The sequence below is a fragment of the Abramis brama genome (assembly GCF_963993115.1).
Source record: "Abramis brama genome assembly, chromosome: 1".
Classification (NCBI taxonomy): Eukaryota; Metazoa; Chordata; class Actinopteri; order Cypriniformes; family Leuciscidae; genus Abramis; species Abramis brama.
In genome coordinates, this window is record NC_139963.1 from 14,939,156 (window position 1) to 15,011,244 (window position 72,089).

Below are 72,089 nucleotides of genomic sequence, written 5' to 3' on the forward strand. Positions count from 1 at the left end.
AAAACTGACTGAAAATAAAGTCAGGTCTAGGCCCATAACAATAATAAACTAAAGAAAATCAAACTAAAAAACAGTAATCAAACAAACAAACTAAACAAAGAAAACATGGCCTCCCGAATGACACACATGGGGAACTTATATACACAAAGGACTAGTCCATTAGACATACACAGGGAACACCACAAATATCACTTAACACAATTACAATAAATAAAGTAATTAACTTCAGAAATAACAAGAAATGGGTCATAAACAAAATAATGTACCCAAATAATTATAGTCAACAAAATATAAATAGAATTAAAGCTGCAAGCAGCATTTATCGGGGTTCAAGCAGTTAAGGCCTTTAAGGCCTTTAAGCACACAAGCATCAAAAGACATTACGTTTTATTTAGCAAGCATTTAACAACTGCCATCATAGATGAAAAAGTCAATTTACAGCCAATACATGCAGTTTGCCATAGGACATATATGGTTTTAAAGTGTTTTTACAGTTATAGCACCTTTTTGCCTGAGTCTTCTTACAGTCTTGCCTGATCTCCACCACTTTTATTAGTAGTACTCAAAGTGTGCCTATATATATGTGGCAAATTTGTTGTAAATATGTAATTTTGATAAGGAGTTTAGACAATTATATTCAGTGGCGTAATGAGCCAACACCGGACACTTAAGTAGGATTATCAAGGCGGGCCCCTTGATGACGCAATTGATGACATTGATAACGCAATGTCCGCGAGTAGGCTACCATCAATAGGGCAGGATATGATCATACACAGCATATAAGAGATGAGATGACTAACAAAATCAGGAGGAGCCTACGCTCAACAAAAAAAACCAAAAAAAAAACACTGGTGACAGCGCACCATAACACATTGTTAGGCCTAGGTCCAAATACATAAAAAAGATGCTCTCTTACATTATAGCGGGATTTTCCGGGCTTTCCTATGTGCAACTGCAAAGTTGTCGATTAGATCAGGATTGTGCACACGGGCATTCTCAATTGACCCTTCGCAGGGAGTTTGATTGACAGGTGATCTGACTAATCATAATCCGCCATTTTGTCCCACAAAGCAGTCAGGAGAGTTAGTAGATTAACTTTGGAGGATTTAAATTTGAAAAACAAAGTGTACTGACGTCTTAGCACTTTAAAACAACATTCCTTTTATGTTCATTCATGTTTATTTTAATGCTATAAATTAACTAGAAGGAAGAGATGATCGGTTCACGAGCAGCTTTAACTGAGCCTTGAGTCTACAGCGATCTGTCAGACACATTAAAGAGTCACAAAACGGTATTTATTGTTTAAATGTCTCTAAAAAATGACTACATTTGAAAGGTGAGACTTTTGGCGCTTTTCCATTACCAGTACCAGCTCAACTCAACTTGACTCGACTCGACTCGGCTCGCTTTTCGCTCCGTTTTCCATTGCAGATAGTACCTCCACAATAGTACCTGGTCGTCATAGCGACGCCGCAGGAAACTGCCGTGACTTAATCTTCTACGCGAGATACATCCGCTGCCACACACAATGGACAATGAAGGAAATCGAGTGTATGCTGTTTCTGGATGTTTTTGTTTTTGCTGTTTTTTATTCAGGATACTCCGTCTGGCGCGTGCAATGATGACGCAGTGAATAGTGACGATTCTCTCTGACCAATCAGCAGTCTGCCGTGTTTTCACGTCACATTTTAGTATCGCCTCAGCTTGCCCCAGCTCACTTAGAACCTCGCCGGAGGTGGTACGAAAAAAAGTACCTGGAAGCAGGTACAGGTACAACTTTTACACAGTGGAAAACCAAACAAAGCCGAGTCAAGTCGAGCCGAGCCGAGCCGAGCCGAGCTGGCTGTAGTGGAAAAGCGCCATTTGTTTCATATCAAAAGTACTTGTCTGTCAGCGCGCAGTCTCCTCTCTGATCCGCAATGTATTTTTCACTGCGTGAGAACTTGGTGTGGTGTGAGAGTGGCGTCGCTTGTCAGACATAGCAACAGTAACTAAAGTGGGCGGGTCTTTGCGAATGGTCATTGACAGTATGGACGGGGATTCGCCAGTCCCAATTCAAAACAAATTTCATGACAATCCATCATTGTTTGTTTCAAACATGTGAGAGCATCAAAATGATCCCTGGGTGAAATTGATTGGATTTAATTCATTTTTTTGTCAGTTCCCATCATAATTTTAACATTTTGGCGTTATTGTTTAGCTATTTACCTATGTTTTCAAATTTCCTGTGTTTTTTTGTTGTTGTCTCGATCGGACTAACGGCTTTGAAGATAAACACAATTTTTTAAAGCTCTAAATGACACTTACAAAAACCATAAGGCGAAACCTGGCATGTTTGGTATTGTTGGACTCTGCAAGGATTCAGGAGTCTTAGGAGGTCACTCCTGTGAAAAAACACTGGCTTGAAACTTCTAAGGCTCCTTCAAGGCATTGTGCCAATGACGTATACTGAGTTTTTTGAGATACACCAATGTTCTCATAGACTATCATGGCACCCTGGACAAAGACACTGCGTGCCAATTTTCAGTAGACTAACAGTTGGGTGCGCTTATAGCTATTTTCATGATTTTTTTCACTGTTATAGCGCCACCAAGTGGCCAATTGTCACGGTTTTTTTCATGTCAACTCAGATTGAGCTTATGAACATGTGTGCCAAGTTTAGCGAAAATATCTCTTTCCGCTCACAAGTTATAACCATTTTATAGTGCCACCAAGTGGCCAATTGTCATGATTTTTTTTCACGTGACCTCAGAATGAGCTCATGAACATGTGTCCCAAGTTTTGCGAAAATATCTCTTTCCGTTTACAAGTTATAACCGTTTTATAGTGCCACCAAGTGGCCAATTGTTGCGATTTTTTTCAAGTGATCTCAGGTTGAGCTCAGGAAGATGTATCCCAAGTTTAGCAAAAAAAATCTCTTTCCGTTCACAATTTATAACCGTTTTAGTAAAAGTGGCCCTGGTGCCATCAAATATTTTGGTTCCCCTTATCGACCGTTAATTGAAATTTTGAATTTTTTGGATGATTATTGATTGTCAGACTCCAGAGAATACTCTTGCAGTGGTTTGGTTCCGATCGGGCCAAAAACCTAGGAGAAGTTTGCAAAAATAGGTTTTTAAAAAAAATGCAATTTACTTGAAATTGGCGCCTGAAGGACGAGCAAATCGGAGATAGCCATTTTGTCCGCCTTGAGCCAAGGATTCCAACGGTACAAGACACTTGATCCTGGGACAAACGGTCTAAGAGTTATGAGCGATTTTCAACTTTTGGTTGCTGTAGCGCCACCTATGGGCCAATCGGGGTCATACTCTGATAGGTTGTCCCCAAATTGAGGCCTACCATCTGGCCAGGTTTCAAGTCTCTAGGCCTTACGGTTTGTCCTGCACGATGCGTTTTACGAATCCTTACAATTACAATAGGGTTTCAGCATTTCATGCTTGAACCCCTAATAAGAATGAAGGCTTTTTGCCAGTTATAGCGCCACCTATGGTCCGAACTCCATTAAACTCTGCATGCTTCCTCACCATGTTCTGACACATATGCTCATCAATTTGTGTGAAGTTCTGAGTTTTCCTTTGGGATTTATAGGCTTTTGAGTGCATTTTGCCACGCCCCTTTACTAAATGACCCTGTTACAGCCACCCAAATGCCAAAGTTCAACTTTTTTTTGATAATTATTGATTTAGAGAGTCCAGAGAATTGTCCTAGACTGGTTTGGTTCCGATCGGGCGAAAAACCAGGGACTAGTTCGCAAAAGTAGGTTTTGGACAAAACTCGACATAGCAGAACATTTTCCCTGCCTACATCCAAATGGAGATAGCCATTTTGTCCGCCTTGAGCCAAGGATTCCAACGATACAAGACACTTGATCCTGGGACAAACGGTCTAAGAGTTATGAGCGATTTTCAACTTTTGGTTGCTGTAGCGCCACCTATGGGCCAATCGGGGTCATACTGTGATAGGTTGTCCCCAAATTGAGGCCTACCATCTGGCCAGGTTTCAAGTCTCTAGGCCTTACGGTTTGTCCTGCACGATGCGTTTTACGAATCCTTACAATTACAATAGGGTTTCAGCATTTCATGCTTGAACCCCTAATTATAATAAACAAAACAAACATACAATCAATCATACACCCCCCAGCTAATTGGCAACATGGATTAGCCCAGCAGAACAAAATGGCAGCAACTGACGCCAGCCGGTTCTTTATTGGAATGGACCTCCACCGGAGCGCAGTGTCCCAGACAGCGCCAAACCTCCGCTCTTCCCACGTAAGCAACTTAAACTCAAAAGAAATAAACGTAATGAACCAAATCTGTGTCTGTCTTTATTATGAAATATATAGGATGATCTGCAACAAAATATTTAATTATAAAATGTAATAAAGGACAACCAAAATAACATGTAAACAAACAAAAGAGAAAAATGCATGTCTGTGTGTGGTTTAGTTACTGCCTTGCTGTGTGGCCACGTCGTCGGCCATCACACCATATTAGACTTATATGGTAACATAGTACTTCATAAAGAGGGGGATGTAATGTTAGATTCACATGTGATAATTTGCATACTGAATGTTGATTGGTTGTTAGCTCTCTGTATGAGGGGCAGTGGATATCCAGTAAAGGCTGAAGCTAGACGCAAACGTGTGTGCTCTTGATTATTTCTTGGTACGACACTATTTTGAGTGACTGCACAAGAACGATACAGGCTGCACATTTACATTGTGAACCCCCTTTCTGTTCACATAATCCCCTTCATTGAGGCCTTGATGGCAGTCTATGGTCTAGCCTATAGTCTACCAATCACGTTAGTGAAGCCTGAGTGACATACACTGTAATCGTGTTAATGAATGGCATGATCTTCATAAAAAATTATGATAGCCAAAAAAAAAACTGCTTTACAACATTGGGTCTTAAGTGGCTTTTTAAACCTAAAAGCGCCAGGTAAACCCGAATGGCACGACAGACAGCACTTTCCATCAAGTTCTCCGCATCTCCAATAGTGTAAAGGAAAGAGCCACTCGCAAATAATCTTAGGGCAATGCAAACAGTTTGTGCTGTAGTTAAAGCCCGACTCCGACAAGTCGAAAATAAATGTGCGTTTCCAACAAATTAATAATGTAAACGACAATCTCACAAGTCACGAGAAAAATATATATCTCAGAAAGTGCACTATCGCGCTGCGCTGGACTTCCCGTATCAGCTCCGTTTATGAAGCCGCAGTCTAATCCTGTTAACATGAAATAAGCCTGCTCCCGAGCAGGTTTAAGTTTGCGCACATGTTGCTATGACAGCAAGTCCAGAGGGTTGTTCCATAAAACAAGATTAGAATACAAGCCAGGCTTATTTTGGTTAGTCAGACTTATTGTCGGTGGATTCTGTTTCATAAAGCAAACTTAAAATAGTTCAAACTCAGTTACCCTGGCAACTTATGCTGGGAAACTAGCCTGGTCCAGGGCAGGCTAACTGTCAGGCTAAGCCTCAGCTGTTACACAGATCCTCTAACACTGATAAATAGGAACACAATGGTATTACCACTGACACTCTCTCATACCATTATTGGACTTTATTAACCACTATTAGTCCAAAAATAAATACACAGTATACAGAAAATCAACTTAAATAAGGCTACAATGATAAATAAATTAGACAATAGACCTATATTATATATATATATATATATATATAGATAGATAGATAGATAGATAGATAGATAGATAGATAGATATAGATATAGTTATAGATATATAGATATAGTTATAGATATAGATATAGATATAGATATATAGAGATAGATAGGCCTAAATACAATGCAGGTTTTCTTTTTTACTGGCTGAATGTTTTGTGCCCAAGATTTAATTAGATTGTTTCAAAGATTTATGAATACCTTTCTCTCTGGTTTTGTTTGGCAGCTGTTGTACGTTTATGATTATTAGAAGAACATTAGAACACAATCTAAAAAAACCTTTGTAAAGCAGAAGTTAAAATCACAAAATGAAAAAATAAATAATTACAAAAGCACAGTATAAATTTTAACTGGTAAGATGAATCTGAGCTTAGTAATTGACAGTATATTAGCCTACATTTGATTTACCCCAATAGTCCCTTTACAGTTATTGCTATCATAAAAATACACTTGTAGGTTTAAAATTCTAAATAAGGGACATCTAATGTCCAAATAACAAATATTTTAGCATATATATATATATTATGTACTTTATTATGTCTTTCAATTCAAACACATTTAACACAATTATACAATTATACGAATTGACAGTTCCTTTAAAGACATAATATTTTCCCCCAATAAATATTCCTTATTTTTCCTTCTACTTTTTTTTCTTTTGTGATAATACCCACCAACACATAGCCTAAAAAGCACATGATTAGAACAATAACCAAAAAGTACATAGTTAGACACTTACATATGATTTAAGGGGGGAAAGACAAAAAACAATAAATAAATATTAATAAAAATTGAACATTCACATATTTATATTTAATTCCTAATAGTTATTCAAGTAATATTATTTGAATATCAAATATTTAATATTAAATAAGTAAATAAATAAAATAACAAATAACTAGAAATAAAAGGGAGGGAGGGTTATATAAAAATGTAGTTAATGTAGGCTAATATTTATTCCTTTATTTTATGGAATATTCTTTGATTTTAGAGTTGCACATTTACACTACATTTGCTCTTAATTTCATGTTATCCTCTCCATAATGTACTTTAGAAACTAAATCTAACCACTCATTTAAAACTGGGGATTCTTGCTTTCTCCAAAAAATTATTGCATTAAAAGCTGTAATTCTCAGCATTCTAAATACGTATACCTCATCTTTATTAAGCAGCATAGGTCCTATACCCAAAACTATATTTTGTATCTTTATATATTTAGTTTCTTAAAAAAAATCTTCCCTGAATTAGGCTACTTCTGTTCGCTAGAAGTTCACTGCAACTTATCCAACATCCTAAAGATAAATTATTATAATTAGAAGATATTTCTAGTGTTATAAAATATCGCATATTAATTTTCCAAGCAAAATGTATATTTTAGTCAGAATTATTGCGCTCCTATTTGGCGCGCAGCAGCACTCGTTCAATGTGAAGATTAGCAGCAAAATGGATACATTTGCATGACTTTCTAACATTTACAGATGGAGAATATAGGCCTAACTGTAAAATGTAAGTTTTGCACTGAGGGGAAAAAAACATGTCACAAAACGCATAAAACAGCACAAAATATACGCTGTTTGATCGATTTGATCCACGATCGACCTCTAGGGCTGCTTAAGAAACGCGTGCACACGCAATTATCTAGACTAGATAAACCTGGATAAAATTAGTGAGATTGCATGAACTTCAATTGCCTTTTATGGAACCACTTTAGCCCCAACTTATTTGTTAGGCTCATTCAAGTCCGGTTTTGGAGTTTAATCCCCGCTTTTCTAAGCGTCTTTTATGGAACAACCCTCAGGATGAGCGTCGAAGAACCAAACAATCCAAGATCATGCCAAATCGCCAACAATCAAATCCAGCTAACTAAGTTAACGACGTACGAAGAACGGGCCCCATATGATGCCAACTCTGAATCAACACACAAAACTCCCAAATTTTCTGTATATTGTAATCATTATGATCACAACTTGTAGTAATTGCTTTAACTCTTTCCCTGCCATTGACGGAATTTTCTAGTTTTCCGTGTTTTCACTGTTATAAGGTAGGGGGCGCTATCACACATCTTCTGAAAGAGTACAGAATCTCCTGATCAAAACCTTTATTTTACTGTCTATGATCAAAACACAGGCAAAACAAGAAGCAGCAAGCGATAAAATCAACATGTTGTAGTCTTTGAAAACAAACACAATTTTCTCAGCTTTTGTTTAAAATGTTGTTGTTTTTATGAAACTTACCCACATTTAAGTGTGGATACAAAAATAATGCCTAAAGCTAGTGGATCTGTTATTTATTTTGATATATGTTCAGATATTCATTCAACAAAATATTCTAGGGGGCCATGAAAGTTTTTTGAAAATTATCAATAACGTTGGCAGTTGCAATTTTTTTTAAAGACAGGGAAAGGGTTAATGAGCTCATTGTGCCTAAATGAATACATGATGTTAGCTAGCATGATCTGTATTATCTTAGAACTGTACATTTTGACATATTGACATTACTTTGAGTAGCATTCGTGAGTAGCCTAAATCTTCGCTCAGTCATTCATGAGCTTTGAACTCGTAATTATGATATTTTCGACTCCACTTGAAGGACACATACAGTAAAAACAACAGTAAAGTGTGTGTGTGAATGAGGAAGCTGCTTTACAGACACGCCTATATTACCCACGTCACTCAAACACAGAACCAGGAAACTATTTCAACTCCTCAGTTCAGGGAAACCGAAACTGAAGTGTTGTTGAGCTGTTGTGTGTTTGTGTCTCTCTGTATTCATGCAGTAAAATGGCAGAAGCCACAATTTCTCAGGATGAGTTCTCGTGTCCAGTGTGTCTGGACCTCCTGAAGGATCCAGTGGCCATTCCCTGTGGACACAGTTACTGTAAGATCTGTATTACAGACTGCTGGGATCAGGAGGATGAGAAGAGAGTCTACAGCTGCCCTCAGTGCAGACAGACCTTCAGTCCAAGACCTGCTTTAGCTAAAAACACCATTCTGGCTGAACTGGTGGAGAAACTGAAGAAGACTAAACTTCCTGCTGACTGTTACGCTGGAGCTGGAGACGAGGAGTGTGACGTCTGTAATGGAAGAAAATACAAAGCCGTCAAGTCCTGTCTGGTGTGTCAGGAATCTTACTGTCAAACTCATTTAGATCGTCATGAGGAATATCACTCTCGTAAACCACACAAAGTGATTGATGCCACTGGACGACTGCAGGACATGATCTGCCGTAAACATGATAAAGAGCTAGAAATGTTCTGTATCACTGATCAAGAATGCATTTGTTTGCGGTGTAAAGAGTATGAACATAAAAACCACAAAACTGTATCAACTGCAGCACAGAGGACAGAGAAACAGGTATGAACTGAGAGGGATTGATCACGCAGAAATGAAAGTGTCTTCATTTACTCACTCATTTACTCATGTTGTCCCAAACCGGTTTGACTGAGTTTCTTCTGTAGATTGTAAATATGATATTTTGAAGAATATCTCGTCTATTTTCGTCTATAGCCAGCAGCCATATCACCCTGTAGCCCAAGACTGGTTGCCCACTGAAGCTAAGCAGGGCTGAGCCTGGTTAGTACCTGGATGGGAGACCTCCTGAGAAAATCAGGTTGCTGCTGGAAGAGGTGTTAGTGAGGCCAGCAGGGGGCGCTCACCCTGTAGTCTGTGTGGGTCCTAATGCCCCAGTATAGTGACGGGGACACTATACTGCCAAAAGAGCACCGTCCTTCGGGTGAGACGTTAAACCGAGGTCCTGACTCTCTGTGGTCATTAAAAATCCCAGGATGTCCTTCGAAAAGAGTAGGGGTGTAACCCCGGCATCCTGGCCAAATTTGCCCCTTGGCCTCTGTCCATCATTGCCTCCTAATCATCTCCATATACTGATTGGCTATGGATAAGTATGATATTTTGAAGAATATCTCGTCTATTTTACTCTATACATTGAAATTCAATGTAGTACAATAGTTTCAAGCTCCAAAATGGATACAAAACATAAAATCACGCAGTGATATGAAATATATATGAATATATATGCAGATATGAAAGGTATATAGACATAGCCCCACCTACTGGCAACAGAAACTGGCATGGTTAACACAGTAATGCAGTACTAACTGTAGAAACTCAATGTCCTCACTGTTTCGTGCGTTTGAACTTGATGCTTTAATAAACTCTCAGTGATATCATCACAGGTAACTTTTTGCATTCACTCAGCTCATGCAGTAGCAACTAACTCAGACTGTAAAAACCCACAACATGACTTCCTCAGTCCCTTAAAGGGATACTACCAAATTCTAACAACACTACATCCCTTCCTTTCTTTCAAATGAAATGTCCTCCCTTGGTTTTAGCTTTACTTAAGTCTGACAGGACTTGGATTAACAAACATAAAATGCTTTTCCCAAAATAGAAGTAGTTACGATTCAGTCCTATGTCATTAATTCAAAATCAAATATATAACATTAAACAAATAACTGAGAATAATATCTCTAAGCAATTCTGAAACATGTTACAGTACAGTCGTTGAATCAGCAACGTAAACATCACTGTGATGAGAGGCTGTAGTGGGAACTTATCAATACTTCATCACTCTTCATAGCCTTCGCTACAGTTCAGTCACAAGTCTTTGAGGAGGTCGTCTGTTTACCCTCACAGGGTATCTCCTCCTGGCTTCAGGGTTAACATGTTCAGGATTACCTGTGTGTTCGCTAACACTGTCATCATCACTGTCGTCGTTGTCTTCTGTTGTGAATGGGACTTCCGGTTTGTGTTTCAGAAGTTTGAAGTGTGATCTGTGCCTTGTGATTTTGTGTTCATGTCTCTGTGCAGTGACCATTGTTCCTTTCACTGTGATGACTTTGTATGGGTTAGGGTTGAATGGTGTTACAAGTTTTCCTGTTTTCCTCTGTTGTATTAGGACAACATCACCCTCCTTCAGAGTTCAGAGTGTGATGCATTCCTCCTTTTGTCTGCATAATGTTTCATCCTGTCTTTTTTTAATCTGTCTGTTAGACGGAGAGCTTCATCGTCGGGAGTATGAGAGATGGATGGTAGCTTTATTGCTATGGGTCGACCATAAAACACTTCAGCTGGAGGCCGGTTGGTGGTGTGATGAGGTGTTGCACGGTAGTTCCTGAGGAACTTGTACAGCTCCTGTTTCCACGGCTTGCCTTCCAGCGCAGCTGTGTGTATTGCTTTGGTCAGAGTCCTGTTGAATCTTTCAACTTCAGCGTTGGCCTGTGGCCAGTAGGGGGTGATCTTCCTGTGGTGGAAACCGAGATACCCTGCAAAATCTGAAAAGTCGTTGCTTGAAAATGGAGGGCTGTTATCACTTTTCACCACTTCTGGTATGCCCACAGTTGAAAATATTTTGTCCATGATAGGGATGAGTTTGCATGCTGATGTGGATTTCATAATCTCGACAAAAGGAAATCTTGAGTATTCATCCAGGATGACCAACAGGTAGTCACCTGAAGGGAAGGGTCCACAGAAATCCACTGAAACAGTTTCCCAAGGTCCATGTGGGAGTTCTGACATTTGTAGTGGCTGATGCACAGTTTTGGGTGTGGACGATTGACAAGGAAGGCAGCGGGATATCAATTCTTCGGCTTGTTTGTCTATTCCCGGATACCAGACTTTCTCTCGGAGCAGCTGCTTAGTTTTGACGATGCCTTGATGCCCTTCATGAGCAAGTGCAAGTGCTCTGGGTTGCAGGGTCCGCAGCATAACAAGTCTGTTGCCCCTGAGAACGAGGCTGCCTCCTTCCAGAGTTGTAAGCTCTTCTCTGATGTTGTAAAATGTTCTCAGGATTGACAGATCAAATTGTGTGACATTGTCATGCAGGCTTTTCCAGTTATCTGAGTGAATCACTTTGACAAGATGTTGTAGCAGTGGATCTCCTAAAGTCTCTCTCTTTACTTCTTCAAGAGTCATTGCTTTGGGTACTGCATGTGCTGCAATGAAGGAGACATGCATTTCTGTGTCAACATCGTCTGTGATGCTGGGTGTGTGAAGTGTTTGTGGATGGCGAGACATGTAGTCTGCCGGGTTCGATTTTCCAGCTTTGTGGACCACTTTGAACTTGTAAGGTTGCAGTCTGAGGGCCCACCTTTCTATCCGTGCAGGAGGCTTGGACTTTGGGTTGTTGAAGATGAGTTCTAGCGGTTTGTGGTCGGTGATCATGGTGAATTCAGCTCCATATAGATACAGATGAAAGTGCTCGCAGCTCCAAACGATAGCCAGCGCCTCTCGTTCTGTTTGGGATTATCGCTGTTCTACTGGGGTCAGAGCCCTGCTTGCGTAAGCTACAATATATGTCTTGTTTTCCACTTTATCAGTCTGCGCCAGGATGGCACCAAGACCAACTGGACTCGCGTCCACGATGACATTTGTCTTTCTCTCAGGGTGAAAGTAGCTCATGACTGGATTACTGACCAGCCTGTCTTTCAGTTGGTTGAGGGCCTCTGTGTGTTCCACTTTCCATGACCACTCTGTATCTTTCTTTGTGAGCTTGCATAGTGGCTGGGTAATTGAGGAGAAGTCCGGGATGAAACGAGCGCTGTAGTTGGCCATTCCCAGTAGGCTGCGGACTTCACTTGGATTCTGTGGGAGTGACATGTGTGTGATGGCTTGTATTCAGGTGCTAGTTCTAGTCGGTGATATCCTGCGTTGAGGTCCAGTTTTGAGAACATGGTCGCACCGTTGAGATCATGCACGATGTCATCTATAGTAGGTGATATGTGTCTCTCTCTTTGCACAGCTGTATTAGGCAGGCGCATGTCTATGCAGAGGCGTATTTCCTCTGGGTTTTTTGGTTTTGTGATGCCACAATGGGTGACACCCATGGTGTTGGACCCTCTACTTTTTCAATAATGCCTTGGTCCTCCAACCGTTGTATCTCCTCCTCTACTTTCTTCCTCATGTGAAAAGGAATGCGACGGTGGGGCTGGACAATCGGACGCACACTTTGATCAATGTGCAGTTTGACTTGGAAGGTTTTCAGCTTCCCTATGCCTGAGGTGAGACTTGGATATTGCAGGAGCAGCTGGTCTGCTTTAGACAGGTTCTGTGGAATTGGCTGAGTGCAGTGCACCACATGTATGAGTCCCAGTGCAGTTGCAGTGGCATGGCCCAGCAGTGAGCCGTAGTTTCCTTCAACGATGTAGAATGCTGCCCGAGCTGCTCGTCCATTAGCAGAGACCGTTGTGGTGGCTTTGCCATGAAGAGAGAGGGGGGGTTTTGCACCATAAGGATAAATTCTTTTGCTTGACTGTTCAAGTTTGAGTTTGGTTTTCAATACGCTGTAGGCTTTTCCGTCCAGGAGGTTAGCTGAGGCTCCTGAATCAACAAGAACATCAATGCTTTCACCAGCTATCGTGACTGACCTTACTGGCGGTTCCCTGCCCTCTGCATCTTTTGTGACGAAGACGTACTCCTCATCTGCAGCTAGATGACTGATGGGGGCGGTTTCAGCATCGTTAGTAAGAATGGTTTTAAATTGTCTGCGTCGGTTAGGCCATGTCGTCTTTTGTGTGCTCTGTGTTGGTTTCATTTTCTGTCCATGTTGATTTTGTTTTACCTGTTTGTCGGGATTAGAGAGACAGCAGCGGGCGTAGTGGTTGGATTTCCCACATGCTCGACACTGGACACCTTTCGCTGGACATGCCGACTGACCACCCTGATGAGGAAACAGACCTCCACAATTCCTGCATTTCATCTTTGGCTGATTTTGCTGTTCCACGTTCGCCGTTTGGGGCCCAGAAGTGATCCATCTTTTGTTTCTTGTGTTGGGCATGGCTGCAATTTGTCCCGTTTCATGTTTGTTTTCCATGCCAGAGGCCTGAAGTTCTGAGGTTTCAAAAGCTCTGGCGAGATCCAAAAGTCCTTTAAGAGTCATGTCTGGGTCCCTCAGTGCCCTTCTCCTGAGACGTGATGATGTGCAGCTGAGTATTATCTGAGACTTTATTTATTTGTCCACATTAGTGAATTCACAATTCTGAGCTAACTGTCTCAGTCTGGTATGAAATGTATCAGCAGTTTCACCTGGGTTTTGTTTTGATTGTCGAAATTTGTAGATTTCATATTCTACATTGTGACTTGGACTGAAGTATTCGGTGAGTAACTGTACTGCCTTACCAAAATCATCTGGTTGTCCTTTTTCAGAAAAAGTCTCAAAGATATCCTGCACTTGTTCTCCAGCATAATACAGAAGCATATCCCTTTTTCTTGTTGCATCAGTTATGGCAGCTGCAGTGAGAAACGTTTCAAATCTCTTTATCCACTTTTTCCATTTCGGGGAAAGGGAGACTGGTTCTGCGTTTACATCAAAGAGGGGGAATGAGGGTAATTCAGCCACGCCAGCAATTGTTGTTGTAGTTTTGTTTCTCAATTTTTTTTTTTTCCGAGCGTTACTGTCCAGTTATGTCCATGTGCGTCTTGTTGCTAGTCCTTTGTTTTGTGTCTAGCATTAGCACGTCTCTCTTGACTGTGGTGTTGAGTGATGCTAACTAGCGGAGCTGGCAAGATGGGAGTTTAGTCCGCAAGATATCTTTGCTCCGGAGGTCTTTTTATATTTATTTATTTATTTATTTCCCACTCGGCCGTTTACTCACGAGTCCGTTAGCGACACTGTGGCTCTCCTGTGCTTCAGCAGGCAAGGCGGTCGTGTGCAGGAAGTAACTCCGTTGCGTGGATTCCTTCGCAACAATTGCGCAGCATCCTCGTCGCCATTGTAGAAACTCAATGTCCTCACTGTTTCGTGCGTTTGAACTTGATGCTTTAATAAACTCTCAGTGATATCATCACAGGTAACTTTTTGCATTCACTCAGCTCGTGCAGTAGCAACTAACTCAGACTGTAAAAACCCACAACATGACTTCCTCAGTCCCTTAAAGGGATACTACCAAATTCTAACAACACTACACTAACCACATAATTATTGTGTACTAAGCATGCTAGAAACATACTAAACATGCTAGCAACACTTATCTGAGTCATGAAGCATGCTATTATCACCATTATACAAAACACTTTGTAACAGACTTTGACATAGGGGAGAGCGGGGCACAAAGTAACGCTTTTTGACTTTCTAAGTTTGTGTAAATCTACTTATGGTTCAGAGTATTTATTTTTTTCCCACATTAATTTCCCACATGTCTAGTACAATTATGTGGTTTTGTTTTATTAATACAGTATATACTTTTTTCTTGACATACCCCGAAAGAATGGAAGTGAAATGTGACAACATGCCCCATAGTTGGGGTACATTGTAACATGTGTGGGGCACATTGTAACATAACATATGACAGTTTAAAATGTTATCTGATCTAATAAAAAAAATATACAAAACAAACTAAAATATTTTCTAAATAAAATACAGTTAAAAAACTTTTTCATATAAAATAATGGCAATTTTTAATATTTAAATATAAACTCATTTTTGAGTTTTGACTACGAACATATGAAAACACAGCTATACTACATAGTTCAAAACAAATAAATAATTAGTCATTTCTGAACATTGACTCTCAGTCTTTATTCACCTTTTTTTCTCACGTTTTCTCAATAAAATTAATAAAAGTATAGAATATAATAGCATATTTCTAATAGGGGCACATTGTAACGCAGTGTTAAAACATGCCCCCGCCTGCACAACTGGGATTTAAACCCTGCTAGTGTCCTCTGCTAGTTAGAGAAGCATTAAATAACTATCTCAACTGTTAAATAACATCTTGGAGATTAAAATAATATCAGATTTGTCTTATTTTAAATAAACACAAAAAATAGAGATGAAAAATTAACTTAAGTAAGAAATTTACTTTTGCTATGGTTTAATAAATGTCTATGGATATCTTCCAAAAAAAAAAAAATAATTTTGGCGGATTTTTTTTTTCTATATAGTGTTGATATGGCAACTAGTAAATACACAAAGTTTCGTCATCCAAGCATGTGCGGAAGTATTTAAAACAAGTGTGTTACAACTAGCCCCGCGTTAGGTTGTGCCCCGCGCTCCCCTACTCTTACTATATATACCTCCTTAAATGCACATTGCCCAACCATGCTCAGTCTTCCTAAAGCCACCGAGTGACGCCTTCATCGCTGCTTGCAGCTTTAATTCACATATACTTTTTTTGTTGCTGTTTTTAAAAGTATTTATTTTTTTAAAAGGACCAATTTTGATTCACAAATCAAATCATTGATCAACTCATGTACGCAGAGCCCAAATCAAAGATGATGACGTCAATAACATCAAACTTCACTGATCTGTGGTTTGAACCTACAGTATAAACTTGTCATGCTAGATCTTTAACCCTTATTGTGTGATAGTAGTTTTATGTGTCATTCTCTGTTATTGGTTTGTCCTCCAGAAACAGCTGAAGGAGACGCAGATGAAGATCCGTCAGAGAATCCAGCAGAGACAGAAAGATCTTCATCAGCTGAGAGAGGCTGTGGAGTCTCATAAGGTGAGTCTGGAGAAGAAGAGAAGTGTGAGACGTCTCAGTTTGGACTCACTGAACTCACTGTGTGATTGTGATGTGTGTGTAACAGCGCTCTGCACACACAGCAGTGGAGGACAGTGAGAAGATCTTCACTGAGATCATCCGCTCCATTGAGAGAAGCCGCTCTGAGGCGACACAGCGGATCAGAGATCAGGAAAAGACTGCAGTGAGTCGAGCTGAAGGACGACTGGAGCGACTGGAGCAGGAGATCAATGATCTGAGGAGGAGAGACGCTGAGCTGGAGCAGCTTTCACACACACACCATCACATCCAGTTCCTGCAGGTAACAGAGATCTAGAAGAACTGGATCATAGTGGACTTGAGCAAGAGACTCACAGAGAAACATTTCATGAGAGCAGAATGAGACTAACTTAAGCAGGGCAAAAAAACACTCTAAAGCTCAGCTATTTGCATTTAATAAAAACATTAAACTATTCCACATTCATTTAACTGCAAATAACATGCAATCAAGTTTCTGAAAACATTACAGCCAATCTGCACTTATATATTTTTAAAGTATATTATTTCTGTTACAAGTACGCTACTTTCTTTTTCACAAGGAGTGTAAGTGTGAAATACTAGAGTTTGAAGCATTAAATGATGAATATGAGAAGAATGTGCTGATTGTGTGAAAGTGCTGGATTGAAGCGAGTCACTGAAGAGAAGTGAAGTCAACAAGAGCCGCTCAGATCTGATATAGTGCAGGTTATTGGCTGAAGTGTGGAGATGATGAGTTTTGATTTCTGTTTTCTGTAGAGTTTCCAGTCTCTCTCAGCACCTCCTGAATCTACAGACGAACCCGACGTTTCCTTCAGTTCTCTCTCCTCTTTTGATGGCGTGAGAGAATCTGTCCGTCAGCTGAGAGACAAACTGGAGGATTTCTGCAAAGAGGAGCTCAAGAAGATCTCTGATAGAGGTAAAGTCCTGCGCCTCCTTTATACAGACGTGCGGAGAATGATCCGAAATGTGAACGTACAACAGTTTCTGAAATGTTCCTATGATTATTAAAACATGCGCACAAATAAAATCCCACTTTATAAATCACAGTTCATCTTTAATTCAAGGGCATCAACTCTACAGAACAGCCATAAACATCCCTTGATGGTTTACAAGTAATACATACTTTGAATTTAAATTGAAATCCATTGAAATTTAGGATTGAATCCGATACGTGTGTTTTATATATGAGGCATCTGGAGATTCTTCTGTTCTCAGAAATGAGTCCTGCATCATCTAATATCAGATTAGAAACGTCTTAGAAATGGATGTATTTTATCTTGTCATTTCTCTTCACACTGTTCATGTCTGTTTATTTCCACAGTCACATTCACCATCATGAATCCCAAGACCAGGAACGACTTCCTACAATGTAAGTCACTGAGAAACAAGCAGAAAAACTCACTGAATGTGTTCATGTTCTTCCTGTAGAAGGAGAAATAAACATGATAGAAGAGTTTTATAATTGATCATGTAAATGATGATTTGCACAGGATATCTGATCAGCTGCACTGAGACACTGATGATACATTGTTCAGATACATTAAAAGATCAGACAGATTCATAATTCCTGATTCTAATGTGTTTTCTCTCCGTCAGATTCCCATCAGCTGACTCTGGATCTGAACACAGTGAATGAATACCTCAGTCTGTCTGAGAGGAACAGAGTGATTACTCACACTAACACACAACAGTTGTATCCTGATCATCCAGACAGATTTGATAACAATTTGCAGGTGTTGTGTAGAGAGAGTGTGTGTGGACGCTGTTATTGGGAGATTGAGTGCAGTGAGAATAGTGGTGTGTTTATATCAGTGTCATATAAGAGCATCAGCAGGAAGGGATCGGGTGATGAGTGTGTGTTTGGATTTAATGATCAGTCCTGGAGTTTGTTCTGCTCTTCCTCCAGTTACACATTCATACACAATAACAAACACACTGATCTCCCTGTAAAGTCCATCAGCAGAAGAATAGGAGTGTATGTGGATCACAGTGCAGGAACTCTGTCCTTCTACAGCGTCTCTGACACAATGAGCCTCATCCACACAGTCCAGACCACATTCACTCAGCCGCTCTATCCTGGGTTTAATGTTTGTTATAACTCATCAGTGAAACTGTATTGATGTTTCAGAATAGACTGTAGAGAGATTTTACCCATAATACTTTGAGCTGATAAATCAGTAACAGTGAGATGTTACAGAGACTCTTATTATAATTTTCATTAATATAGCTGAACTTCTGCTACTGAAATAACACATCAGAATAAATGTGTGCATTATTTTTTTTCAATTGTTAACAAGCATCTTCAAAACTCTTCACACATTCAGTGAAACAGAAGTCTATGCCAAACTATGAATATTTTTTCATTGCTTTCACACAAAATGCATTCAATGACCACATTTCCCAAAATCTATGAACACTTTTGTCATTCATATTTCACCATCTGCAAAACACTATATATTTGGAGAAGATTTTTCCAATGCTTTCAAAACTGATCAAAGCTCATTCAAATCAGAATTATGGCAAACTGTGCATTTCTGCAGGGATTATATTGAAATATAAAATATTAGCAGAATATTTACAATGAAATTAAATAATAATTATTACAAACACAACTAATTGCAATTTCAGTTCTATTTTTAGTCTGGATCATGGAAACTTGGATCAAGGAGACACATTGGTGAGGAAAGAAGAGTGGCAGAGAGAGGGAGGACTAGAATACTCACTGTACTGTACATCCATACATTCATCCGACTATTCCATACATTTTCCAGAAGTGAAGCTTGTCCTGTAGGGTCGTGGAGAAGCTGGAGTCTTTCCCAGCGTCTCGGGTCGTAGGCAGGAAAACACCCTGGACAGAATGGCCGGTCCATCACAGGATGAGACACACACACACACACACACACACACACACACACCCACACACACACACACCCACACACACACACACACACACACACACACACACACCCCCCTACCTACCTGTGGGCAAACATACAGTCTCCACTTCACCTGTCCTGTATCTCTGGGTTGTGTGGGAATCCCAGAGGAAACCAACATCATCATGGAGAGAACACACAAACTCCACACAGAAAGGCCTCCGGACACAGCTGGACTCCAATACTGCACATACGCCATTACAGTGTGCTAGACATGCTTTTTGATGTTTTTGCTTCAGGATTTTGTTGTTGTTTCAACTTTTATTTTTTTGCATGTTAATGACTATATGTAAATGCAGCGCCCCCTATGCTCTGAGTGTAACCCAAGCGACGCTCCGGATTCTTAAAATTTGTCTCTCTTTACTTGCAACTATGCAATACTGCTATTCTTTCCCTTTCTAGTCAAGAAATATGTCTCTACTAATTGACTTCAAGCAACACAATATATCCAAAACAATAATATTTATTTACAACCACAATAAAGTAAATATTAAATAAATGAAAACACTTGTATTGAATATTAAATGATCAATAAACTTCAAATGTAAATCAACACTTGTCTCTTTTTTCTTGTTTTACCTTTCAGAAAGTAACTAAACACTCAATTTACTTTCACTTTCACTTTAAGTGAATTAAATCACTGTATAGTAAAAGTTCAAATAACAGAATAACCTTTTCAGTTACCTCACATAAATCAGCAATAACACTTCTTAACACTCAATTTTTGTCTTTTTCAAAAAATGAAATGTGAAACAAAAGTACCTTTTGAGTGATCACTCGTATATGCGCGCACACACACACAATGTAAAAGTCACCACCCAACCCATCGTTGCAGGCCTGTACCGTTGCTAGAGTTCGCTGTGACCTAGAAACAACAAATGGCCTCTTCACTCTATTGAGCAAATAAAATAAAACAAGATCACCTGAATTCCTCAGTCAGCAACCCCCACGGTCAGGAGCTCTTCATCCTCCGCGAGCACATACGAACACACTGGCTCTTACATGATCCATCAGCTCACCATCTTCGTCCCCGACAGCAGCAAACGGAATCCAGATCTCACCCGGGGCCTGTTTCAGAAAGGAGGTTAAGTGAAAACTCTGAGTATGTTAACCCTGAAATGAGGGAAACTCTCGGTTTTCTGTTTCAGAATGGGAGGTATGTCAAACCTGAGAAAGAGTAAGTCAAGCCTGTTTCTGAAATAGAGGTAACTTATACTCAGAGTCAGTTACCATGGTAACTTACTCTGTGAACCTAACCTGGTCGGGAGCAGGTTTTCTTCAGTAAACCCAGAGTTTCTTTCTATCTCCTCCCCTTTTTTTAAAGAGGAAGCAGTGTTTAAACACCTCATTCATTCATTCAGTACATTTTTATTAATAAAATTAATCTTTTATTAATAAATAAAATAAGGTTATTTTTACTGCTGTTTTTTTCTATTTTTTTTACAAAGATGAAGTCTATATAACTCCTTAACTGGCAACTGAAAATACAGTAGTAGATTAGAGTTACATAATGTAGTTCTGAACAAATTCTACAGAATTAAACTGTGGCATTTACTGAAAATCACTGAACTGTGTTCATCTGTGCGACAGAAGTTGATGTACCGTCCTCCTGCTGTTCTTCCACACTCTGGGGGCGGGGGGAGAGATAAGAATACCCATTTATACTTAGATTTAAACTTAGATTCTATAGGCTACTCCACATAAAAATGTGAAATAATCAGAATGTGTAGACTGTTTGATGTGTAGACACATAATATTAACATTACCTCTGTAGGCCTCTCTGTGGCAGCAGAAACTCTTTATCCCCATCGTCCTGTGAAGATGAGCATTTGGCTGAGTACACTTTATAACACTATTTGTCATAATTGTATTGAGTAGGCGACTTAATGCCTGGGGTTCTGTTGGGACAGGAGGCTCCAAAAGACAGATATTATCATCAGAATCTGTTGGGACCAACAAAAAACCCAACCCAAAGTAAAATAAATGGAAATATCAAAAATAGCCTATATAAAAAAATAACATATATCTAAATCTCTTACATTTTATGAAGGCCCTTGGACCTTCGGGAGTGACTGCTATGCTTATGTCAAATGTTTGTAAAGTCAGGTAGCCTACACCCATGATATGCTCAAGCCTTACTTGATTGAATTATGTTTTTATATTTCATTTTCAGCTGCTGCCATGTTCTTGTAATACCTGCAGGATTGCACCTACATGAAAATTAAAATTAGGTTGAATAACATACTGTTCTTCCAGTTTCACCTCTGATATTATAACAGATGGGTAAGTTACTCTAAAATAGTTATTAATTACTAACTACAAATGACATCTTCAACAGTGTAATTAGATTAATGTAATAATGACTATCTTTAGAAAGTATTGGTCTACTTATTACTAAATCCCATATCGACCTCAACCACTTGAACAATACAAGGAGAGACAAGAAACTGCACTTTTAATGCTTTCAAATAAACAATATACAATTGCATGAATTATTATTGAATTGACCAAAGTGTGTAGAGGGAGAAGGTTACATTAAAATATACCTTTTAAAAATGTAGTATGCAGTATTTAATGCAATTTCATCAGATTTTACTTTAAATTACAGAAGAATTAAGAGTAATCCCTTTAATTAAATTACAGTATTTAGATTACTTGGTAATTAATTACACTCATCACTGTATAACAGTAATTAAAATGTAAACTTACGCATCAAGCAACTATTTTCTCCCTAGTTAAAGGGTTAGTTCACCCAAAAATGAAAATTCTGTCAGTAATTACTCACCCTCATGTTGTTCCAACCCCGTAAGACCTTCGTTCATCTTCGGAACACATATTAAGATATTTTTGATTAAATCTGAGAGCTGGATCAATACTCCATAGGCTTCTAAGGGATTGAAACTTGCTGGCCCAGAAAAGTTATTACAGTTTTTCTCGATTGTTTACACACATTTTCTGAAAGCATGCCTCATATTCTCAGAACTCTACACACAAATCCAAAAAAACACACACAATGGGCAAAACCCTTCAATTCTCCTGCAAAAGGAAACTTTACATTCAAAACAATGTTATTTCTTCTCAAAATGGTATTTTGTTTTCAAATGACACACACAAACCATCATATGAATAGACATTTATAAGAACCAGTTGAACACTGATGTGCTCAATGTATAACACTATGATGAATGGAAAACACTTCTTCTCCATTCATTATAATGACTTAGGCCTTTTTTTGTTCAGTGTTACACTTACTACAGACAGTACATACATAAGTGTGTTGTAAAATATTTGAGAATATTGTTTTTATACTCAGAACACACAAATACATGGTAACAAATATATTTTATTTTTCCCACAAAAACAATGTACACAGTGTACATCCCAACCAACACAAAGTTGTTCATACAGTGGTCTACATACAAAACAACAGAAGAATTGACTGTATACAGTTACAGTAAAAAAAAAAAAAAAATCCAGTGTTGGCATCCATTGCTCCATTGAAGAGCTCACCTGTTGCCCTTTTATGCTAAAGCTCTGATTGCTAATTGTAAAACTGTGTGACGGGTGTTTGCCCATGTGATGAGTCAGTGTGCATATTTGAATGGCAGTGTGTTCCTTCTGAAAACAAGAGATTTTCTGCATGAAAATTGTGCCAAAAGCAGAGAATTGTGTGTAGTGTTTTGAAAAAGGTGTGTTTTAGAACTGCAATCTGAGTGTAAAGCAGGAATTGTGCTTGTAGTTTAGCAGAATTGGTTCAGGGGGTTGGTGAATGAGTTGCATGTTGTGGTCATTGTGTCTCAAGTACCAGAAAATGTGTGTAAACAATCGAGAAAAACTGTAAAGACATCGTTAATATAGTCCAAGTGACTACAGTGGCTCAATCTTAAGTTTATCAAGCGACGAGAATACTTTTTGTGTGCAAAAAAAACAACAAAAAAAACGACTTTATTCCACTATTCATTTCCTTCTCTCTTGGCCTCGAGTTAGTTCACGTAGTGTAATAGTGCAGCGCATCTGTGTTGAAATATATATATATATATAAAAATATATAGTGAGCTCTGAAGTTCTGGATAAAAAGAAAAGATTCCAGCAGATTCCAGAAAGATTCTAAATGGGTGTGTGGAGAGCCGGATCACAGTTTTTCTCGTTTGCTTAAACACTATAACCAGGCTTTTGAACTAAAATTTCAAAACCATAATGCCATTTATCAAAAAGCACACCCATTTCCCTAAACTATAAACACTATTCCCCTGTTTTGACACATGAGTCAGATTCGCTGAACTGTCACTGCAAAACTCTACACACAAATCCCTTCATTTCTCATTGCTTAGACCATGTTGTCATTTAGAAAGCACTAGCACTCAATATTGTTCACTCAAGTCAGCACAGCTTCAGCTCAGTTAGCACACAATTACCCAAGTGGAAACACTAAGAGTCAAAACTGAACACACAATCAGATCCTTCAATAGATAGATAAAAGGGCCCAAATCAGTTTATTGAGTTTTGGAACAATGGATCCAGAAAGACATGAAGGAAGAGATCGAGGAGGGATAAGGAGGAGGAGGAGGAAGGGCAAGAAGACAAAGGGCAAGAAGGTCTCAGATGAAATTCAAGCCACTCTAGTTGTCCATGTCTTTGTCAATGGTATGACTATGAGGGAGGCTGGGCTACGAGTAAGGCCAAACTTTAGTCGCTTTACCGTCGCCTCGAGAACCTTCAGGGAGGTGTGGTGGCAAACAAAATTCTATCACTGAATAAGAGACAAACATTTCCAATAGTTTTTGATGAGGTTTATTTTCTTGCAAGAAAAGGCCAGCAGTCGTACAGTCACACAGAGTGGCTTAAGAGTATGACAGTGAAGGTAGGGCATCCTTTCTCCTTTATAGTCTCGACTCCCAGAATGTTATCTTTCTAGGCAAATTATGGTATTTCAGCCATATGTGGAACATTCTTAGACGTGTTCATCATATTGTCTCCTTGAGTGGAGACCCTCCTGTCACGTCCCAACACTCTTTACCATTCCAATACAATTCCATATCAGAATAAGGTTTGTGTGTGCTCTTTTACTGTCATATGATGGTCACACACATCTTACTGTAAGTAAATATACACATTTTTTTAGAGCAGACAATAAAAAAAAAGTAAAACAGGAAAAAAATGTTTGTTTTGTTGTGTGTGTGTTGTACTGTGTAGTACATGAATGAATAAAAATGTGCCAATGTATCCATTGGTTGTGTCTTTTGTGTTCATCATGTGAAAAGGTTTGTGAGGGGGGAACCACAAGCAACATAACTTACCAGTTTTGGAAATGTTGTTTTGAATTTATTGCACCAGTGTGTTAGACTATGTTGTAGTGTGTGTGATTTTGAGGGCTTGTGTGTGATGTCTGAGGGCAAAGTTTGGTTTTGCACACTTGAATTACAAGACTGTAGAAAAACGCGATGAGATGATGATTGAAACACAAACACGGCACATCTCTCACACACTTGCTGACTGACTATTGTTTAAGACACATTATAATATATACTACTGTATATCTGATTATCTGTAAGTTTTAACTTTTGAAATGTGGTGGATGGATGGATGGATGGATGGATGGATGGATGGATGGATGGATGGATGATGGATGAATGATGGATGGATGATGGATGGATGATGGATGAATGATGGATGGATGATGGATGGATGATGGATGAATGATGGATGGATGAGGGAAAATAGTTTGAAGTTAGTTCATAATAGATGGATGTTCTGGGTGTTTGCTAAAGTGTTGCAAGATGGTTGCTAGGATATGCTGGGTGGTTGCTAGGCTCTTGTTAAGCAGTTGCTGGGGTGTTGCTACAGTATATGGTTGCTAGGGTATTCTGGCTGACCTACCATAACATTCATACAGGCATTTCCACCTCTGTTAATAACAGAAACTCAAACATTGTTTGCAAAACTGATCCAGTACTCAGTGCTTTGATATTTTGGTAGGCTATTTCTTTCTAATGTTAACAAATTCACAAGATTTCGTTGCTCTTCATACGATTGTACAATGTCCTACCTGCCTGTCAACATGTGTATTTTCATACCTCCGTGCACCTGCTCGCGCAGACATCAGCCACCTTTTACAGTTCCTCCTGAACCAAAACAGTGAGATTATTCTGCGTTTACGCCATAACTACTGTAATTTTGAAGAGATGGAAACCTGTGACGTTATACTCAGTGGTTCATTTCATTGGCAAGACTATCAACGGCAAAATGATTCTGCAGCAGTCAAGTGGTACAGGTCAGAGCTCTTTAAGTTGTTTATGTTCATTATTAATGTGATGTTATGTGCTTTGAGACATCAGGTAGTTTAACACCGTCTCTCATCTCGTGACGCTTTGCAGACTCTGCTGTGTGAGTTCGTGTGTTTTGAAGGAGACGTGGCTTTGGAGAGGCTCTGAAGGGAGGGTGGGATCTTATGCTTTCAAAGCTATACTTGCTATTGCTAGCTCTCTGATAATTGCCTTCACTAACTTTAATGGTCTGGTGGTAGATCTTTTGTTGACTAGGGTGTCAGATCATATAGTTGTTGTTTTTTCCCATTAAAATCAAAGATGTTCATCAGTGATTGCTTGTCAAAAGCATGGACACGTAATTTGTTTTGAGATTTCACTGGAACGAATAGAGAGTCTCCGCCATGGTGTTGAGCGACAGATTGAAGTGAAGTCTGTGTGAAGAGAACGAGCGCCAAGAAAACACTGTTGCCCTTCGCCACTGACAACAGCGGCAACAAACACTCAGCATGATTTAACAACATTGGCGGATCCAAGGGTTGGGGCCAGAGGGGCACTGGCCCCAACTGAAACCTGATTGGCCCCTGAAGTGCCCCTGCCCTGTCACTCATGATCGCTGATCTACGTCAATTCAACCCGCGTAAACAGCGCTCATTCAAGGACGTGCATTTATTGCACAGACGGCGCAAGAGCATTTAAAGTCAGGGTCTAAAATGAATGTGCAGTTCAGTTGAATGATAAAGTTTGCGCTCTTTAACTTAATGCTGTTGAACCTATAAACCTTCTCCATGTCCGTGCCGCCACCATGTTGCCCGACTGAAAGAAGCTGCCATTTCTGTTGCACACTAGAAACATCAATCATCAAATGAAATTAAAATAAAACGAAACTCGCTTGTTATAATTACAAATGACTTGCTTCTAGCTTCTGACCTGCTCCTCAATACTAGTTTGACTTGATGTTATTCATCAAGTAAACATCACTCTGTCATTCATGAGCTCGGGACTTGTAATTATGATATTTTCGACTCCACTTGAACGATACATACAGTAAACACAGCAGTAAAGTGTGTGTGTGTGAACGAGGAAGCTGCTTTACAGACACGCCTATTTTACACACGTCACTCAAACACAGAACCAGGAAACAGAAACTGAAGTGTTGTTGAGCTGTTGTGTGTTTGTGTCTCTCTGTATTCATGCAGTAAAATGGCTGAAGCCAGAATTTCAGTGGATCAGGATGAGTTCACGTGTCCAGTGTGTCTGGATCTCCTGAAGGAACCAGTGGCTATTCCCTGTGGACACAGTTACTGTAAGATCTGTATTACAGGCTGCTGGGATCAGGAGGATGAGAAGAGAGTCTACAGCTGCCCTCAGTGCAGACAGACCTTCAGTCCAAGACCTGCTTTAGGCAAAAACACCATTCTGGCTGAACTGGTGGAGAAACTGAAGAAGACTAAACTTCCTGCTGACTGTTACGCTGGATCTGGAGACGTGCAGTGTGACGTCTGTACTGGAAGAAAATACAAAGCCGTCAAGTCCTGTCTGGTGTGTCAGGAATCTTACTGTCAAACTCATTTTGACCGTCATGAGGAATATCACTCTCGTAAACCACACAAAGTGATTGATGCCACTGGACGACTGCAGGACATGATCTGCTGTAAACATGATAAAGAGCTAGAAATGTTCTGTGTCACTGATCAAGAATGCATTTCTTTGCGGTGTAGAGAGTATGAACATAAAAAACACAACACTGTATCAACGGCAGCACAGAGGACAGAGAAACAGGTATGAACTGAGAGGGATTGATCACACAGAAATGAAAGTGTCTTCATTTACTCACTCATTTACTCATGTCGTCACAAACCAGTTTGACTCACTTTCTTCTGCAGATTGTAAAGATGATATTTTGAAGAATGTCTCGTCTATTTTACTCTATACATTGAAAGTCAAAGAGGTTCAAAAGTTTCAAGCTCTAAAAAGGATAAAAAACATAGAAGTAATCTTAACCACTAGTGGTTTAAAAACGAAGTGTGATTAATTGTATTGACGTGCACTTGTAGTAAAAGTATATTTAAAAGATAAAACTGTACTTGCAGATAATATAATATTACTGAAATGAAAGGCCATTTAAGTGCACTTAAAGGAGAACTCCGGTCAATTTTAACATTGAGCTCATTTTATTTGTAAATTTGGAGTGCTGTCAGTACAGAGAACAATGACAAAAACATCTCCAAACAAAAAGTTCTCCACTGTTGCTTAGTTACCTATGATCACGCGCGTGAACTCGACAATCGACTACTGTGGGCTTCGACCGAAAACAGGAAATAAATACATGTGTGACCGGGGATTTAGATTTACCACCAGGAACACATAAGGGGGTTCTATTTACTCTAAGTTTATTCATGTGATGTGAAATAAAGAAAAATGACTTATTTTCCAATGTTGTTTATCAATTTAATTGACAAGGAATAGTTTGGTTTAAATGATCACAAAAGAAACAGAAAAGAAAAGAAACAAAATTCAATAACTGAGGTTCTCAGAGCTGGTGATAAAATTTAAACCACCTCACTGCTCTACATTACTCAGGGTGCAATATTCTCTGTGATACACTGTATGCTTGAGTATCACAGTCCACTGGTGTATAACGAATACAATACTCTCTCTCTTAACCACGGTAATATACAACCGTTTTAAAATGCTAAAAGAAAATCAAAAATAAGAGAGTAATGCAACAATTCTAAACCTTTACAATACGGCAGTGGGAATACTGTTCAAAGAAAACAAAACAACATAAGTACATTTTTATATGACCCACCTATTTATCAAATTCATTTTCAAATTAGAGAAAATAACACTCACATAATAATCAGCTTTTACACACCAACACTTTCACTTGAAATCTCCAACATTATGGTGCACACTGTAAATAATCACATTAAAATATAATTACATGAAAAACTTATAGAAAATATGAAGTATATCACATATGGCATAACGCCAAATAACATGGCCTAGACCGCATGGAGTGACGTCATATCATCGTGGACATTACACACATAACTTCCCAAACATGACAGTTCTCCGAATCAACACAAAATATACATCCACAAATGGTATTAAACAACAATATATTTACAAAACATTGTATTTACCCATGGATGACTCAAATTGTCGACAATATCTCAAGACTGCGCGTCTCTCTTTCACTGCCCGCTGCACATCTCACCAACAAAATATACTACGGATGCCGTGAGGCAAGAGCGTAAACGCGTTTTCGTGCGCAACACACAAAGCGCCACCTGCTGATGACTCCAAAGAAATACAGGTAGTCTCTGTTTTTTATATTTAAACATGGAAAATAATAATTAAATAAAAGACTTTAACATAAGGGAGAAAAACAAACTTTAAAGGCATTTACCACCCGGTTACATCCTCCCCTGCTTTAAGTCAGCGTCCTCGATGACTCCCTTAATCACCCATTTCGGCATTCATAACACCCTGTAATGCCTTTTCAAACAATGCAGTGCCAATACTGGCCAATACTTGAGACACCATATCCGTGCTGACGTTCACTGCATGACAAGCGGACCTGGGTGCATGAAAAGGATTTGTGTGAATACCCGCAGTTGCTCGCTTGCTTCTGCGCACAGCTGGAACTGGCAATTCTCCCTGTACTGGGTTACGCACTTCACCAGTCTCTAGCTCCTCCAATTGGACACACTCAACTGGAGTCTCTGCATTCAGGACCACACCGTCAGACTCCGCAGAGTCTTTACCAGTACCCGTTGACACTTGTACCAGGCCTCCTTGAGAGCTGTCACCTCTCAACCCTGAAGTACCCAGTGCCTCTGAGCTCATTGAAGTGTTTGCGCCCCCCATCACAAAAGGTTGCTCCTCTACTACCACAAAGTCTGGCTCAGAAGACTCGCTACTGTCCAGAACGACAGGCCGTGTATCTGGCTCAGCCTTCTTACTCCTAGGCCTAGGAGCGGGCATGGCACCTAGACGCAACTCCGACCTGTGAACCCTTTTTGAGGGCCCTCCTTCCAAAGGCTCAACAGTGTAAGTTGTGCCAACTATTTCCACTACTCGGTAGATGATCGGGCTCCAGGCGTCTTGAATCTTGTTCCTGCCTGGAGAACGCTGGCGCAGATAAACCAAATCACCCACACTGACCTGGGGAAAAAATGTCTTTTCATTCAGCCGAGTCACTCTCTCTAGGGCTTTCTCCTCCGAGTACTCCTTTGCTTTCTCATGGGCATATCTCAGCCTCTCTCGGTGGACAGACAACCAGTCTTGTTTTCCCTCTGAGACCTCCTCACTTCCCAACAATGCATCAATGGGAAGATGTGGCTGTACTCCAAAAAGTAAATAATACGGGGAAAATCCCGTAGTAGCATGCGGAGTCACATTATAAGCATGGACTAACTCCGGCAAGTACTCGGGCCAACGGTGTTTACGTTCTGGTGGTAATGTACGTAGCAGATTGTGAAGTGTTCGGTTGTACCGTTCACACTGGGCATTTCCCTGCGGCCTATAAGGAGTGGTTCGGGTCTTCTTCACACCATAGAGTCTGCACAGCTCAGCAATTACCTCGCTCTCGAAATTACGACCTTGGTCGGAGTGCAACCTCTCAGGGACTCCGTACTTCATAAACCACTCTTTCAACAAGGTTTTTGCTGTGGTATCCGCCTTTTGGTCTTTGGTGGGAAACGCCTGTGTAAACTTTGTGAAAACATCAGTAACGACCAAAACATTTTCACGCCCATCAGAAGCAGGCTCTAGGACTGTAAAGTCCACCGCAATCACTTCCAGGGGTCTGGAAGCCAAGAATGCTCTCATAGGGGCACGGACTTTGGGCTGAGGCATCTTGGTAAGGATACAACGCTGGCACTTCTTTACCCATTCCTCCACATCCTCATACATACCGGACCAAAAACATCTCTGATTCAACAACCCCAAGGTCCGCTCAATACCCTGGTGCCCCATATCGTTGTGCACGCTCTGCAGCACCTGGTTCCTTAAACAACCCGGCAACAACAGTTGCCAGAAGCACTCCTCAGAAGGGCCGTCTACTACTCGATACAGCAACCCATTTCGTTCTCTTATGAGGCTCCACTGCTTCAGAAGGCACTTCACAGACCTGGACAGAGACTTTCTTTCCCGATGAACTGGTCTCTTTTTCCTGTCCCAAAACTCTCTAAATTCCCCCAGAACAGGGTCACTTTTCTGAAACTCAACCAACTGCTCCCTAGTGTAACCGGGAAGCGTATGAGTGTTACCTTGGAGACTAGTGACCGCTTCTCCAGCCTCCAACACACGGATTTGCCTTAACCTACAGCACTCAAGTCCCTTCAGAGCGAGTTCAGGTTCCAAGGCTGTACCTCGACTAAAAACACTGCAAATCGCTACACACTCATCCCAATCAACGTCAGGATCAGTTTCAGGCTCCCCTGCAAACTCCTGCCTAGACAAAGCATCAGCCGCTGCGTTACTCTTTCCTGGCCTGTATTTCACCTCAAAGTTGAAGACAGACAGCTGAGCAACCCATCTCTGTTCGATCGCTCCTAACTTCGCAGTTTGCAAGTGACAAAGCGGATTGTTATCTGTAATCACCTCAAACCAAAACCCAAGTAAATAGCCACGAAACTTCTCGACTACAGCCCACTTAAGGGCCAGTAGTTCGAGCTTCATGCTACTGTAATTGCGATCGTTTCTCTCTGCGTTACGCAACCTTCTGCTTGCGTATGCAATGACCCGCTTCTTGTCATCCTGTACCTGGTACAGAATGGCCCCTAAGCCATTCTGGCTCGCATCGGTCTCGAGTATGAAAGGGCAAGTGAAGTCCGCAAAACCAAGCACAGGTGCCGTTGTTAACTTCCACTTCAACTGACTGAATGCATGATCACGCTCATTAGACCAACCAGACCTAAAGTGACGACCACTCTTTGCACACCTGCCTTCACGCAAACATGCATTTACCAGATCATGTAAGGGTCCAGCTATCTTCGAGAAGCCCTCAATAAACTTCCTATAATAGCTGCAGAACCCTAAAAATGACCTCAGCTCCTTGACCGTTTCTGGGGTCTTCCAATTACTGACTGCAACAACCTTGTCAGGGTCAGGAGAAATCCCTTGTGCCGAAACCTGGTGGCCAAGAAATCGCACAGAGTCTTGGAGAAAACGGCACTTCCCCAACTTGACTTTTAAACCGGTGTCTGACAACCGTTTCAGCACCATCTCTAGTCTTTCCAGGTGTTCCTCAAAGGTCTGTGAAAACAGCAAAATGTCATCCAGGTATACAATCAACACCTGAAAGATTAGATCGCTCATAACAGACTGCATGAGCCGCTGAAAGGTAGATGGTCCATTGCAGACCCCAAACGGCATTCTCCGGTACTCAAATAAACCAAAAGGTGAGGTGAACGCCGTCTTGGCCCTATCCCGGTCACTCACCGCAATCTGATGATACCCAGAAGCCAAGTCTACTGTTGAAAAGAACTTCGCTCCCCTGAGGGCATCGAAGCTCTCATCAATTCTGGGTAGTGGAAATGCGTCACGCCTCGTCTTGGCGTTGAGCTTTCGATAATCTACGCACAACCGTAGCGACCCATCAGTTTTGCGCACAAGTACCACAGGCGAGGCGTAAGCACTCCCACTTTCCTGAATTACACCCTTTTTCAGCAACTTGGTGATGTGCTCTCTGACCTCCTGGTACTGATTTGGCGGAATTCGCCAGTATGGCTGATTCACTGGTACGTCATCAGTCAGATGTATCTCATGCTGAACCTTATCTGTATAACCCAAATCATCCTCCAGGGCAAACACGCTTGAATACTTGCCCAGCACAGCTTTCAACTGAACCTGCTGTTCAAGTGTGCCTCCCATGTCAATGTGATCCAAGACTGACTGGGCGTGAGGCTCAGAACCATGACCTTCACCCATAGTGACCTGTTCTGTGTCTGCGGAAATTCGCTGGAACCTCACTTCACAGGACGAACCCACACTATAACCATCGACTGGAGACAACATACCGAGACGGGCCCTAGGCTGAAGCCAAAGATCTTCCTGAGACAAGTTAAGTACTCTCACTGGACACACGGGTAACTCTGATGTAATCAAGGTAGGTACTACAACTAAACCTCCTGGTAAGGCCGTATTTGCTGGTTCTACCAACCACGCTGAACCATCCTTTTTACTGGTTTCCATCCCCTTAATCAGGACAGTAGCTGCCGACCAAGCAGGCACATGAGCAGGAGTCTTACCCACGACCCTTGCAAATGAAACTCACTCAACTAACTCAACTGACTGTGCCTGCTGGAAAACTGCCCTCCAGTCCGAATCCAGCCTACCACCCAGCGTGGTGTCAAACTCAGTATGAACAATCTGTCGGCACTTACTGATGATGTTCATTCCGATGAGCACGGCCACCGACAACGGACTAGGAGTTTCTTTAACGACCAAGAAACCACATTCAGGCAGGGTCATCCCCATCACTTCCACATCCAGCTCCATGTAACCCAAATAGGGAATGTCTAAACCGTTGGCTGCCGTGATCTTTAGCCAACCTGAGGTAGACAACACATCACGATCATCCCCAAATAGATGCTCTCGGAAGAACCCCTCAGTAATAGTACTGACCTGACTACCAGTGTCTAATAAGTATGACACTGGCACACCCTTGATTTTCAAGTCCACCATTGGGCACGTTCCAACAGCCCGTTCAAAGAACCTGTCCCGACTAGTTCCCATAGGTGGTGAACCAGATACTACCCCTTGTGCTGCCTGACAGCCTGCAACAGAAGGACCTTGTTTTTCTTGCCCTTCAGTTGTCCTGCCAGCACTCTTGGGTCTCCCACCCCGTCTCAAGGTGCAATGTCTAGCAATATGCCCAACCCCGTTGCATCTGAAACAGATAGGTTCTCCATCTTCTGTAAACCTGGGAGGCGGCTTAGATACGGGTACATAATTCTGCGGAACAGACACTGAACGCTGCACAGTCAACTCCTTGACTGCCTTGGTGAGCTCGGAAATAGTCTGCTCTTGCTCACTTATTCGCTTGTCCTGCCGGGAAATCACCTGTAAAATATCATTCAACAGAGTAGAAGTTTGTTTCTCAGACCCGACAGAAGTATCACCCGGTTGACCAAGCAATTCTGAATGGACTGGTCGACTATTTGCTACTCTGGTCGGCCTGCTTTCCTCCATGGACCAAAGAACAGCCTCATTTCGAACCTCAAGCAGGGTCAAGTGGGGCTTATCTCTGATTAGTTTACGCAGCTCTCGCCTTAACGCAGCATCTCGCTCACCCTCCACAAACTGATCACGAAAATTCCCTCCTCGTTTGCCAAGCCACCTGGGGATTGCTTTGCTGCAGAGCTTAAAAGGCGCGAGAGCGCATGAGAGTAATTTCGCAGATCTTCCCCATCCAATTGTTTGCGGTTGTAAAACGTTTGCAACAATTGAGTCCCGCTACGCCGTTCCCCGAACGCCTCCTGCAGGAAAGTAAACAAATCACTGGCCTGTCTGGACTGGTTTCCAACACATAACCGCACCTCTTCCAGTGCAGGCCCTCTCAAAAGAGAGATGATAAAGTCAAGCTGTTCATCTTGTGTCTGGTCTCTGGCCCGTAGGACCCTTTCCACTTCCTCAATAAACTCCTCTACAGACCGTCCATCTTTGTTATACTCCCCGCTAAAAGGTTGAACCTGGCGTTCACGAGGAACATTAATGTAGGAGAGGGTCGAATTACCTCCCCCAACAGCCCTACTGGCCAGAGTATCATTCCTCCAATCACTTAACTCTTGAATCTGACCCCTCAATTGCTCTATGACGTCATGTCCCACAGCCCCAACGACAGGGACGAGCATCTCCTCTTCAGGCATTTCTTCAGAGTCAGACTTTTTTTTTTTTTTTTACACAAGCAGGTCAAATAGCATCCACTCAGAATTAACTCAACTCAGTTCACAATAAATGTTTCTGGCGCAATCTTCGACCTTTGCAGTGTTTTTTGGTAGCTCAAACACACCCTTGTGCTGGTGCACAGTTCCGGATGCAGCCGTGGAATCCTGGGAGCTAACACGTCGACAACAGGAACCCTGTCAAGCTGGACCAGTCTCCTCAACAGCCGTCATGCCTGACACACTGGAAACACGATCAGTCCAACGCTGGCCACCTCGTCCGCAACAGCGATCCTCCACACTCCAGACGTCCTCAGTCTCTGCAAAATATTCACCACTGCCGTATTGTCTAACCCAACTATACCGCTCGACAAAAAAACTAATCAGATCAAATAAACAACCCCACTCCTGGTACCAAAATGTGTGACCGGGGATTTAAATTTACCACCAGGAACACATAAGGGGGTTCTATTTACTTTAAGTTTATTCATGTGATGTGAAATAAAGAAAAATGACTTATTTTCCAATGTTGTTTATCAATTTAATTGACAAGGAATAGTTTGGTTTAAATGATCACAAAAGAAACAGAAAAGAAAAGAAACAAAATTCAATAACTGAGGTTCTCAGAGCTGGTGATAAAAACCACCTCACTGCTCTACATTACTCAGGGTGCAATATTCTCTGTGATACACTGTATGCCTGAGTATCACAGTCCACTGGTGTATAACGAATACAATACTCTCTCTCTTAAAGGGATACTCCACTTTTTTCGGAAATATGCTCATTTTACAACTCCCCCAGAGTTAAACAGATGAGTTTTACCGTTTTAGAATCCATTCAGCCGAACTCCGGGTCTGACGGTACCACTTTTACTAAGATCGTGTACACGTGTACTAAGATCGACGGAAAATGAAAAGTTGCGATTTTCTAAGCCTATACGGCTAGGAACTACTCTCATTCCGGCGTAATAATCAAGGAACTGTGCGGCCGTACCATGGGTGCAGCAGGCGTAGTGATATGACGCAGTGCCTGAAAATAGGTCTAATAGGTTAGACAAACTTAGTCCCGGTCACGTTGGAAGTAGTTACCGAGCTGGGGACTATTTTTAGGTATATATATACTTTTTTAAAGGAATGCTACTTTTGAGAGTATTTATTTTTTTAAAGGACCAATTTTGATTCACAAATCAAATCATTGATCAACTCATGTACGCTGAGCCCAAATCAAAGATGATGACGTCAAAAACATCAAACTTCACTGATCTGTGGTTTGAACCTACAGTATAAACTTGCCATGCTAGATCTTTAACCCTTATTGTGTGACAGTAGTTTTATGTGTCATTTGCTGTTATTGGTTTGTCCTCCAGAAACAGCTGAAGGAGACGCAGATGAAGATCCGTCAGAGAATCCAGCAGAGACAGAAAGATCTTCATCAGCTGAGAGAGGCTGTGAAGTCTCATAAGGTGAGTCTGGAGAAGAAGAGAAGTGTGAGACGTCTCAGTTTGGACTCTGTCAGTCGTGCTGAAGCCACTGTGTGATTGTGATGTGTGTGTAACAGCGCTCTGCACAGACAGCAGTGGAGGACAGTGAGAGGATCTTCACTGAGATCATCCGCTCCATTGAGAGAAGCCGCTCTGAGGCGACACAGCGGATCAGAGATCAGGAAAAGACTGCAGTGAGTCGAGCTGAAGGACGACTGGAGCGACTGGAGCAGGAGATCAATGATCTGAGGAGGAGAGATGCTGAGCTGGAGCAGCTTTCACACACACACCATCACATCCAGTTCCTGCAGGTAACAGAGATCTAGAAGAACTGGATCATAGTGGACTTGAGCAAGAGACTCACAGAGAAACATTTCATGAGAGCAGAATGAGACTAACTTAAGCAGGGCAAAAAAACACTCTAAAGCTCAGCTATTTGCATTTAATAAAAACATTAAACTAAACCACATTCATTTAACTGCAAATAACATGCAATTAAGTTTCTGAAAACATTACAGCCAATCTGCACTTATATATTTTTAAAGTATTTTATTTCTGTTACAAGTACGGTACTTTCTTTTTCACAAGGAGTGTAAGTGTGAAATACTAGAGTTTGTAGCATTAAATGATGAATATGAGAAGAATGTGCTGATTGTGTGAAAGTGCTGGATTGAAGCGAGTCACTGAAGAGAAGTGAAGTCAACAAGAGCCGCTCAGATCTGATATAGTGCAGGTTATTGGCTGAAGTGGAGATGATGAGTTTTGATTTCTGTTTTCTGTAGAGTTTCCAGTCTCTCTCAGCACCTCCTGAATCTACAGACGAACCCGACGTTTCCTTCAGTTCTCTCTCCTCTTTTGATGGCGTGAGAGAATCTGTCCGTCAGCTGAGAGACAAACTGGAGGATTTCTGCAAAGAGGAGCTCAAGAAGATCTCTGATAGAGGTAAAGTCCTGCGCCTCGTTTATACAGACGTGCGGAGAATGATCCGAAATATGAACGTACAACAGTTTCTGAAATGTTCCTATGATTTATAAAACATACAAATAATTGTCCTAAATGCATCCCACTTTATAAATCACAGTTCATCTTTAATTCATGTGCATCAACTCTACAGAACAGCCACAAACATCCCTTGATGGTTTAGAAGTAATAAATACTTATGTATATATTGAAATTGAAATCCATTGAAATTTAGGATTGAATCCGATACGTGTGTTTTATATATGAGGCATCTGGAGATTCTTCTGTTCTCAGAAATGAGTCCTGCATCATCTAATATCAGATTAGAAACGTCTTAGAAATGGATGTATTTTATCTTGTCATTTCTCTTCACACTGTTCATGTCTGTTTATTTCCACAGTCACATTCACCAACATGAATCCCAAGACAAGGAACGACTTCCTACAATGTAAGTCACTGAGAAACAAGCAGAAAAACTCACTGAATGTGTTCATGTTCTTCCTGTAGAAGGAGAAATAAACATGATAGAAGAGTTTTATAATTGATCATGTAAATGATGATTTGCACAGGATATCTGATCAGCTGCACTGAGACACTGATGATACATTGTTCAGATACATTTAAAGATCAGACAGATTCATAATTCCTGATTCTGATGTGTTTTCTCTCCATCAGATTCCCATCAGCTGACTCTGGATCTGAACACAGTGAATACACGCCTCAGTCTGTCTGAGAGGAACAGAGTGATTACTGGCACTAACACACAACAGTCGTATCCTGATCATCCAGACAGATTTGATCAGTGGTGGCCTCAGGTGTTGTGTAGAGAGAGTGTGTGTGGACGCTGTTACTGGGAGATTGAGTGGAGTGGGAAGAGTGGTGTTGATATATCAGTGTCATATAAGAGCATCAAGAGGAAGGGATGGGGTGATGAGTGTGGATTTGGTCGTAATGATCAGTCCTGGAGATTGTTCTGCTCCTCCTCCAGATACTCATTCTGGCACAATAACAAACACACTGATCTCCCTGTAAAGTCCATCAGCAGAAGAATAGGAGTGTATGTGGATCACAGTGCAGGAACTCTGTCCTTCTACAGCGTCTCTGACACAATGAGCCTCATCCACACAGTCCAGACAACATTCACTCAGACGCTCTATCCTGGGTTTTGGGTTGGTTATAAATCATCAGTGAAACTGTGTTGATGTTTGAGAATAGACTCTAGAGAGATTTTACCCATAATGCTTTGAGCTGATAAATCAGTAACAGTGAGATGTTACAGAGACTCTTATTTTAATTTTCAGCTGAACTTCTGCTACTGAAATAACAGAATCAGAATAAATGTGTGCATTAGTTTTTTGTTGTTGTTTTTTTTCAATTGCTACAAGCATCGGTCGATACTGAACCCTCATCTTCAAAACTCTTCACACATTCAGTGAAACAGAAATCTATGCCAAACTGTGAATATTTTTTCATTGCTTTTGTAGTGTGGTTAAAAAGATCAATATGATTTATGTAATACTAAACAAAATGGTATGTGAGTTTATTGTTTTGTTGGTTAACTGGAGAAAAATAAATTGTAATTCAAGAAATGTCCACTAGGGCGAAACCAAAGGCTGCAGGCAGTAGCTGACACAAACTATGTTGTGCGTCACAAGTAAATACAGCTTGACGCACAGACAACAACGAGTCCGTGTCTTCTCGTCTATTATAACGTCTATTTTCTCCTTTTCCAGGTATAGACTATTAATTATTGCATTTCTGTCATGAGTTAAGACTATACAGTGGTTGTAAAGCTGGTTATTTCTCTGAACATATGTGAAAAATGTAAGGTTTGATGGCTTAATTATCGTGTTTGACACGCTAACCACGAGGAAATTGTGGGCAAAACTGAATGTATCTTATGTCCTTGTTTAACTGTAATGTAAAAGTTAACCATTTATTAACTGAAATGGTTAGGAGCAAATGAGCAAATGTTATGTGGAAAATACTCCATGTTTTTTTTTTTTTTGTATTTCATGGTTAATCTGTTTATTGGTAATTGACTGCTGAAATAGTGTTACATTTTATTTGTGTCAAAGTTATAGAAAAGTTGATAAAGGACTGAATATTAAAAATGCAGTTTAGTGCTTATACAAATTCACAGTTATAAAAGTGAAGTTATAAAAATGTGTACAAAAATGTATTTAAATTACAGTTATGGTGACTGTTGTAATACATTGTGATACATTGAAGATACATTGAAGCATTGCTAATTTCATCTGCATATTAATGTGAACTAATGTATTGATGTATACATTCAATTCTCTATTATATATTGTGTTGAAAAAGAAAGAAATTAGTTCACAAGTAAATACAGCTTGACGCACAGACAACAACGAGTCCGTGTCTTCTCGTCTATTTATAACGTCTATTTTCCCCTTTTCCAGGGGTGCAACACTTAAACACAAAATGCATTCAATGACCACATTTCCCAAAATCCACGAACAATTTTGTCATTCATATTTCACCTTCTGCAAAACACTATATATTTGCAGCAGATTTTTCCACTGCTTTCAAAACTGATCAAAGCTCATTCAAATCAGAATTATGGCAAACTGTGCATTTCTGCAGGGATTATATTGAAATATAAAATATTAGCAGAATATTTACAATGAAATTAAATAGTAATTATTACAAACAACTAATTTCAGTGCTATTTTTAGTCTGGATCATGGAAATTTCTCATTCATTTTTTATGCTGTAATACAGTCAATCAAATGAAAAGGTCTTATTCTTATCATATAATGAATATTTACACCTCACCTTATCCGGCCCACCCCTGATGTCCTGGAGAATTGAAATTGGATGGCTTCATTTCTGCCGTAATGGATACCAACAAGTGAGGACCAGTAATGGTGGTGGCACTAGACATGTGACGGCTGAAAAAAAGACTTTCCTGTTTTACAAATCATGGAAATGACAAAGAACCTTTTTTTCCCAAGTGGACAGTCACCAAAAGGTCCAGGAACAGACTTCACTTTTCATGTTTGTGATTTTAAAAGAAACCAGATTCCCTTGGATAGCACTGTTGGATATCTGTATGAACAAACAAAACTGAAAATGTTGAGATTTTACATTCACACTAAACAGGAGGTGTGTCTCACAGACGTAGAGTCTTTATCTGATGGAGAAAAAGAGGAATGTAATGAACACTCAACACTTGGATTAGACAGTGATACTGAGAGACCTGCTGAAAAACTGTTATCGCATGGATGTGATTCTGAGGATTCAATCACACATTTATTGGATGACGGACTTTCATCTAAAAGAGACACCAAGAGGAAGGTTAGTAAAATCACCAAGACTTTGACTTTAAGTTATTTAAATGTATGTTGGGCTTCATTTTTAAATACAGTGGCAGTTTAGTTTAGCTGAGTGGCTATTAATATCATTCATTTAGCTGAATGACTGAGTTAATCATTGAATGTTATATTGCATGTTCTTCAGAGAACTAGAGGAATGGAGGATGTTCCTCAGGTTTGACTTTAGAGACCATGGGAGTAGAGACACACAGCACTTCACACAGCTTCCTTTCATCACCAAATGTTACCAAAAGAACCGGCACAGTCCAAAGACTCACAAGCGCCTCAAGTGACGAGGAGACTGATGAACTGTGGACTCAAAGTGTGCAGCAACCGAAGAGTCCACAGCATTCACATGATATACAATGAGGCTGTGAATTCATTGACTTGACCGATCAGATTCCTCCACAACACAACAGCATATCTGAAACCCTTGGAGATGATGATATGGAAGACACAGCTAAGTGGAATGAAGGTGATGAACTTGGACAAACACATGAAGACCAAGCAATTGTGATGACATGGAATCTGAACGAGAACATCATACTGGTAAATGTGGTCCTAATGTACCAAATGTCTCAGTATAGATGTGAAAAAAGGAAATATTCAGACTAAAGGAGTTATAAAATAACCTTAAAACTATAATGTATATCTTAATTATAATAGAAAATAAATCCAGGGGGCTTTTAAGGTCACAGTACATACAATGTCCCCAGCTTTGTGCTTCTCACTCATCAATAGGCAACTGTTACATTATCTGCAGTGATACTTTTTTATGTTTTTGTAACAATGTGTCTCACTTTCATGTTTTGCATGTTTATTGATCCTCCAGAATGCAGAGCTGAATGAAGCTGAAACTGAGGGACCATCACCACTCTCGAGTGATCCTGCACTGCTGGTGTGAGATTCACAAATGTTGCATGTCATGTGGGAGCCCTTTACATAATAGATCATCAGTCCTAATATTCCTGCACTGACAATTCAAAATACACAGAAGTGCATATTTTTGTAAGATTCAACTTTTGTTTGTTTAGATAAAAAAAAAAAAGATTACACAATAAGGAACAGATAATCTACATAAACTCTATAGATCATATATACAATATATAAGAACAAACGGTAACACTTTACAATAAGGTTCATTAGTTAACATTATAGTTCACTACCTTAGTTAACATGAACTAAGAATGAACAATACTTCTTCAGCATTTATTAATCTTAGTTAATATTAATTTCAACATTTACTAATACGTTATTAAAATCAAAGGTTGTATTTGTTAACATTAGTTAATGCACTGTGAACTAACATGAACAAACAATGAACAGCTGTATTTTTATTAACATTAACAAAGATTAATAAATACTGTGTAACAAATGTATTGCTCATTGTTAGTTCATGATAGTAAATACATTAACTAATGTTAACTAACCTTATTGTAAAGTATTACTGAACAAACCATATAGGCATGTTTTACAGGAACAGTTTTAAATGAAAATTCTGTTGTCATTCAATGCAATTACGAAGAATGGGGACTGGACTGTGTCAAGAAAATATATCTTCAGTCATTACTCAATTGTCAACTCCAGTGTCCTGTTGTTAACAGAAAGTACATGAAAATCTTTTATTATATACAGTACTGTGCAAAAGTCTTAGGCATGTTAGTATTTTAGTAAAACAATGGTTTTAAACCAGTTACTTATATCTTTTGCTGTAGTGTGTCAGTATTGCATGTGTTTTGAGTCCGACAACAGCCGGTATGATCTGATCTCACCATCATCGATCAGGTTTCTTCAAGAGTCTTGGAGACGTTGCCGCAGTTTTCTGGATTTAGTCTGTCTCAGTTTTTTCTGTTTCTTCATGTAATCCCAGACAGACTCGGTGATGGGGAGATCAGATCATACCGGCTGCTGTCAAACTCCTTGTGCATACAAAAACCTCACTGGATTATTACAATTAATGTTTGGAAATGTAAACTGATATTTCCTACTGACACACTACAGAAAAATATATAAATAACTGGCTTAAAACCTCTTTTTTGTGGGTGAAAATACTAACATGCTTTTGCACAAGTATAGTAAAGTAACACATTTGGAAAACTTGGAACCAAACTGAAATGCTCCAAAACTAACTAAAATAAATGATCAAAAGGTTATTTTACAGTTTTTCTCAATCGCTTTGGCTCAAATGGGACTTTTTTTCCAATAACAAAAGGTTCAGATCTTTAAACAATTAGTTTCGTGTTCATATCAGATTTGAATTGTTTATTGATTTAAGCGTGTGTTTTAGCATGTGTGCAAAAGAGTTAGTACAATTTTCTGTAATTTGCACAATAACTAAATCCACATGGCTTGTTGATCAAAACTGATGAGCTGATTCTCAGTGAAACTGTCAAACTCTTCACAACTTCTAAACATTCTTTCATTGTGAGCCATCACATGCAAAAATAATCCATTCAGTTTTCAAAATCTGTCAGACATGTGATATTACATTAATATTTTTGAGATGGAATGTTTGTAATGTCTGTAGGAACATCCCTTAACTGTATAAATGCATGTCTTTATACAGTACAGTAGATAATGTATAAGCAATGTTTTGTTTTTTTCACACTCATGTTATTAATGAATGAACCTGAAAGCGCAAAACTGATGTTTTCTAAAAATATGCCCTATGTAAATCTTGACATTGGCTCTTAAAGGGGAACCGCGCAAATAATCCAATGGCTTCACACATAGCCTAAACCTTTTTCATGGTTGCAGTCTGGTATTGGGTCATGATCCGCTGGTTGGGGACCCCTGCACACCAATATAGATGCAACCCTTAAAGCAGAAAATTTGTGTGGAAAAAAATAATTACCATGTCTTTAACACAGATTTGGAGTCCCCAGACAGCTCTTAGTGTCTTTCACTGCCATGAAGCATCGGTATAAGAACGAATCCATTCCCATAGGGAAGACAAACCACTTTCTTATTCAGTTCCTTCTGCTCAATGAGCTTTCTTTTCCCCGGTCTTCTTTCATCCTTTAGACGGGCTATGTTTATGAGCTTGGAATCACACGGACTGTCAAAGAAACTCTCTAAACTGTCAAGGTGGAACAAGTCACACACACACACACACACATTTGATCAGATCTCTTTTCCTTGACAAATGCAAAGCCATCTTCAGCCATAAAACAGGAGTCCTTCGTTTTTGTAGACACAGATGCCCGGTGGGGTGCTGGTATAGTATGAACTTTGGCATTATCCATCTCAGTGATTCTCTTGGAAAGCTGTGAAATTGGATTTGTTGCATTCCTGACACTCTTCTTTAGTTTGTGCAGATGGTTTTCGAATGGAAAAGCACAGATCTCGTTTAAAGACGTTCCAAAATGTCTAACGTCTTCTGCCAAGTGGATAAGAGAATGCACATTGTACGACGGAAAGACAGGGCTGTAGAGTTTAGTAGATGTTTTATAAAAGTGCATCAGCAGCTCTTCAGCATAGGATGTATATGCCTTCCTCGTGTCATCATCAGCGTCCAACAGTATGGACATGGCAACGGTCGGTGGTAGAAGCTGTCAGGCAACACATCACGAAGAACAACAGGTCCAGTATAGAGTAAGACAACGCATTCTCATCCTTGGGCGTCATATACTGACGCTTTTGACATTTCGTCGACATCGAACGCACATGGCACCCTTTAGCGTCAATATGACACGCACAGAGCTTTGTTCGGTTATGGGTAGGTTTAGGTCTAGTGTAGGGTTAGGGTTAGACCACTAGGAGGCGCCTTCTGGCCCATTTCTATCTGCGTCTCATATTGACGCTAAAGGGTGCCATGTGCGTTCGATGTCGACGAAATGTCAAAAGCGTCAATATATGACGCCCTAGGATGAGAACGGGCTGAGTAAGAATTGCCGGAATTCGGTTGCTTTCCATCTTTCAAGAGAAGCAAGAGAACGTGGCTGTCTGGCAGATTTTGCACTCTGGGACCCTGTTTCAAGAAGATGAGTAAGCGTCTTACCACCCCTAGACAGACCAGATGCATGTAATCCAAGACAAAAGATTGTATGCATGACAAGCCTGCATCTACAAGGGGTGAGAGTCCATTTTGGTGGAAAGGGTAGGACAAACTACTGAATTCTTCTTCTGTTCTCGACAAAATCTTCTCTTGTGGTTGGTAATTGAAGACCAACCAGTGGCTCACGTAATTTCCTTCAATAGTGCATCGCTCGCAACTATTGTACGCATTGTGCCCCTTTATGCACTTTAAAAAAGCTCTCGCTGGAGCATCACAGATGAAAGCACTGACCTTGACATTTAAGGTTTCACCTTTGAATGAAATTCCATCATGCTGAAGCCTAGTGAGCTCTTCAAGAAATTCATGAAATTCATGAAATCCCTCATCGAATTGGGTTTTCCATTTCCACAAAACATAGCAACAACAAATGGCTGAAACCTCTTCACACTACACAGAATTGGCCAAATCTGGACATTAGATGATTTGAACAATGGCAAACCATCAATGTTAAAATTGAGAAGGACATGATTTTCTCTCGACATGATTTTCTCTGGGTACTGTGAACATATTTTCAGAAGCCCAGACTCAAGACCGAAATACATATATTGACCACCACACAAATTCTGTGCATCTACATGGCGAGGCGTCCCCAAAAGTGTTCTGGCATCCTTAGGCAGCCGATGTCCGTGCTTTCTCAACACAGAAAGGAGCTCATCTACAGATGTCTGTGTTGTTTTGTTCCGAACCGCCCATTTCGCCAAATCACTCGTTAAGTCACTGATTTCATCTGAAGAGGAGCCTGTTTCAGTGTCATCACTTTCACTGCTGTACTGCTGGTCATCCAGATCAAGATTCTCAAGATTACTGTCAGCAGTACTTCCTGCACAATCTTCTCTCAGAAGGTTCTCAGAATTGATGGCTGCACAAACACCAGCCCGGGCAGAAACAAAAGAATGATCCTCCGAGTCACTACTAGAAAGCGCCATTGCAAGCAATTCTGCATTTTGCCGTTTCCATTTTTTATGGTACGCCATTTTTTATGGTACGCCATCTATAAAAAAAAAAGTATGAAGTATGAAGTATGAACAAATGTCATAACTAGAAAGTACAGGACATAGATAAAACTATTTCGATAATTGTCTAAAAATATATATAATATTTTGGGCTGATTAATCTTTCCCACAGTGGGAATGGGAGGGTAAAAACCGGTCGATTAAAATTGAATTACTTCTAGTTTTGTTAAAGTCTGTGTAAAGTAAATTTTGAGAATTTGAGAACTGTAAACACATAAATGTTAGAAATGCATTGTTGAAACATGTTACAAAGACTGTGAACTACATAATACTTGATGGTGGAGTTATACTGTTAAACAGTTTTTCACCATTTTCATGAGCAGGATTTATTGGGCAGGGGATCAGTGACGCAAAGGAGCCACCGAGCACTGCCCCTCCCGCGAAACTATAAGAACTGTGTTCGACTCATTTCTGACCCGTGCAGCAAATGCAGTCTATCTCCATGGTGTTCTTGTTGAGAATGCAATTTCTGAAATGTTAGAATGAATTCATTTCTTAAATGTAATGATATGGAAAGCCTGAAACGGATCACAACAGTATAGCCATACACAGGCCATCAGTCATCATTTTAACAATTTAACATTTTTTAACAATGGCAAAATTTTGAACCGAAATGTTATTGCAGCCATGTAGCCGATGAATAAATGAAAATGCATATTTTTAATTAAAGCGAACTTGGTGTGGGCTGCTTTTGGTGCCTGGATTTGTGCTTCAATAATGAAATCCATGTTTAAGAAAACACTAGAAGTAAATGATGTCTTCCCTCAGGTAGATTACGATGCAGTGCGATCCGAATTCGATTTGATGCTGTGTGATGCAATGAAAAAATATGATCACATTTAGTTCTTTGGTTCAGAAAGACAGCAAATCATAAATTAACTTATGTGTTCTATATCTATCTTATGTATTCTCTGTAACTTCTGACTGGCCTGTTTCATAAAACAAGTTTATCAGATAGGCCAGGCTTATTTCGGTTAGTCATAGCTCAGTCACTGTGGGAACTTGCTGGAAAACTAACCTGATCCAGGGCAGGCTAACTGTCAGGCTAAGCTGAGCTCCTCTAACACTGACCAATAGGAATGCAATGATATTACCACTGACTCTCTCACTATAGCCATGCAGCCTTTGTCTCTGGTTTTATGACAGCTGTACCTTTTATAGTTAGCAGAACAGATAGCAGAACATTACAATCTAAAATTGCTCTTTAAAGCATTAAAATCACAAAATTAAAAGCACATTTTAATTGCTATGAGAAACACACATTAACTTAGTAATTAGGACTAATTTGCTTACAGTATTTTATTAGCTTATTTTATTTACAATAACTAATCCCTTTACAGTTACTGCTATTATAAAAATACATGTAGGTTTAAAATTCTACAAAAGGCACATACTCTGTGCAGTGAGCCGCACTTTCAGTTAGATGTAATGCAGACTTTTAAATATGAACATAACTCGTCTGTTAATATGCTCATAGTTTGTTACTCAGACGCAGAAAGTGTGCTGAATGAGATAAAACGGTAATAGCCAAAACCACCACACAGTTGCTTTTTAGTGTGAGTTAGATGTATATTTATTTAATCAGACAATGCCACAATTATAGCCTATAAATCAGGATTTGAGTATAGTAAGAGTGATTCCTGGTTAACACAATGTAGCCTATATTAATGGGTCGTGTTTACTATTTATACTTGTTTTATGTATCACAACAGAAAATATAATGTGAACAGCTTTATTGGGCATTCAGTTACATTACAGTATGTGACAGTTCACATCTGAAGAATCAAAACTCGTCTGAACACAAATCCTGTGGGAAACACATATATATACTGTATATATATATGAGTTCAGATGCAGAAGCCTCTAAATGCCATTTGTAAATTTCTTGTAAAATTTTATCAGTGTAGGTTCAGTTATTTCACTTTTAAATAGCATAGGCTATTTTCTGGAATTTACCACTGCCTCTGATTTAAAGATGATATAATTCTGACCATAGATATGATAGCATATCGCCCAACATTAGTCTAATTAAACTATTATTTGCTCAGACAACTTGCAAAACAGTAAAACTAACATGAAATAGAACCGTGATAATATTGTGAATCATATTAAAAAACAAAACAAAAAACAACTTGATTGGATACTGTTTTTCATATCGCCCATCTCTTTCATGCTCTTTCCCTTGGCCAGTCTCGCTTCCAATCTTGCGATATTACCGTGAATGGACAGTAATGACGACGACTGTTAAACGGAAAAATTAGCTTATGTAACGTTACAGTTTTGTTTCCTGAATTTTTTTATCTGTGTGCACACGTATAATGTCTTCTCCCTGAAAATCGACGTAGCAACCGCAAAAGCACAAAACAACACTGAAGCGGCACGCGTAACGTTAGGCCTCAATCGACATCTGTAAAAGTAGGCCTCCGCGACACAAATGTGGAAAAGCATTCCCTGAATATCTAGTTAATAAATTCATTCAACAAACTGTGCAATTACAATTCTCAAAGCACTGACATAATGAATTTAACTCATGACCTTGCGTATATTTGTGAGATCAGACTTACCTTGATCCCGCGCCCTCGCAGACCACTTTCTTTCGTGCTCTTTCCCTTGGCCAGTCTCGCTTCAAATCTAGCGATATTACTCTGAATGGACAGGAATGACCTCGATCAGAAAGACGCTCAGGATAACGGTCATATTTTCAAACTTAAAATGGCGCGCACAGTTTCATTGGCCAGTTTCATGAATGACAGACAGATTAACCAATCATGATCAAAGCAAATAAGGTTAAATAACCAATAGGAATTGTTTCAGTGTGCTAAGGCAGCGCAATGTTTTATTGCTGTTGATAATAAAATGTATTGCTGTTTCATGATAAAAATGTAAAATGATAATAAAATAATGATAATGATCTTAATAATAATTTAAAAGGCAGAAATTATTTATTCTGTACATACATTAAGTGATTCAACATATAGATCTTGTAAAAAAAATCAAAGTTGATTTATAAGTGTTTTTATTACCCTTTTTCAACCATTTAGCATTAAACATTATTTCAACGTAGTTTCAACATTGAAAAAACAACTGTCATTATTTACATTTACATTTAGTCATTTAGCAGACGCTTTTATCCAAAGCGACTTACAAATTAGGACTAAATTAAGCGAGTCATCGTGAAGAGGCAAAAACAACGCGAAAAGTGCTCAAAATACGAAGTTCAGGCATTATTCAGAGTAGCATAAGCCCGATAAGTGAGGTTTTAAAGGGAAAGGGAAGATTTTTTTTATTTTTTTTATGAGGTTAAGTGCTCACGGAAGAGATACGCTTTCAGCTGTCTTTTGAATGTTGTCAGGGATTCTGCATTCCGGATGAGGGTGGGGAGAGCATTCCACCAGCAAGGAACTGTGAATGAGAATGTTCTGGAAAGTGATTTTGTGACTCTCTGTGATGGAACCACGAGACGACGCTCTTTGACCGATCGTAGGCTTCTGGTAGGGATGTAGACTCGTAGGAGCGAGTGAAAGTAGGAGGGAGCTGAGCCTGTGATAGATATGTAAGCAAGCGTCAATGCCTTGAACTTGATGCGAGCAGCGAGAGGTAGCCAGTGCAAAGTGATGAACAGAGGAGTGACGTGGGCCCTTTTGGGCTCGTTGAAGACAAGACGAGCTGCAGCGTTCTGAATCATTTGTAGAGGTTTGGTTGCACATGATGGAAGTCCAGCCAGAAGAGCATTGCAGTAGTCAAGCCTAGAAATGACCAGGGCCTGGACGAGAAGTTGTGTTGCATGCTCAGTTAGGAAAGGCCTGATCTTCCTGATGTTGTGCAGTGCAAACCTGCATGATCGAGCTGTCTTTGAAATGTGATCTGTGAAGGTCAGCTGGTCATCAAACGTTACTCCAAGATTTCTGACCGACCTTGATGGAGTGATTGATGATGATGATTCTAGATGGATAGTGAAGTTGTGCTGTAGGGATGGATTGGCAGGGAGGACGAGAAGCTCAGTCTTTGCCAGGTTGAGCTGCAGGTGATGTTCCTTCATCCATGTCGAGATGTCCGCCAGACAGCTTGAGATCCGTGCAGCTACTGTGGGATCATCTGGTTGAAATGAGAGGAAGAGCTGTGTGTCATTAGCATAGCAGTGGTAGGAGAAACCGTGTGCCTGTATGATGTTTCCCAGTGATGTGGTGTAGATGGAGAAGAGCAAGGGTCCAAGAACTGAACCCTGAGGAACCCCTGTGGTCAGTTGATGTGCTCTGGATACCTTGCCTCTCCATGTGACCCTGAAGGACCTACCTGTGAGATAGGACTCGAACCAGTGGAGTGAAGTTCCTGTGATGCCCAGTGATGAGAGGCTGGACATAAGGATCTGATGATTCACAGTGTCGAAGGCAGCAGACAGATCCAGGAGAATGAGGACTGAAGATTTGGAAGCAGCTTTTGTGATCCGTAGGGCTTCTGTGACCGACAGTAATGCAGTCTCAGTTGAATGCCCTTTCTTGAAGCCAGATTGGTTGACATCCAGCTGGTTGTTTAGAGACAAGAAGGATGTTACTTGGTTGAAAACAGCTCTTTCAAGTGTTTTCGCAATGAATGGTAGGAGAGAGATAGGTCTGTAATTCTCTACAGATGATGTGTTTAGTGTTGGTTTTTTAAGCAGTGGAGTAACCCGAGCCTGCTTGAATGCTGTAGGGAAAGTGCCAGTATGTAGGGATGAGTTGATTATGTGTGTGAGAGCTGGTAGAAGTGTGGGAGAGATGGCTTGTAGATGGTGTGAGGGGATAGGGTCTAGAGGGCAGGTGGTAGGATGACTGGAGAGGAGAAGTGTAGATACTTCTTCCTCGGTTAGCGGAGAAAAGGAGGACAGAGGGATATTGGCTGTGGAAGGGGTCAGACTGGGTTCCTGTGTGTGTGGAGCTGAGAACTGACTGCTGATGGTTGTTGTTTTGTTGGTGAAGAAGTTTGCAAAATCGTCAGCAGTTAAAGAGGAGGTGGGTGGTGGTGGAGGTGGACAGAGGAGAGAGTTGAATGTCTTGAAGAGTGAACGTGTGTTGGAGGAGCTGTTGATCTTGTTGTGGAAGTATGAAGATTTTGCAGCATGAACATCAACAGAAAAGGAAGAGAGGAGAGATTTATATATACTCAGGTCAGATGTGTCTTTTGATTTGTGCCATTTCCTCTCCGCTGCCCTGAGTTCGGTCCGGTGTTCACGAAGAACCTCAGATAACCAGGGGTTGGAGGGAGTAGCGCGTGCTGGCCTGGAGGAGAGAGGGCAGATATTGTCTAGATAAGAGGTTAGAGTGGAGCATAAGGTGTCCGTTGCGGTATTCACATCCATAGATGAGAATTGTGAGGGTGGGGGAAGAGAAGATGACACGGCAGAGGAAAGATGGGAGGGAGAAAGTGAGCGCAGGTTTTGCCTGAAAGTGACTGGTGGTGGGGTTGGAGGTGCAGGGGTAGAGAGTTGTAGACTGAAAGTAATGAGGAAATTATCTGAAAAATGGAGAGGTCTTAGGAGGAGGGACTTTTGGGGGTGGAGACAAATTCAAACAAAGCATGTAAATGAGTATACAGGTTAAGGAACCCGCCACAGACCGGCAGTCTCAATCCAATCAGCATAACCACTCAAATGCATATGTGCTAATCCAATCAGCCAAACGATTCAACGTCTGGACTGTGGTTCTTGCTCCAAGAGCCATTAAAGATAATAGGTTAGCGTCTCCGTGATCTGACTTATTTAACTTACGAAGGAAAAACAGGTCGGGCAGGAATATCTTGCTGCAAACTCAATAATCACTTTCTCAGTTTATATACTATCTAAATTAAAACCTCAAATGCTAAAATCAGTATTCTTCACCGTGATGTTATGTAAGGAAGCATATCTGAAAACATATTCTTAAATTTGAATCCTTCACCTTCACCCCAAAAAGCAAAACCTCTCTAAATGTGTTTGGTACATAGGTCACGCAGCGGCACATAAATCATATTAGCTATTTATAATTTGTGTTAAATCTTGTTGTGTTAAAGTTTTTTCTCGTTTTTGACTGTTGCAGGTACACAAGAGAGCCTATGGGTGTGAACTACCTCGCAACAACGTTGCCGAGAATTTGTAAAGCAGCAGCACCTCCAAGGTTTACACAAATCACTGCCTTCGCAGGGCCATGGTGTCAGAGATTGTCTGATGCTGTTCTCGAATCGGGGGAAATTATGTCTGTGAGTGGGCATAAGTGTGAAAGTTCACTACAGAGCTACTGGAGGCCAAACTTAAAACAAAGAAAGCACTGGAGCGACATTCTTGCTGCAACAGAAAACACTGCTGACAGTGCTGAGCCCCAACTAAAGAGAACCGCGTTAAATATCTCCACAGTGGAGCCGATTGAAATGAGACAAATATTTAATGCGTGCACAATAAACGGAGATGTTCAAATAAATTTAAATAAACAACAATAAAAAAGTATCTCTTGTTAGGCAGCATTTTAGCAACTAAATTAATAACATTAATAAAATAGATTAAAGACCTAGCTGTTATCTATCAAAATATGTGCCCTTGTGTTTTAATTTAGGCTATGTAAAGATTTAGTTTAGTGCAGAGAGAAAATAACGGAATAAAAAAAAAAAAAAGTTTTCTTTTGCCTATTTGTGTGAGGAAATTTCACAAATATTGTGTTGTAAAAAATAAAAAGAATGAGACAAAGTTTGAGAACGGTTTGTTGTTTTTATTTGAGCTTTCATCCCAGCAAACACAGAACGTTGGCGAAACGTACCCAACCTTCTAACAGCGTTTTAACAACATGGCCAAAAGGTTGCTATAACTACGTTGTGTGGTGAAGGTTGTTACAGCGTTGTCACAATGTTGACATTGAACCACCGTTCAGGGCCATTGCTTAAGGTTGTGCCTAGGGTGTCTTGACCATAGATATCATATATAAACGCTAGATGTCTTATGGCGCAGTCACTTCCGGCATCACTGTTCGGCCATCTTGTCACAGTGAAGCTGTGCATTAAGGTGAGTGATCAGCATGCACACAAATCCTCATATCACGCTGAAATCTTGACGGATTTACAAACGGTTTGGTTTCTTACAAACGTTATTAACGTGGCTATAATTCAGAATGCTTGAACATGTATGTTATAATTATCATATGTATGCAGTGTATGTATGCAGTGTCATAACTACATCTCTGACGTTTATAACAAACCAAACCGTTTGAAAATCGGTAGAAAATTGAGCAAGTTATGGTTATTTAAAAGTACATGTACCATTAAACGAGTGAGCGAGCACACTGTGGCAAGATGGCCGCTACGTGCGGACGTCGACCTCCATTGGCCAGCAGCGCGCACGAGACATCTAGCCTTTATATATGATATGGTCTTGACAACCACTGGACTACATAATGTACTCGTCACTGCCCTGAAGCGGGAAAATCAGCATTTTAAATTCCAACCACCTGTTGGGCTCATTGTGTTGTCTCGTTCTTCATCAGGCAAGGATACGTGATTGCGTTTAATTTAGCCTACCTCAGCTATCAAACACAACCTACAACTTTAATTTCTAATGTGATTAATGTAGCCTGTTTAGTTTTTCATTAGATTTTTCCGCTATTTAGTCTCATTCGTTTCTTTGCTCCTCTATATCGTCCGGCTTTCGGCTACTGTCTGCCATTCAGACCCGGTTTTGTTCATTAAATGTTATGATCTGCCTTTGCTTTTTATGTTTTATTTATTATACTTAAAATAAATTTGTATATTCGTTTATTTAGTTTTTTTCTTTTTTCACAAATGTATTACTTTTGGAAGTGCAATTTGATTACCATATGCAGTTTTAATAAAGTTGAATTAACGAAACCTTCTGTCATTTTTACTCTTCAAAGTGTACACTTGCAGGTGTTGATAGCCCCATTAAATAATAATATAGATAAACAATAAACGATAAAAAAGTATATAATTATCTAACAAAATATTGCCAGAACGTCGTCTCTCAGTTGCTGAATGTTGCGCAACAACGTTGCTACAGCCCTGTCCCGTCTTACAATTCTACGTTGTTACAATGTTGCGAGCACGTAGACAGGACAGCGACGTTGCCAGAGCAGAAATGCAAGGTGCCACAGACGTTGCCACAACGTATGTGTTTGCTGGGATGCATATTACACATTGGAACGTTGTTGTTCACGGTCAGGGACTATTTCTTTCTAGCGGAAGGAATGCTTTTATTGATTTAACTTCATGAAAGTTGCACTAATACATTTTTTTTTTTTACTTTAATATTGTGTGGTAACCGTTTTATAAAAGCAATAAGGTACTCGAGGCAAGTGCTGTATCGTGAATAAGTAACGGCTGAAGGGCGTTGTTAGGCACAACGCGAAGCGAGATAATTACTTATTCACGATACAGCACAGCCTCTCGTACCTTATTGCTTATTGTATGTTCAGATATTCATTCAACAAAATATTCTGGGGGCCATGAAAGTTTTGTGAAAATGATTATTAAAAAAATAAAATAAAAAAACTTTTAAAGACTCTGGTGGGGATAGGGTTAATGAGCTCATTGTTTATGCCTAAATGAATACATGATGTTAGCTAGCATGATCTGTATTATCTTAGAACTGTACGTTTTGACATATTGACATTACTTTGACACAGTATATCAGACACATGCATTCGTGAGTAGCCTAAATCTTCACTCTGTCATTCATGAGCTCAGAACTCGTAATTATGATATTTTCAACTCCACTTGAAGGACACATACAGTAAACACAGCAGTAAAGTGTGTGTGTGAATGAGGAAGCTGCTTCATAGACACGCCTATTTTACACACGTCACTCAAACACAACCAGGAAACTATTTCAGCTCCTCAGTTCAGGGAAACAGAAACTGAAGTGTTGTTAAGCTGTTGTGTGTTTGTGTCTCTCTGTATTCATGCAGTAAAATGGCAGAAGCCAGAATTTCAGTGGATCAGAATGAGTTCACATGTCCAGTGTGTCTGGATCTCCTGAATGAACCAGTGACTATCCTCTGTGGACACAGTTACTGTAAGATCTGTATTACAGACTGCTGGGATCAGGAGGATGAGAAGAGAGTCTACAGCTGCCCTCAGTGCAGACAGACCTTCAGTCCAAGACCTGCTTTAGCTAAAAACACCATTCTGGCTGAACTGGTGGAGAAACTGAAGAAGACTAAACTTCCTGCTGACTGTTACGCTGGAACTGGAGACGTGCAGTGTGACGTCTGTACTGGAAGAAAATACAAAGCCGTCAAGTCCTGTCTGGTGTGTCAGGAATCTTACTGTCAAACTCATTTAGACCGTCATGAGGAATATCACTCTCGTAAACCACACAAAGTGATTGATGCCACTGGACGACTGCAGGACATGATCTGCCGTAAACATGATAAAGAGCTAGAAATGTTCTGTGTCACTGATCAAGAATGCATTTGTTTGCGGTGTAAAGAGTATGAACATAAAAACCACAAAACTGTATCAACTGCAGCACAGAGGACAGAGAAACAGGTATGAACTGAGAGGGATTGATCACGCAGAAATGAAAGTGTCTTCATTTACTCACTCATTTACTCATGTTGTTCCAAACCGGTTTGACTCACTTTCTTCTGTAGATTGTAAAGATGATATTTTGAAGAATGTCTATTTTACTCTATACATTGAAAGTCAAAGGGGTACAAAAGTTTCAAGCTCCAAAAAGGATAAAAAACATAAAATTAATCTTAACCACTAGTAGTTTAAAAAAATAAGTGTGATTTATTGTATTAACATGCACTTGTAGTGTACTTCAAATTAAAAGTATATTTAAAATAAAAACTGTACATGCAGAAAATATTATATTAATGAAATAAAAGGCCATTTAAGTGCACTTAAAGAGAGTAAATGTTCATGACGGTTTCACTTAATAAATACAATATGAAAGAATGTCAAATTAAAAGTTTTACTTTAAAGTGCATTTTAATATTTAATATTAAATAATATTTAATATTAATTTAATATTTCAATGTGACTCTTTTGTCACGCTATAAAGAAGTGCACTTATTTTGATGTGTTGATTGACATACCAAAGTACCTGATTATAAGCGTTAGTGTGTTATTCGATATATTTAAAGTTAATATGTTTTTAATGTACAACTTCATTATTACAGTATATTTTAGTTTATCATAAATGCTTGTCTGTACAGATGACAGTACACTTTAACTATTTTTTAAAAAGAATAGAATTATGAAATAACATTTGAAGAAGTACTTAGAAATCACTAATAAGTTCAGCTAATTGCTTTAAATATAAATATAATAGATGTTAATTTAATGGCAATTAACATGCAACTACGTGTCTGTAAACATTACATTCAGTTCACACTTAAGTATATTCTTTTAAAGTATATTATTCATATACTTTTTTAAAGGAATGCTTCTTTTAAAAGTACTTCTTTTTGTAAAGGACCAATTTTGATTCACAAATCAAATCATTGATCAACTCATGTACGCAGAGCCCAAATCAAAGATGATGACGTCAATAACATCAAACTTCACTGATCTGTGGTTTGAACCTACAGTATAAACTCGTCATGCTAGATCTTTAACCCTTATTGTGTGACAGTAGTTTTATGTGTCATTCTCTGTTATTGGTTTGTCCTCCAGAAACAGCTGAAGGAGACGCAGATGAAGATCCGTCAGAGAATCCAGCAGAGACAGAAAGATCTTCATCAGCTGAGAGAGGCTGTGGAGTCTCATAAGGTGAGTCTGGAGAAGAAGAGAAGTGTGAGACGTCTCAGTTTGGACTCACTGAACTCACTGTGTGATTGTGATGTGTGTGTAACAGCGCTCTGCACACACAGCAGTGGAGGACAGTGAGAAGATCTTCACTGAGATCATCCGCTCCATTGAGAGAAGCCGCTCTGAGGTCACACAGTTGATCAGAGATCAGGAAAAGACTGCAGTGAGTCGAGCTGAAGGACGACTGGAGCGACTGGAGCAGGAGATCAATGATCTGAGGAGGAGAGACGCTGAGCTGGAGCAGCTTTCACACACACACCATCACATCCAGTTCCTGCAGGTAACAGAGATCTAGAAGAACTGGATCATAGTGGACTTGAGCAAGAGACTCACAGAGAAACATTTCATGAGAGCAGAATGAGACTAACTTAAGCAGGGCAAAAAAACACTCTAAAGCTCAGCTATTTACATTTAATAACAACATTAAACTAAACCACATTCATTTAACTGCAAATAACATGCAATTAAGTTTCTGAAAACATTACAGCCAATCTGCACTTATATATTTTTAAAGTATATTATTTCTGTTACAAGTACGGTACTTTCTTTTTCACAAGGAGTGTAAGTGTGAAATACTAGAGTTTGAAGCATTAAATGATGAATATGAGAAGAATGTGCTGATTGTGTGAAAGTGCTGGATTGAAGCGAGTCACTGAAGAGAAGTGAAGTCAACAAGAGCCGCTCAGATCTGATATAGTGCAGGTTATTGGCTGAAGTGTGGAGATGATGAGTTTTGATTTCTGTTTTCTGTAGAGTTTCCAGTCTCTCTCAGCACCTCCTGAATCTACAGACGAACCCGACGTTTCCTTCAGTTCTCTCTCCTCTTTTGATGGCGTGAGAGAATCTGTCCGTCAGCTGAGAGACAAACTGGAGGATTTCTGCAAAGAGGAGATCAAGAAGATCTCTGATAGAGGTAAAGTCCTGCGCCTCGTTTATACAGACGTGCGGAGAATGATCCGAAATATGAACGTACAACAGTTTCTGAAATGTTCCTATGATTTATAAAACATGCACACAAATAATTGTCCTAAACGCATCCCACTTTATAAATCACAGTTCATCTTTAATTCAAGTGCATCAACTCTACAGAACAGCCACAAACATCCCTTGATGGTTTAGAAGTAATAAATACTTATGTATATATATTGAAATTGATGTATTTTATCTTGTCATTTCTCTTCACACTGTTCATGTCTGTTTATTTCCACAGTCACATTCACCAACATGAATCCCAAGACCAGGAACGACTTCCTACAATGTAAGTCACTGAGAAACAAGCAGAAAAACTCACTGAATGTGTTCATGTTCTTCCTGTAGAAGGAGAAATAAACATGATAGAAGAGTTTTATAATTAATCATGTAAATGATGATTTGCACAGGATATCTGATCAGCTGTACTGAGACACTGATGATACATTGTTCAGATACATTAAAAGATCAGACAGATTCATAATTCCTGATTCTGATGTGTTTTCTCTCCATCAGATTCCCATCAGCTGACTCTGGATCTGAACACAGTGAATGAATACCTCAGTCTGTCTGAGAGGAACAGAGTGATTACTCACACTAACACACAACAGTCGTATCCTGATCATCCAGACAGATTTGATCAGTGGTCTCAGGTGTTGTGTAGAGAGAGTGTGTGTGGACGCTGTTACTGGGAGATTGAGTGGAGTGGATGTGTGTATATATCAGTGTCATATAAGAGCATCAGCAGGAAGGGACGGGGTAATGAGTGTGGATTTGGATATAATGATCAGTCCTGGAGTTTGTCCTGCTCTTCCTCCAGTTACTCATTCTGGCACAATGACATAGAGACTGATCTCCCTGTAAAGTCCATCAGCAGAAGAATAGGAGTGTATGTGGATCACAGTGCAGGAACTCTGTCCTTCTACAGCGTCTCTGACACAATGAGCCTCATCCACACAGTCCAGACCACATTCACTCAGACGCTCTATCCTGGGTTTTGGGTTAGTTGGTTTGGATCATCAGTGAAACTGTGTTGATGTTTCAGAATAGACTGTAGAGAGATTTTACCCAGAATACTTTGAGCTGATAAATCAGTAACAGTGAGATGTTACAGAGACTCTTATTTTAATTTTCATTAATATAGCTGAACTTCTGCTGCTGAAATAACACATCAGAATAAATGTGTGCATTAGTTTTTTTCCAATTGATACTGACGTGGTACCGAAAAGGATCGATCCTCACATAAAAATATCGATCCAAATGTGTGTTTTTTTACCAGTAATTTTTTATTAATTTAGCACGCAATTCAGTGCGTAAAATAAGCTTCTAAGCGAATGTTAGCGAATAATTGTTAGAACTTTTTCTCCTAGTCATCTGGATACAAGATAAAACCAATCAATCACAGAGAGCGTTGGATGCTGGTGCTTCGCTGAGCTCACAGACCCAGTGCGTTTGGGAAACGAAGCCTTGCTTAGATGACAGAGAAACAATCCAGAGTTATTTCACAATAAACAAACCAAAAGTGTAACGGTTCAAAATGTTGACGTCAGTAAGATTTTTTTAATGAAATTAATATTTTTATTCAACAAGGATCGATGCATTAAATTGATCAAAAGTGACAGTTTTACACTGTTAATCTAAATTGTTCTTTCAACTTTGTTCATCAAATAATTCTGCATAAAATGTATCATGGTTTCCACAAATATATGAAACTGTTTTCAACATTGATAATAATAAGAAATGTTTCCTGAGCAGCAAATCAGCATATTAAAATGAAATATCATCATGACTGGAGTAATGATGGCGAAAATTCAGCTTTGATCACATGAATAAATTACAGTTTACTATGGCATAGAAAACAGATAGCCTATGTTAAATTGTAATATTACAGTTTTTACTGTATTTTTGATCACATAAATGCAGAAGAGAATTAAAAATCTTACAGACCCCAAACTTTTGAACAGTAGGCTAGTACTAGTAGGCTAGTAGTAGGCTAGTACTATAATTTGGGTAGTTTTGTAAAAGTCACTGACTAATTACAGGCGAGTTGAGAGCACAAATCACAAAATATTTAGTAGTCATGAAAACGTATTCAGATTTAGCATATTAATGATGCAGTCACCTCATAAATCATGACACACTGCTCTAGCACAGGAAAGTGCATACAAGTTCAAGTGCATGCTTTTAAAATGAAAAATGATTGGTATCGGTATCAATATCGGCGATGCTGGCCCTGTATTTACTTGGTATCGGATCGATACCGAAATTTGCAGTATCGCCCATCACTAACAAGTTTATTTTGAGACGTATACAAAGTGTTTTGTTGTTCTGAGTGAGTTTTGGAGGTGAGATTCACTGTTTGGCCAAGATTCATCTTGATAATGCAGAATGTGTGAAGAGTTTTGAAAATGTGGCTTCAGTTTTGAACAATGCTTGTTAGCAATTGGAAAAAAAAAACCCTCTAAATCCTCATGTAGTCAGTATGAACAGTGTGTGTGTGTGTGTGTGTGTGTGTGTGAGAGAGAGAGAGAGAGAGAGAGAGAGAGAGAGAGAGAGTGCACGCGTGTGTGTGTGTTTAAGTAACAATGTGTATCTGTTCTTTTCTCAAACTCTTTGTTTTGATGAAAATCACATTAATTTGGTTTTATTGTAGTGAAACATAAATACATAAATTGTTTTTATGGTAACACTTTAGAATACTGTTCCTTCATTAATGAATAACTACACAGGAACAAATGAGTAATGCACTATTAACATTCTAGTAACTACTATTAACAAGAAACTCTGATTTTCATACCTCCCTTCCTGGGTCAAAATTGGTCTTCGGTGGTGGCTGACCGACATGGTCATCCACACACAGCAAAGAGTACCGTAGTACCCAATAAATGTTAAATTTAAAATAAATAGAAAGAAACAGTTTGTGATTTTTTTCTTATCCTATTTATTCATGAAAAAAATGATCACTGTCAGGCTAGATAGTAAAAGAAAGTGATTACAACTTATTTTATATCTATACCTTGATGTTTGTTTCTTTTGTTCCTCGTTGTTAATATTTGGTTGTTCATTCTTTTTATTTTATTTTTTTGGGGGGCCATCAGGGTGGGCGATATGCCAAAAATATCATATCACGCTTTTTTTTTTCCAGGAAAATCACGATTCACGATTTTATCACGATTCTTTTTTATGTTGGTTTTACTATTTTGTGACTGAGCCTTACAGCCAAACTAATGTCCATATTTTAAAAACAAAGCCTTGGGTAACAAAAAAACAAACAAAAAATGGCAGACAGAGGCAAAGATAAAAAAATATTTGTCATTATTTTCTTTGTTATTAAATATTAAGATCAAAGATACACATTACACATACACAACTTAATATACAAATTAAATAAACAGTGCTTTATGTTTTCAGCTACAGTAGGTGTATTTAACAGGAGCATTGAAGAAAGTAATTAAATGAACAAATATGAAAATAAAACAAAACATAGACTTCAATGTATAAATTATACATTGATACTTATTAAAGCTACTATTAAAGTTATCAGTCAATAGTAGTGAGTGATTTTCTCTTTGCATTTTGTTGTTTTATTAACATTAAAGGAATAGTTCTCCTAAAAATTCAAATTGTCATAATTTACTCTCTCAAGTTGTTTTAAACTCGAATAAGTTTCTTTCTTCTGTTGAAAATAGAAGTTATTTGGAAGAATGTGGGTAACAAAACAGTTGATGTACCCCAGTGACAACCATAGTATATTTTTCTCCTATGGTCCTAAGTCAATGGGGACCAGCAACTGTTTAGCCATATTCTTCAAAATATTAATATTAGAAAAATATTAGAAGGAAATTAATACAGGTTTGGAACAACATTAGAGTGCGTAAATAATGAGATAATTTTTATTTTTGGGTGAACTATCCCTTTAAGGACAAGCGGCAGCGTGTTTACTATTGCTACTGTCTCTTTAAGAGCTGCGCGCGACGCGTCTAATATACACGCATTTGACAAGCAGATTTACTCACTTTTCTCAAGTTTGCTTTCACTTTAGACATAACCGACTTTATGTAAACCTTGTGTGTATTTAACAGTATAAGCACAATAAGACTCGAAAGATCCAGGCGCTGGTAGACAGGCTTTTAGTGCATGTGAGCTTCACATGCACGCGCTGAGAAACGCACGCGTTAGAACAGCGCATCAGCACGCGAATTAAATGTTTAACCGACGGCATTAAAGCACATGCAAATTATGAAACTTTGTGAACTGCAGTGTCCCGTCCCTCGGCTCAAAGGAGTCATTAGGTCGCGAATCGGACTTTAGCGGACGTGTTGTGTGGGAATCCTGGATGTTAGGACATCACGAAAGATTTGTCAACACACACACACACACAAAACACTCTTTTTTTTTTCTTTTTTTTTCTCTTGCGTTTATTTAAAGTTATGTCAGCTGCATGAATGCTTGTCACAAGTTGTAAGAGAAGATAAGGCAACTTTTTTTTGACTGCAATTCACACCCAGCGCTAATTCAGCAAAAAATATTCTCCGAATGCACCACGTGAAACATGGATTCGTTCTTCCGACCTTTAGGATCAGTTGATTTTGATGCGAGGGAGAGAGAGCAAAGACAGAACTGAAGACTGAGAGTGCGCGCGCGGGGGTGGGGCGCTGTGATCGTTCTCTCCGACACTCCATCAGTAGCCTGCTTCACTCACAAAACCCAATTACAGATCAAATAAGGCTTTGGCGGGACAAAAAATCGTTTTGGCGGCCGCCAAAAAAATTTCAATGTAGGAAAAACCCTGGATAATAGTCATGGTAAGCTTTTGAGATTTTCATAAGATATTTAATAGTAATTCCTTCTGATGGATTTGGTAACACTTTAGTCATTATATACAAATTATTAGTAACTCATTTAGAAGGATGTATTAACACTTGATTCATTACTAATGGGTTACAATTATATTGTACATTATGCATTATTAATAGTAATAATTAACCTGTATATAGTAGTTCTTAGTAGTCCTCAGTGAGTATGAAAAATATTGATTAGCTAATAGTGAACTACCACATTAAACTGAGCGCTATTACTTCACTGATTCTTGAAATAAGGGAAATAATGTCCTCCATCAAAATGTTGCCATTTGCCTCAAAAAACAATCAATTATTTCATTTAAAAAGGCTTTAAAAGTTGGATGTGAAAGACTTGTGTATGTTTAGACCCTTAGTTTTGTATATATTTATATTATTTCAAGGAACATGCCGACTTTTGGGGTCCAGAGTTAGATAAGTCCATACAAAACTTTTTCATCTCCGTGTGTGCCGTAACTCTGTTTGACACACCCACCGCTAGCCTAGCTTAGCACAAAGACTGGAGGTAAACGGCTCCAGCTAGCACACTGCCTAGAGCCTTGCACGGGGCAAAACACCCAGCCCTAACCGAGACCTGGCCCGTGGTGTTCAAGTCCTAATCCGGCCCCAGCCCGAAAACGTCTGCAATGCAGCTTTTCCTGAAGTATTGGGAACTTTTAGTAACTCCCCGCGCTCCAACTTCTCCCTGATGCTCTACATGGTCAACTGTCACCTATAAAGCATTGCATGCGCGTCGCGTTACTCGCGTAATCGCATATTGCGTTGCATATTTGTAATATTATCAATATAACAATATTTCATACAGTAGCCTGCGCTCTGCACGTAAATTATGGGCACGATGAAAGGAGAAAAGCTAAATGAGCCCGAGTCCGACCAAAGCCCGATCTGTACGGTGACTGGGAGGGGACATGTTCGGTTCACTTATTTTTGTCGTGGCCACAACATATAAACTTGTGGGAACGTGATATTTAAGTCGTGGGAACGTCATAATATCTTGTGGGATATTATATGTTGAGGGACCGATATATTTTTCTTTTTTTACATTTTGTATGTCTCTCTTATCTGACACACTCAGTTCAGTTCATGGAGTCTCTCCTAATGAGCTGATGATCTGGTTCAGGTGTGTTAAATAAGGGAGACATACAAAATGTGCAGAGCAGTGGGTCACGAGGACTGGAATTGGGAACCACTGGCATAGACTGGGCTACAACAGAGATGGAGATGACAGAAGAAATAACATTTTACTTTAAATTAGGAATGTCATATAAAGATATAGTGCGGTCTTTGGCATTAAGACATGGGTACGTTATAAGTGAAAGACACATGAAGCGCATTCTTAGACTTTTTTGTCGCACGCATATTTAGGGACCGTCTCAAAATTACATGCGACATTGGCATAAACATTTCTAACTTCAATAGCATTTGAAGACAATGACTTACAGTCATAAAACCAACTGTACATTGTTCACCCAGGTCTCATGTATGATGCACACCTTTTAGATTTTTGATATTTATGACAATAAACTGCTAAATCATATGATAAACAGAACAAATTATTAATCGACAGTACAATTTAGATACCAGATGAAAACATGCGTTGCTTGAAATGTGCAAGATGTGATTTGAAAAGAGAATGAACGGTGTTTGCGGTGGCTGAGATGCAGCTGTGTGTGTGTGTGTGTGTGTGTGTGTGTGAGTGAGTGTGTGAGTCGTCGGGGAAATTAAGTTCACAAGCACCGCTGAGCAGCGATTTCGGAGGTTTAATAGAATTGAGGAGTAACTTCGTTTTAAAAAGTGACCAATCACCGACAGGGGGAGGGTGTTGTGAGGTTTTGTGCTCGTGCACGGCTGCACGCGAAGTCGGAGCTGAAGAAGAAGCTGGCTCAAAACCTCACAACACCCTCCCCCTGTCGGTGATTGGTTGGAAAACTATTTGTTTTGGTTTTGAGTGGTTGGTGAAACCAATTGTTTTTGTGTGCAGATCTCAGAGCCTAGGCTGCCTACAGAGACACAGTTTTTTGACGGCATGCTTATGGGGCGGGCAGCTAGCGGATCGCTAGGAAAAATTAGATGAATGTGATAATTATTTTTTGGGCCTGAAATCACTGATACCACCTTTAATATATACAAATTTGGTTGGTCTAGTCCAAATAGTCTCTGAGTAACTGAGAGAAATGCAAAAAGTGTTGCAACTGTCCCCAGTCTCCCCTACCTGTCTGAATGTTACCATTTTGTTTATAGAAACGGGGAAATATCCGAGTTAACATCAGTAAAATATGGAGTGCCGCAGCCCGCAAGGGTTTGTTTTAGGCCCTCTGCTATTTTCAATACACATGCTGCCCCTCTGTAATATTATAAGAAAACATGGAATAAGTTTCCACTCTTCTGCTGATGATACTTAGCTATATATTTCATCACGACCAGGTGAAATGTCTATAAATTATCCAAGCAATAAATTATCCAAGCAATTGCTTGGGGCCCCGAGCTGGCCTGGGGCCCCAAGACAACGACTGGTTAAGAATAAAATGCAACGACAAACTGTGTGAGCGCCCCTTTGATAGTCAATGCAGTAAAGTGCAATGACACTGTTATCGGGATCCCCCTCAAGGGGGCCCCTCTCGGTAGTCGCTGACAGCAGTCAGTCAACCACGCGCCTCTGCTGCCGGCAAAATACAAAACCTCCTCGGCAGTCATCATGAAGTGGAATTATGCAAGTAATACAAGATAGTGGTAAGTGGTAAGTTGGGTTTGGGCCGGGGGGGCCTCCATGTCCATTTTGCTTGGGGCCCCCAAATTCCTTCAAACGGCCCTGTGATTAGTATCGCTGGATTGAGTTATCTGAGATAATTGGTTGGTTTAAAAGCTGGTTTAAAAGGAAATATATATCGATAGTAGAAACATTGATCAGCAACGCTGCTATTGGCTGTTCAGCGTGGCCAAAGAGCGGGCTCAGTTTTTCTCCTCAGCAGAGCAAGAACTAATAGTCGAAGTTTATTCGGAATTTTAATGTTTAATCAAAACGCCAGGGAACACCTCAAAGTCTGCAAAAGCCAGGAGAGAGGGCTGGCAAAAAGTAGCAGACAATTTAAATCCGTTAGAAGTGGCCATGTTATATGTTTTTATCACTTATTAGCCTATATTTTTGTATTTTAATAATTGCATAATTACTTTGTTCATTGTAATGTCAGAGTCACCACACTAGAACATGGGAACAAATAAAAGTGAAATACAAAAATATTCTACATAATGGTAATTTTTTGTTATATTACAGTCTCTTTTATAAAAGGCACTGTTAAATAAATGGTTGTCTGTTTATAAAAGCAACCAAGAGAAAGGCTGAGAAAAAAAAAATAGAAAAGATCTTAGTAGCCTACACTGTAAATTTTTTATTTTTTTTGCTGCATTAAATTAAGGCCGTACAATCATTTCAACTGTTAAATCTTGAGTAATGATGAATTGCTTTGACTTGTGAAAGTGAAAACTGATAAACTTATGTTAATGTAAAAATATTTTGCCATGAGTTATTGATCACATTTTTCCTGAGTGTAGTTCATTGTAATGACATTGGCCCTCATTTATCAATCTTGCGTAGAAACGGGCGTATATATTGGCGTAAGATTATGCTTACACTCTTCTCATCGCCTGATTTATGAAGCTGTGCGTACCTTTGAAATCCAGGTGTACGCAATACCTGCTCTTGATAAATGCCGCGGCTGAAATCGATCGTCATTAGAATAACACGCCCCTATATATTCAAGTCTCCGCTCCCCCACGCCCTCATTTTACGCCATGGACACACGGAAGACGGCAAAGAAGAGAAACTTCTTTGAGAAAGAGAAAGCGAAACCAGGGAAGTGGAAAGAAACAAAATTGATTTCTAGATTTTTATTATTAATGACGCTTATTGTTATTTAGAAGAAGAATGTCGTTATTATTATTATTTGTATTATTATTATTATTTAAAATAAGAAGAATGGCATTTTTATTATTTTGTCAGTCTGAATTATTTTTTTGGTCATTGAAAGCCTTTCATTACTAAACCCAGTCCGTGCACACCTGCCGGGCCTAACCCTGGCCTAACCATCGTTTCAATAGTACAACGGCGAGCGCGTCGAGTATAAACGCCTCGTCCGTTTGGGGAGGTGCGCGCGCAGTCTGCGGAGACTCGCGCTGCGGAGCCAGGCGAAAGTATAAACAAGGCTTGAAACGTCAGGTAAAGCGCACAGGCTCGCAACTTAAGGAATACATATGCCTACAATTCAAATGCTTTGGTAAATCCACACAAATTAAACATTGAAGTCCATGTTGCACAAAAATAAACACTGAAGTTTATAATTACTATGTTGTTGTTTTTTTTACAGTGGGTCATAATATATTATATCTTTTAGTTTGTCAGTGCGTTTTGTGGTGTTAGGAATTGTTTTTCTGCGCATTCCCGCACTCAAAACGTGCGTACACCACCTCCTGAGCTGGCGTAGGATTTGAGCGTGCCGTACGCCAACGTCCATATTGATAAATCTCAAAGTCACCGTGGTTTTGGGTGTACGCTGGAAATTTGGTGTACGCACTTTTGATAAATGAGGGCCATTGTGTTTTCCTCTTTTGTGCAATTTTACATAATACACCAACACTTGTATCTGTTCACAAGAAAGTGGTGGCTGAAATATGTGCAGTAAGTGGACATTTTCTAACTTTCCAAAGGAAAGAAAGTATAAGACTTTGTAATGTTCATTTGTTTCCATTGAATAAACCTATTGAGTCATATGGAGGAACTAGCCTACCTGCAAGTGCATAAATAACTTTACTTAATTTATACTTGTATGCTTTATGGCTGCAATATAAGTTGCAGGATTCCACATCTACAGAAAGGCCTACAGAAGAGTCTGCACAGACAGAGGAGACATAGGCCTACAGGTGGGCAGTATATAGCCAACTTTTCCTTTTTATTTGTTGCATGAGGCATGTGTCTAATATCTCTTGTTGCAGGCACTTGACCACTGGCTTTTCTTTACAAAGAACAATTGAAATAAAACTCAAGGAACTAAGCATATTTGTATTTTATTAAACATTTAATGAAAAGTGTTTGTTTTTTTTGGCAATGTTGTGTAATATGACACATGCAGCAATGTCACAGGCCCTGTCAGGTGTGCAACCCTCAGACTTTTCAGACACTGAAATCTTCCCATTAGCCAAAGTTCATTTCATTGTGTGCCCTTGTTCTGGCTAGAGCTGCATTGTAACTGGTTTGGGTCAGGGAATGGGGTCATAAAACACCTGTCTGCAGGCAGGAACATGTCATAATCACCTATGAAAAAATGCAGTTCTGTTAGGATCAGCATAAGTGTATGTAATACAGTGAGCTTGATATTTAATTGTGGAACTTTTCTTACCACTTTCAAATAATGTGCAGAAATGTGAAATCTCTGAAAATTCTTAAGTCATGCACAGATCCTGGCCATTTTGCTTTCACATTTGTGATATGGAAGATTTTAGTTAACTGCCTTTTTTTAATTTGATATATTATTACTAATCTGGAATATTAAGAATCACAATAGTAACTGGGCTGTGTAATGTTATAGATTCACATGTGATAATTTGCATACTGAATGTTGACTGGTTGTTAGCTCTCTGTATGAGGGGCAGTGGATATCCAGTAAAGGCTGAAGCTAGACGCAAACGTGTGTGCTCTTGATTATTTCTTGGTACGACACTATTTTGAGTGACTGCACAAGAACGATACATGGTGTCAGAAGTTTATTTATTGTGGCATGATGGATTTGTCAGGGGTACCTACGCCGAAAATGGATTGGGACTCCGTAAACTTGCCGGATGCATGGCGGAGATTTCGTCACCATGTTCAGCTCATGTTCGCCGGGCCGCTGCGCGACAAGGCAGAGGAGACCACGTGTAGCTATCTGCTCCTTTGGGTAGGTGAAAAGGGGCGAGATGTTTATAATACATGGACATTATCAGCCGATGAATCCAAAAAACTGCAGTCTTATTATGATAAGTTTGAAGAGTATGTCCTGCCAAAAGCAAACCCGATTTTTGCGAGGTACAAGTTTCATGAAAAAATACAAGGAGAGCACGAGACATTTGAGCACTTCGTTACAGAGCTTAAACTGCTTGTGAAAGACTGTGGATATACAAAAAGTGACGAAATGGTACGGGACCGTATTGTTTTTGCAACTAACTCCCCAAAAGTCAGAGAAAAACTGCTAAATCAATGTGCTGATTTAACACTTGAAAAAGCGATTGATATAGCACGGTCGCACGAGGTTGTGCAAGACCAGCTCAGGATGATAAACTCACGTGCAACCGCAGCACAGAACCGTGCAGCACACGCGGTGATAAGCAAAAAGTCAACATCAGACAGACAGGAACACGGAGCAACCGCGAAGGAAACGGATAGAGTTACCGACAAAAACAGGCCATGTGGCAGATGTGCACTGCAACACAATCAGAGAGACGCGTGCCCTGCAAAAGGCCGTCGGTGCAAAATATGCAATAAACTCAACCACTTCGCAAAAGTATGTAAATCAAAACAACCTGTTACACATAGAGCTGTACACACAGTGGGAAATACAGACATCTTAGAGGCGGATGAGCTGTTCATTGATGCAATTAATAAAGAGCATGAAAGCACAGAATGTGAACAGGCTTTTGCAGAACTTGAATTAGGATATCAAGCAAGCAAAGTTAGCTTCAAATTGGATACTGGGGCCCAGGTGAACATTATTCCAGCCGGTAGATTTTAAAATCTTTTCAGCACAACAGAACTGAAGTCCACAATGTGCCGTCTTACAGGCTATGGCGGAGAGCCACTGGATGTAAAGGGAACATGTCAGCTTAACTGTAGATACAAAGACACAGAAGCTGCGCTGGAATTTTACATTGTGAGTACACATGCACCTCCCGTGCTTGGTTTGAGAGCATGCCTGGACCTGGGGTTGATAAAGCTTGTCTTTTCAGTTGACGCAGATACAAACAAGCCCTGTGATATCATGCAAGAGTTCCAGGATGTCTTTCACGGGATCGGTGAGTTTCCAGGAGAATGTACTATACACATAGATCCTACAGCTGTCCCTGTCGTGTATCCGCCCAGGAGGATTCCGTTCATGCTGCGCAGTCGACTCAAGGAGGAGCTAGACAGCATGGAAAAATCAGGCGTTATTGTAAAAGTGACGGAACCCACAGACTGGGTTAATGCCCTGGTGGTCGTTGAAAAGCCCCGCACTGGAAAACTCAGGGTATGTTTAGACCCCAGAGACTTGAATAAAGCGATCAAAAGGCCACATTACCCCCTGCCGACACTGGACGACATAACTCTAAAACTCTCTGGAGCACGATTCTTCAGTGTGCTTGATGCAAAATCTGGGTATTGGCCAATCAAGCTGTCAGAGTCATCGTCAAAATTGACAACATTCAATACTGTTGTGGGAAGGTACAGATTTCTACGTCTACCTTTTGGATTGATCTCTGCTCAAGACGAGTTTCAGAGAAAGATAGATGAGACTTATGAAGGGCTAGACGGAGTTGCAGCCATTGTAGACGACATACTCGTCTTTGGGAAAACAAAAGAGGAACATGATGCAAACTTGCGCGCTGTGCTAATGAGGACCCGTGAAAAAGGAGTACGCCTCAACCCAGACAAGAGTGTGATGCGTCCCTGAGGTCAGTTATTTCAGGCACAAGTTAACACGAGAAGGCATTAAACCTGACCCAGAAAAAATCAGTGCGATAAGAGACATAAGCCCTCCAAAGAATAAGTCAGAACTGGAGACCATTTTAGGTATGGTCAACTATTTGTCCAGATTTGCGCCAATCTGTCTGAAATAAATGCACCCATGAGGCAGCCCCTGAAACAGAGTAGTGAGTTTGTGTGGGACGCTACTCAGATGAAAGCATTTGAGAAGATGAAAGAGCTGATCACACGAGAGCCTGGCCCTGTCCTGTCTTACTATGACCCTGGTAAAGAGCTCCACCTGCAGGTCGATACGTCAAAAAGCGGCCTAGGCGCCGTACTGCTCCAGGACCAAAAGCCAATTGCGTATGCTTCAAAATCCCTCACACCAACAGAAGAAAACTATGCACAGATCGAAAAGGAGTTGTACGCTGTGGTGTTTGGATGCAAACGTTTTCACGCATATGTCTATGGCAGAAAGGTTATTGTCCAATCTGATCACAAACCTTTAGAACCCATCCTGAGAAAGCCTCTTGCAGCTGCGCCTCCAGAGAATGATCTTGCAACTATACAGAGGTACGATATTGAAATTGTGCACCGTCCAGGAAAAGACATTCCAATAGCGGACACGCTGTCCAGGAAGTCCATCTCGTATCGACTCGAATCACTGGATGAGGATATGGATGCACAAATTCACACAGTTGTAGATAGTCTACCTGTAAGCGACAGGAAGCTAACGAGCATCCGAAAAGCAACAGAGCAAGATCCACAGCTTTCTTCCCTGAGAAGTGTCATAAAATCTGGATGGCCTGATGTGAGGAAGAAGTGCCCCTACAGCATTGCTGAGTACTGGAATCACAGAGATGAGATTTCAGAGATCGATGGGCTTCTGTTTAAGGGTGAGAAAATCATCATTCCACATGCGCTTAGGGCAGAAATGTAAGAGCGCATACACACTGGACACATGGGAATTGAGAGGAGTAAGCAAAGGGCCAGAGATATTTTATTTTGGCCAGGCATGAACAAGCAAATTGAAGAAATGGTGGAAAGATGCACCACATGCTTAGAGCGTCGCAAATCTAATCCAAAACAGCCCATGATATCTCATCAGATACCAGAACGTCCCTGGCAGGTCATTGCAACAGACTTGTTCATGTGGAACGGAGATGACTATATAATAGCCGTAGATTACTACAGCAGATTCTTCGAGCTGGAGAGACTCCACTCGACCACATCATCAACAGTCATCCGTAAGCTGAAGGCCATCATCGCTAGGCACGGTGTACCTGAAAAAATAATTTCAGATAATGGCCCACAGTTCAGCTCGCATGACTTCAAAAACTTTGCAATTCACTGGGACTTTGCGCACATAACATCAAGCCCACACTATCCGCAAAGCAATGGTCTCGCCGAAAAGACCGTACAAACAGCAAAGGCCATGCTGAGCAAAGCACAGGCTGAGAAGGACCCTTACCTCAGCTTACTTGAACACAGAAACACCCCTGTTGATGAATTTAAGTCTCCCTCACAGTTGCTGATGAGTAGACGTCTTCGCTCCATCCTCCCCATGTCAGAAAAACAGCTACAGCCTCAGGTCGTGGATCAAAAACTGGTGAATGTGAAAAGAAAGCTAAAGCAAGGAATCAGGAATAAATGAGCCAGCACCTGAGAGCATGCACATTCCTGCACCTGCGGATACAGGAGGATTGAAAGAAAACAATGGTAGCATGCAGCAACAAGCAGCAACCCCTCAGTTTACACGCTCTGGTCGCATGGTGAAACCTAGAGACATTCTTGACTTAGAAACCTCTGACATTTGGTAAAATATAATAAAACAAATGTGGCAGTAGTATGGATGCTGTACAGAAGATAGTATTTCTGAATGCACGTTCTGCATTTCATTGGTTATGAAACATTAGATAATTTGTTCTATAATGCAACGTTAAGTATTGTCCCGATGGGAACCGATATGTTCAAGGGAAGTTTAATTTTGCCATATGTGAGGGACCAAGCAGTTGAGAGCAAAGGACACAGGATTTCCAACCAAAAATTATTTATTAAATGCAAAAAACAGTTACAAATTAAATAACTTGAAAAACTGACTGAAAATAAAGTCAGGTCTAGGCCCATAACAATAACAAACTAAAGAAAATCAAACTAAAAACAGTAATCAAACAAACAATCTAAACAAAGAAAACATGGCCTCCTGAATGACACACATGGGGAACTTATATACACAAAGGACTAGTCCATTAGACATACACAGGGAACACCACAAATATCACTTAACACAATTACAATAAATAAAGTAATTAACTTCAGAAATAAGAAATGGGTCATAAACAAAATAATGTACCCAAATAATTATAGTCAACAAAATATAAATAGAATTATAATAAACAAACAAACATACAATCAATCATACACCCCCCAGCTAATTGGCAACATGGATTAGCCCAGCAGAACAAAATGGCAGCAACTGACGCCAGCCGGTCCTTTATTGGAATGGACCTCCACCAGAGCGCAGTGTCCCAGACAGCGCCAAACCTCCGCTCTTCCCACGTAAGCAACTTAAACTCAAAAGAAATAAACGTTAACACAATATACCACTAATAACTAGAAAGTGTGCACCCAACCTAGTCATGTATGGTAAAAGTGTAAATTATAAATAAAGTGGGTA

General features: G+C 39.9%; 3 protein-coding genes and 1 long non-coding RNA gene across 4 annotated transcripts; all 4 read left to right on the forward strand.

Moving 5' to 3' along the window:
* The first annotated feature begins 8,401 nt into the window (after positions 1-8,401).
* LOC311086844 (tripartite motif-containing protein 16-like) lies at positions 8,402-19,661 on the forward strand. Its single transcript, XM_084120009.1, has 5 exons — positions 8,402-9,035; positions 16,049-16,144; positions 16,230-16,463; positions 16,937-17,171; positions 17,777-19,661. The coding sequence occupies exons 1-5, from the start codon at positions 8,463-8,465 to the stop codon at positions 18,298-18,300; spliced, it is 1,662 nt and encodes a 553-aa protein (XP_083976135.1). The 5' UTR covers positions 8,402-8,462; the 3' UTR covers positions 18,301-19,661.
* A 6,664-nt stretch (positions 19,662-26,325) lies between these two features.
* Positions 26,326-39,388, forward strand: LOC311086640 (tripartite motif-containing protein 16-like). Its single transcript, XM_084119613.1, has 6 exons — positions 26,326-27,161; positions 35,643-35,738; positions 35,834-36,067; positions 36,539-36,698; positions 37,117-37,164; positions 37,392-39,388. Exons 1-6 carry the CDS (start codon positions 26,583-26,585, stop codon positions 37,916-37,918), a joined length of 1,644 nt encoding a protein of 547 aa, XP_083975739.1. The 5' UTR covers positions 26,326-26,582; the 3' UTR covers positions 37,919-39,388.
* Positions 39,389-39,786: 398 nt separating this feature from the next.
* Positions 39,787-40,958, forward strand: LOC311086861. The gene is made up of 3 exons (XR_014607135.1): positions 39,787-40,040; positions 40,203-40,606; positions 40,890-40,958. It is a non-coding gene; the product is annotated as an uncharacterized lncRNA (long non-coding RNA).
* Positions 40,959-53,981: 13,023 nt separating this feature from the next.
* LOC311086695 (tripartite motif-containing protein 16-like) lies at positions 53,982-59,553 on the forward strand. The gene is made up of 6 exons (XM_084119694.1): positions 53,982-54,628; positions 55,763-55,858; positions 55,944-56,177; positions 56,651-56,810; positions 57,108-57,155; positions 57,383-59,553. Exons 1-6 carry the CDS (start codon positions 54,050-54,052, stop codon positions 57,901-57,903), a joined length of 1,638 nt encoding a protein of 545 aa, XP_083975820.1. The 5' UTR covers positions 53,982-54,049; the 3' UTR covers positions 57,904-59,553.
* Positions 59,554-72,089: the final 12,536 nt, after the last annotated feature.

Excerpts from the sequence above, each read along its gene's own strand:
- LOC311086640 (XM_084119613.1), top strand. The coding sequence starts at position 26,583 with ATGGCTGAAGCCAGAATTTCAGTGGATCAGGATGAGTTCACGTGTCCA. Across the intron at positions 27,162-35,642 it reads CACAGAGGACAGAGAAACAG|AAACAGCTGAAGGAGACGCA; the intron begins GTATGAACTGAG and ends TTTGTCCTCCAG. Across the intron at positions 35,739-35,833 it reads AGGCTGTGAAGTCTCATAAG|CGCTCTGCACAGACAGCAGT; the intron begins GTGAGTCTGGAG and ends TGTGTGTAACAG.
- LOC311086695 (XM_084119694.1), top strand. The coding sequence starts at position 54,050 with ATGGCAGAAGCCAGAATTTCAGTGGATCAGAATGAGTTCACATGTCCA. Across the intron at positions 55,859-55,943 it reads AGGCTGTGGAGTCTCATAAG|CGCTCTGCACACACAGCAGT; the intron begins GTGAGTCTGGAG and ends TGTGTGTAACAG. Across the intron at positions 56,811-57,107 it reads CAAGAAGATCTCTGATAGAG|TCACATTCACCAACATGAAT; the intron begins GTAAAGTCCTGC and ends TTATTTCCACAG.
- LOC311086844 (XM_084120009.1), top strand. The coding sequence starts at position 8,463 with ATGGCAGAAGCCACAATTTCTCAGGATGAGTTCTCGTGTCCAGTGTGT. Across the intron at positions 9,036-16,048 it reads CACAGAGGACAGAGAAACAG|AAACAGCTGAAGGAGACGCA; the intron begins GTATGAACTGAG and ends TTTGTCCTCCAG. Across the intron at positions 16,145-16,229 it reads AGGCTGTGGAGTCTCATAAG|CGCTCTGCACACACAGCAGT; the intron begins GTGAGTCTGGAG and ends TGTGTGTAACAG.